The sequence below is a fragment of the Cryptomeria japonica genome, chromosome 2 (genome assembly GCF_030272615.1).
Source record: "Cryptomeria japonica chromosome 2, Sugi_1.0, whole genome shotgun sequence".
Taxonomy (NCBI): Eukaryota; Viridiplantae; Streptophyta; class Pinopsida; order Cupressales; family Cupressaceae; genus Cryptomeria; species Cryptomeria japonica.
In genome coordinates, this window is record NC_081406.1 from 67,534,349 (window position 1) to 67,606,437 (window position 72,089).

The 72,089-nt window shown below is 34.7% G+C and overlaps 1 protein-coding gene across 1 annotated transcript; it reads left to right on the forward strand.

The window, feature by feature from the left end:
* The first annotated feature begins 24,218 nt into the window (after positions 1-24,218).
* LOC131060534 (small ribosomal subunit protein RACK1) lies at positions 24,219-33,849 on the forward strand. The gene is made up of 2 exons (XM_057993784.2): positions 24,219-25,175; positions 33,369-33,849. The coding sequence occupies exons 1-2, from the start codon at positions 24,330-24,332 to the stop codon at positions 33,468-33,470; spliced, it is 948 nt and encodes a 315-aa protein (XP_057849767.1). The 5' UTR covers positions 24,219-24,329; the 3' UTR covers positions 33,471-33,849.
* The last annotated feature ends 38,240 nt before the right edge of the window (positions 33,850-72,089 follow it).

Genomic DNA, 72,089 nt, shown 5'->3' on the forward strand with positions numbered 1-72,089 from the left:
TTTTTATGAAGGAATGAATGAGTTATGTTAGTTTTTGTAAAAACGGTTTGTAAACCCTCATTTACAGAGGTGTGTGCAAGGGTTTGATCATATTCCAAATTTAAACCATGGGAAAAATCTAAATCTTAGTTATTTTGAGAGTATATTCAAGGGGCCTTCAGATGGATTTGATTTCATATCAAATGGGCTTGTATTTTGGGAGATATTTGATGCCCTGGGCAGACTGTACATGCACAATTCTTGTTTTTCTGTAACAGTCAAAGCGGTCTCGGTGCAGAGAAAATAACTCTTAACTCCACCGTTGGATTGTTCTAAATTTTGGATATGTTTTAGTAATCCAGGTTATCTACATCTCAACCGGAGCGATTTTTAAAATGTTGTCTTTTTTGAAATATGTGAATAACAGAATGCAGGGTATTAAAACTGTCATAACTGGGACAAATTTGGAAGGTGATTGGAAGCATGAATTGGATGGACTCATGATTGATTTGTATGAGACTGTAAGGATATGGTGAAAGTTTTGTGATTAATTGAAGGTTATTGATTGAATGTTTAATTTTATAGAATGTAAAGGTTGTAAGTATCTTTGATAAGATTGAGGAACCTATCATATTTGTTATTGATTCAATGATAAGGTGTGTTGTTACACGAGAAATGCCTCTAAAATGTTGTTTAGATGATTGGATCAGCATGATCCTTGATGGTTGGTTGGTTTTCCATGATGCTTTGCATCAAATTGGTGTCAGAGCTAGAAGAGCCTAAGTGTGTGGGTAGAGCGCCGAAGGAGGCAATCCACACCAAGACCTAGCCCAAGAAGATTTGAAATTTTGTGTTGCTAGTGTATTTGGTTGCATGTGTTAATCCATCTAAATGTAGAGAAGGTGTTGGAATAGGTTAGGGAAGAACCTGGTTTTTTGTTGCTAAGAGACTAGGGAGAGAGGAGAAAGAGACTCCTAGGTGAGGCAAAGGAAGTATGAGTTTGTGTGTGTGTGCAGTAGGAGAGGTGGATGCCTGAGGAACGCCTTGAGTTGCAGCCATTGGATACTCCATGAATGGGAGTAGTTTAGAGTTTGGACAATTTGTGTCCTTTTGGAGATGTTGATTGTAGAGGCATGAGAATGGTGATAAGATTAAGAGGCAAATACAAAGACGAAGGTGATGATTTTAATCCAAGACACTATTTTTTTCTTGTAGGTTGATGGTCCCTATGTTTCCAAGGGCCTTGGAAAGCTTTCAAGGTCGGCAGTATGGTGCAAGAGCACCTAGTTTCAGGAGGTTCCATGAGGTGAAGAGTGATGTCATGAGTAATTCCAATAATGTTTGAGTTTATAAGGTCTACTTGAGTCATTTTAAATCATAATGTAAGGCTATGTAAGCCATTTTTCATAAATTGTCCAAAAGGTCCTCATGAGGTTGAAGTGTTCCAAAGTGTGTTAAAAGACCCAAATAAGGGTAATAAGGATGTAAAATGCATAAATGAGGAGGTCCAAATTGGTTAAAGGGTAGTTATGAGAGTTCCCAAGGATGGAAATAACTATTTAAATGATGTAATGTTGATCCAAACCAAAGAGAAAGAAGGAGTACATTTTGATAGAAATTGGGAATTCAAAAACCTTTGTTTTGCAGTCCTAAAACAATTTTTTTCTCTATTTTCATGCCTTGTACGGCCATGTAAGGCCTAGAAATGGTGTATAATTATTATGAAAAGTTGGGGTAGCGAGTCAATTTTCTTTTGGCTTTGGTTTGGTGTTTTTTTATGAAGGAATGAATGAGTTATGCTAGTTTCTATAAAACAATTTGTAAACCCTCATTTGCAGAGGTGTGTGCAAGGGTTTGATCATATTCCAAATTTTAACCATGGGAAAAAACTAAATTTTAGTTATTATGAGAGTATATTCAAGGGGCCTTCAGATGGATTTGATTTCATATCAAATGGGCTTGTATTTTGGGATATATTTGATGCCCTAGGCGGACTGTACATGCACAATTCTTGTTTTTCTATAACAGTCAAAATAGTCTCGGTGCAAAGAGAATAACTCTTAACACCATTGTTGGATTATTCTAAAATTTGGATATGTTTTATTAGTCCTAGTTATCTACATCTCCACAAGAGAGATTTCAAAAATGTTGTCTGGTTTGAAAGATGTGAATAATAGAATGAAAGGTATCAAAACTGTCATAACTGGGACAGATTTGGAAGGTGATTGGAAGCATGAATTGGATGGACTCATGATTGAGTTGTATAAGTTTTTAATGATATGGTGAATTTTTTGTGATTAATTTAAGGTTATTGATTGAATGTTTAATTTTATGGAATGTAAAGGTTGTAAGTATCTTTGATAAGATTGAGGAACCTATCATATTTGTTATTGATTTTGTTGGTGTAAATAATTATTCATCATGGATATTATTACACCTTGCTTAAGTTTACTTAGGAAATGCATTTCATAGTAGTTTGGGTATGAGACACTTGGGTGTTTGTGCCACATTGGGATAGTGTGTGTAGGAGAATTTCCACCTTTTATGGCGTTGATCTTGTTGTTACACTCCATATTTAGTAGGTGATCCACCTCATGTGGAATATTATATTGTTTCTCCTACCTACCCACACCTATTTCCTACCTACCCTTGTTTCTTATTGAGCCACATGTCATGTTTGTGTGCTCACATATCCATATATAAGCAGGCTCATATTCATTGTATGTAACTAATGCTTAATGATCCAGTTGATCATATTTTTCATCTTGATAGAATACAGTTTATTTCTATCATCTATTTTGTTCTCTCTCATTTGTGCTTTCCATTGCCTCTAGATCTTGGAAAAATCTCACATGGTATCAGAGCTGGTCCATGTCTTGTATGGTCGAGTTGATGAGATTAGGGGATATCAAATTGATAGTGATCTCACCATGTTAGATCCCAAGAACTTTGATACTATACAAGATTATGCCACCAAGGCAAATGAGTTGAGGGCACAACTCAAAGATTGTGGCATTGATAAGAAGGATACTCAATTGATCTTAAACTTGATAGGCAAGCTTCCACAAGAATATGCAGCATTTGTTTCTAGTTTCCAAACCCATAGGATGACAATGGGTTCAAACTACACAATGCCTATATTTGATGCTTTTAATAAAATGTTGATGATGGAACAAACTAAGTTGATAAGCATGGGCATTATCAAGGCTTCTAAGTCTCAAGCATTAGTGGCAAATCAAGGGAACAAAGGAAATCAAGGAAAGGACAACTCAAACAAGAAGAAATGGCAATCAAAGCCTAAGGACAAAGAATCATCCTCTCCACAACAAGGAGATACATCCTCTTCCAAGAGGGATAATTCACCAAAGAAGGAGAGACCTACTTGTGCCTATTGTAAAAAGGTTGGTCATGAGGAGCATTGTTGCCATTCTAAGAAGATTGATGAGCTCACACATATCCTCAAAAAGCATAACATTGATTTGCCTAATGTCTACAAGAAGGATGATTCATCAACTTCCACTTCCTCACATTCAAAAGGAAAAGGGCAAGCATTCATGGCTTCTACAAGTGGGAAGACTCACTCTTTTGGGACAAGAAAAGGAAAAGATCTATGTGCTACTATCAGTCATGATTCAGAGAGATGGCTTCTAGATTCAGGGGCTTCTCATCATATGGCATCTTCACAGTCTATGTTCTCTACATTTGAGTCTTGCACCATGCCACAGATTTTGATGGGCAATCATACATACATGGATGTGTTTGGGAAAGGATCTATTGCCATTGGGGATAACTCCTTCAATGATGTGTTGTGTGTACCCCACTTGACAAACAATCTCCTTTCTATCTATCAAATCACACATGGCGCAACTGAGAGAGTTGTGGAGTTCACACCTGAGTCAGTTTTCATTAGAGACTTGGAGACTAGAGCTATCATTGTGACTGGGGTGGTTGATCATTCATCTCGGTTATACTCTTTTTCAGATTTTGTTGACGATGATGATTTCACATTTGATGATTCTACACATGTTGATCACACTTCTTGTGATGATTCAGATTTTGAGGAGAACATTGGGCATTTGAAATTGGGGATTCTCACATGTGACCCCATTCTTGAGCCTTGTATTTCATCTCCTCATATTGATATCACATCACCTATTGCACTTGATGATGTAGATAGTGTGACAGTTTTGCCTTCATGTGATTCAGTGCAACAGGATATTCATTGTCTTCCAGCTTCATTCATGGGATGATTACTTGACAGACATTGCAGGTTTGTTTGTGGAATCCTACATTGCAAATTTGGGAGACATCATTGATGACATTCATCTTCTCTTTGATGAAGGTGATCCTTCTTTGATTGTTGCAAGGGATCACTCTGACCCTCTTGTGCATTCTCTACGTGATCAATCTTTAGAGGTTGACATGATTGCGGATACTTTTGTACAACACTTGGAGGAGGTCTCTTTATCTTTTGAGGAGACATATGAGTCTTTGGGACATGTTCTACATCCATCTCCACTAGATCTTGGAGTGCCTTTTTCAGCAGTGTGGCACAGTTTACCACCTTTGGAGGGGGTATCTTTCAGCATCGACATCGGGACACTTGAGCAGTTTTCAGAGATTTCATTCATCATTAGTTTTCTTCATACATCTTCCATTCGTGGTTGGGGAGACTTCAAGGATACACCTTTGGTTTTGTTTCTTCCTAAGGGGAGGAATGTTGTTCGACGTTCATGGAGCAGTTTCTTCATTCATCTTCGAGCTTCTATCATTGGTGCAGATTCCACATTGAGGGGGGGCTTCCTAGTCTCTCTTCTTCTTCTGTCATATGGGGGGGACTTTTTCCTCACACGGGGTTTTGTCCTTCACATACTTCTATGAGAGTTCTTTGTATCTAGTTTTCATCTCTCTTTTGGGGGAGGGTTTTTTCCCATTGGGTTTTTCTCTCTTTCCCCACTTTGTGAGAGATTTCATTGCATTGGTTTTCATGCATTTGCATTTGTACATGGGTACCTAACATGGCCTAGTAGCCGGGACCTATCTTGCATTGCTTAGTTGCATTTTAGACTTAAGTGCATTCCCCTAAATTGCACTTAAGGGGGGGTGTTGGTGTAAATAATTATTCATCATGGATATTATTACACCTTACTTAAGTTTACTTAGGAAATGCATTTCATAGTAGTTTGGGTATGAGACACTTGGGTGTTTGTGCCACATTGGGATAGTGTGTGTAGGAGACTTTCCACCTTTTATGGTGTTGATCTTGTTGTTACACTCCATATTTAGTGGGTGATCCACCTCATGTGGAATATTATATTGTTTCTCCTACCTACCCACACCTATTTCCTACCTACCCTTGTTTCTTATTGAGCCACATGTCATGTTTGTGTGCTCACATATCCATATAGCCTTGCCTATATAAGCAGGCTCATATTCATTGTATGTAACGAATGCTTAATGATCTAGTTGATCATATTTTTCATCTTGATAGAATACAGTTTATTTCTATCATCTATTTTGTTCTCTCTCATTTGTGCTTTCCATTGTCTCTAGATCTTGGCAAAATCTCACATGGTATCAGAGTTGGTCCATGTCTCACTGATTCAATGATAAGGTGTGTTGTTACATGAGAAATGCCTTTAAAATGTTGTTCAGATGATTGGATCAACATGATCCTTGATGATTGGTTGGTTTCCCATGATGCTTTGCATCATATAGGCTTCAATCATGGACTGGTTGTAAGATCTCATTTCCTCGCTCTCTTTCATTCATCTTCTTTGATATAGTTGTTTTCTACTTTTATCTATACATTCATCTAGTTTTACTTTATTTGGAACACATATCTGTCACTCCAAGCTCTTTGTACAAAAATGTGTGCTCTATGCCTATGGGATGTCAATGCATCACACTTTCATCTACAACTCATGTGTGTGTCCTCAAATTGAGTTGGCAAAGGGTGTTAGGAAGCCTTGGTGACCTATCTTGTGTTATCTACAAGTTACTTGACAACCTTTGTATTTGTACTTATTCCGAGCGAAGAGGTCGATTAGTGAGTCCCCAAGAGGTTGATATCCGCTTGTCGAAGTGATTCACGTTCCCCCTATACAATTCTTTTATGGGTTTCCTTTCCCTTTTGTTTATATGCTCCCTAAGTGGTAGGTTTGATGTAATTTGTATTCATTTATGTTTTATAAGAGGGCGTGGTCCCTCACCCCATGGATTACCCAAAAAAAAATGTATAACTGCTACATAAAATAATAGATAGTTGCTAAAAAAGATGACACACAATTATTGATGAAGATAATGTAATAATTCCTACTAAAGGCATTTTTATGCATTGTATAGTTCACTAAAATTTTGAGTATAGCTAATCTAAATAGATTGTACTTTAACCATTATTTTCTAACCACCCGAATCCATTTTTAAGAAACTAAAATCAGACTTTTCATCTATTAATGTGTTCTAAAAGAAATTTATCCATTATTTATGACAAAGTTTTTGTTTTTAATGAGTTATTTTTATTGAGTTAGTTTGCTATTTAATTTGCCCAAATTTTAGTTTTATTTTTCAGTTTAATTGTCTGGCTTAAAAACTACATGCAAGACTATTTATTTTAGGATTATTTCTATCTTCCATTATCAATTATTTTTAGGAGATCAAATTCTATAGTAGGCACATTGTTCAATCTATTTGTAAAAAAATGGAAGGAAAAATAAATTATAAATCAAAGATTGAAGTAAATTGATCTCAAAATAGATAAGTGTCTCATGTTGGTGTGTTAATATCTAATCCACCCTTGACCCATTGAAAACTTACTAGCACTCTCAATTAAAGACAGGGACGCGTAATTGGCCCATAAAAAACTTACTAACACTCTTAATTAAGGATAGGGACACAATCTATCCAAGATCTTACAACATGTGGATAGGGGCATATGCATTATCCTACTCCATAATTGTGAATGGTGGCACACAACTATCCACCACACCTCATAACTAAGGAGATAACTAATCATGTTGATTAGTGGGACTAAAGCTTCATTTTTCTATATTGCAAATTGTGAATATGAACAAATTCAAATATTCATGAACGTAGCATGGAGCTTCATTTGATACATAAAAAGAAAAAAATAATGGGAATCATGTCCACACTAAATAACTTCTTGTTAATAGACATATATATATTCACAAAGTCAAAACCTGAAAACAAGTTAGCACACATATTTCCTTGTCTTTGTGGGGAGGGTCTTTGTCATGTGCTACAAAAACAATCTTGGTCTCCTTAGTAACCAATGCCTTATATGCATTCAACTTGTTGTCTAACCAGTCTTATTTTCATTGAACATAATTCACTAAAACACAAATCCTTTATTTGTAATAAAAGTACATAATTAATCCTTTGATGTCTAAAACTAGTTTATTTGGGTGTCCCTGGATTTTTATCAATCTAGCAAAACATTTAGTATTGTTATTTATAGATAATATTAATTGCTCCTTAATTGAGTAATCAACTCAACTTTTTTCACCAATTAAAGAAGAAATTACATTTTCCAAGTTGGGGTTAAGTTTGTTTAGTGTGGCACGCTATTTAACATAGCTTTAGCATCATCATGATCTACTTTGGCGTGTATCCCAACAAGTATACTCATAAAGGAACAAAAATTATGTGTGGATAGTATTGTTGTCTTCATTTTTAGTCCAGATAGAATTTACTTTAGAGCCATCTTGACACTCGATGTTTGCAATCCAAACAATGTGCTAAGATCATTTCAAACTAGCTTTGAATTTTTGGAGAGATCTATGTGATGCATATTCATCCAAAAATTAAAGAGCAATTAACACTACTATTTTTTAGTCTTTAATAATTTCCACCTTGCTACTTCATAAAAGACCATTAGATTTGGCATGCTCACAACTTCTTATAGATCCTATTCAATCAACATCGATTGTAGCTTGACTTGTCACATATGAAAGTCTCTCTTTTCAAACTTCTCAATGAAAATTGTCTTCTCCGTGGAAGTGGGCTTTCCCACCTCAATAAAAAAGAGTGTTAGGTACAATTGAAAGTGCATATTTTTTATAAGATTTTTTAAAAATATCATACAATGTCAGAGTTATAGCAAAAAGCTTTTGGAATATGTTTGAGAATGGTGTTTTATACCGATAAACAAAAAATAAATTGAAAACTCTTCCAAAAAATGAAGATATTTAATTAATTTAGTCTCAACTAGCTTTACAAAAATATCGTTTTAAAAAACATATACATAATTACTTCCCTTGGAGACACCTACATATTGATTAGAACACCTTCTTGTAATTCATGCACGTTTTGTTGCCTTTCACATGAACACATGAATTGGTATGATATGAAGCACTTTTTAGTTGTTGTTTTCCTACTCACACCCTTTTATTTATTTGGAGAATGTCTTATGCTTCTTTTGAATGCAACATGTGAAGCTCCTTTAAAGAAATACCAATAAAACAAAACAAAATATAAATTTGTTTTAATACTAAGTGGTTTACTTTTACTTGAAAGATGTAATTTCACCATTGTTTCACATCTTTTATGTTTTTAATCTAAGCGTAGATCTTATATATAATTATCTTTTTTCTTTGTTGTTTGTTGTCACACTTTTATTAGAACATGGCCCTCCTCCACTATGCTCACACATATTGCTCATAAATAGTATAAAAATGCAAACAAATGATTCTTCACTTTTTTCAATGCCCAATGACTTGACTTAAATTCTATATTCAACTATTGAAAAAAATTAGGTTACCAAAATTCAATCTCACCACTCCCATAGGCTTTCAACTCTTCTACTAATTTGTTATATTTCAACTCTAATCTTTTAGAAACTATGAAACAACATACCCCTAATTTATAAAGAGGATAAGACTCATCAATACAACCTATGTAGAGAGATTAGTCTCCCTTTTCCCTTGATGATATTGAGTTAGTTGTGTGTCTAGAAAGCTTTTGTTATTTATTTATGATAAATTTTTTATTTATGAAAGAAATTGTGAGTTGGGGAAATGTATATGTATTGTTTTGAGAGATGTGCAAGTATAGTTTTAGGTTTCTTTGAAAAGACTTGATGGTGGTTTCTTTGTGCTTGGAGGAATGGCTAGAGTCTTAAGAGGCTTGATGATGTCACTTATTGTAAGGTGGAGAAAAAATTCTTTCCATTGGCATACTCTCACTTGAGTTCTTGATGGTGGTATAGACATACTTCTCCTTGCAATGCTCTCTTTCTTGTCTAACAAAAGCTTTAAAAGAAATATTTGTAGTTCCTTGTTATTAAGAAACAAAGAGATATGATAGGATTCTTTCAATAAGAAAAAAAGTTAGAAACCTTTGTCTTAAAATGATTATGTCACAAGGGAAATGACTTCTATTGCTATCAATGTAGAAAGGGATTAAAGGTGATATTGTAAACTAAACTTGGTAAGTATTTTGATATTATAACAAGCAAACATATCTCTTATTAAGAATCCCATATCCATGCTAAAATAAATAAATAAAAATATGCCACTTAAAATGGTATTAGATAATGGATAAAGAGTTTTCCATATATACATATTCTTTTCATCCTATGTATTCAAAAAAATATGCGCATGGTCATAAATAAACTTATACTCCTGAATGCACTACATGATTTAAATATTGCCTAAGTCTAAGACATATATGTAGATGTACAAACTAAAATATTGATGTTTAAATCCCATGTTTATATATGGGTTGTTTCTATATATATGACCCAATAAAGAAAACTTTATATTATTATATCAACATGAATTTACACATATAGATTTAACAAAAAAGTAAATGCATAATTTAGTGTAAAAAAAGAGAGAAATATATTTATATTTAATCATGTACAATATATTATGAACAAAAAAGAATGCATAACGACTCATTAATGGGTGTGGTTGGGTTCAATCCAGTTCTTCTTCTCAACCTAAGGTGATGTGGGAAAAGCCTTCGAAGGGGTGGGTGAAGGTTAATTTTGACAGCGCCTCAAAAGGCAATCCAGGACCGTCAGAAGTGAGCTTTATTGTAAGAGATTGGAAAGGGGAGGTGTTGTTTGTGGGGGCGAAAAAACTTGACCCAGGGACTAACAATGTTGCAGAAGCATCTACGGATTTGATGGCAGTGTGTTTTTGTAAGAAGATTGGGGTGGAAAAATTACATCTTGAAGGGGATTCATTGGTGATTATTCAAGCAATTATGAAGGGGTCAATAGATGAGTGACATTTACAAAATTCAATTTTCAATATCGTAGAGGAATTAAATAAATTTGAAGATTTCAAGGTCAGTCATGTTAACCAGATGGGAAATATGGAAGCGGGTATTTTATAAAGTGAGCTTTAAGATTTAGTGATATTAGTGAACTTAAAGTAGAAGACATGCGGCATTTAAACCTGGAGGAATAAAGTGTGGATAATTTGATGTTGTCGGAGATGTAAGTTGCGATGATATTCTCAAGTACTCGATGAGTACGAGTGAGGCATGTGGGAGGTTTTGGATGGCGACAAACATTAATGGCAAGTAGGGCATTAAAGGAGTAGTGAATGTCGAGGTGAAGGTGTTTTATTGCCATCTACCTCATTCTGTTGGGAGTGAAAACTGAGCAAGAAACAGAAGAGTGGGGTTGCAGAGGTGGTGTCCGAGTGTCGTGGCAGTGAAGCGAAGAGGTGAAAAAGGAAGTTTAAGTGTAGTGGAGAATCATGGAAACAAATTTTATGCTTAGAACACAAAAGCAATTGTGCCCCTTTCATGGGGAGTTGAATGCAAGGCGGGTGCAAAGTTTCTTTAAATTTTGGGATGAACACTTAGTACCCTGTATCTACCTAATTGTGGGTGGAGCATTTGAAGAGATCAAGCATCATTATAAAACAAGAATGGATGTGTACTCCCTGGTAATGGCATGGGGATTGGAGAGTGGAGATGACATGAGGACGGTGAGAAGAACAATGGAGGCGCTGGTCCCGTCAGAGTATCTGGGAGAATTGGATTCACTGTTAGAATGGGCAGTCCCAAGAGTGGGATTTGATATTGGGGAAGGAGTACAAAATTAAGGCAAAGGATTAAAAGAGGTCATAATTCCTTTTCTGAGATGGGCGCCCAGACAATGCAAATATCACCGCAGTTTGGAGGCTCGACGGGACTGGGAAGCATTGAAGTTGTTGGTCCAAATTAAAGAATTTGATGAGATAATTGAAAGAGAGAAGGCAGAGGTGGAGGAAGTTGAAAGGCGAGTCCTATGTCCATGGAAGGTGAAGTGATGCAGACAAGGTAGGGAGGTCCAATGAAGGACAACCCCGCCTTGCAGCCTATAACATAAAAACTATGAAAGATATCGATAACAAAGCAAAACAAGATCAATCGACACAAGATTTACCTTGGGAAAACCCTCAAAGGGAAAAAAACAAAAAACAAAAAAAAACCCAGTCTCAAAGCTAAATCCTTATATTATTTGATGAATTACATATGCCCGCAGCCTTTACACATGCTGGACCGTAGCCCAAGATTACAAAACAATTCTTATGACTCAAATCTATGATCCACAAATCATCTACTCAACAATTAGGCCTCCGGTAACAATTTGCACTGATCTGGACCTCAGTCCCTTCAGACTTCAATCCCCCCAAACCAAAATCCCTCCAGAAACTACATCTGTTTTGAATCTTTTCTTCGTCAGACCTCCATCATCTCAAATCAATCTCCTATATTCCTCTTTATACCATCCACACGCACCAATAACTCGATCAAGTCGGCCAAAGATCCACCGGCTCATAATAAAACGTGCAAACAATAATATGATGACCCAAATCACCAAGAACATCTCCAGTAATGCATAGAACTTTGCACGGACCTCCAAGAATATTGGTCAAGTCCAAAACAACATCTCCCAATGATCCACAAGTTACAGAAACCATCCACAACCCACTACTTTGCTCCACTCACTGCAAGACCAATCGATAAGAACACACCAACACTAGACCAATACCGAAATTGATATCTCACCGGAATCAAATCCAAATTCTATGAATCTTGAATATGTTTAAGACAATGATCTCCAAATGCTAAATCCAAATCCACAACTCTAAATTCACAAACATGAAGAAACACAACAATCTCCAAGCAACTCCACTACTAACTGCTCCAACTAGATGAACTACTCAGATGCTCCTGCATCAGACTCTCGGGGTTTATTGAAAAGTGAGTCCCAACACTTGATAACCAATGCTACATCAAATCTATTTCGGTGATCTGTTCACAGATACTTGCAACTGCCTCAAGTTTGACAATCTGACTACAAGTTCTAGTTGTCTCTCCTCAACGATCTACCAGACAACCTTGCAGCCTGCCTCAACTCAATGATCTGTTCAAGTCCACCTATCAACTGCCTCAAGTTCATGCTCCTAGGTTTGACGGTCTGCTTGCGAGCCTTACACTGCCTCGATGCTTGGCGATCCGAACAACTCTTCAAGTTGCCTCAAGTTCTTTTCATCCAACCGATTCACAACCAACTCTTCCTCCATCAACATGTTCATAACCAACTCTGATATCACTTGATGCATACAAAGTAGGGAGGTCCAATGAAGGACAACCCTGCCTTGCAGCCTATAACATAAACACTATGAAATATACCGATAACAAAGCAAAACAAGATCAATCGACACAAGATTTACCCTGGGAAAACCCTCAAAGGGAAAAAAAATCCAGCCTCAAAGCTCAATCCTTATATTATTTGATGAATTACATATGCTCACAAGCTTTACACATGTTGGACTGCAACCCAGGATTACAAAACAGTTCTTACAACTCAAATCTACGATCCACAAATCATCTACTCAATAATTCGACCTTCGGTAACAGTCTACATTGTCTGTATTGATCCAGACCTCAGTCCCTCTGGATTTCAATCCCCCTGGACCAGAATCCCTTTGGAAACTACGTTTGTTCTAAATTTTTTCTTCGTCGGACCTTCATCATCTCAAATCAATCTCCTATCTTCCTCTTTATACCATCCAGAAGCAACAATAGCTTGATCAAGTCGGCCAAAGATCCACCAGTTCATAATGAAACGTGCAAACAATAATATGATGGCCCAAATCACGAAGAATATTTCCAACAATGCATAGAACTTCACGCGGACCTCCAAGAATATCAGTCAAGTCCAAAACAACATCTCCCAATGATCCGCAAGTTACGAAAACCATCCACAACCCAATTATGCTTCACTCCACTCACTGCAAGACCAACCAGTAAGAACACACCAACACCAAACCAATATTAGAATCGATATCTCACTGAAATCAAATCCAAATGCCATGAATCTCGAATATGTTTAAGACAATGATCTCCAGATGATAAATCCAAATCCACAACTCTAAATTCACAAACATGAAGAAACACAACAATCTCCAAGCAACTCCACTGCTAACTGCTCCAACCGGATGAACTACTCAGATGCCCCTGCATCACGAAGATAGGCCTTGGGTCGGGTGGTGAGGCAAGAACTCCTCAGAGGCGATGAAACTATAGGAAATGTTGTCCTTTTTTATTTTCAGTTGTTCTCGATCGTTGCGGTGTTAAATCCGCTTTTTCATTTTTTAGCTGTTTATGGACTTTGCGGTGTTTTATCCGCTTTTATTGTATTTTGATAAAGTTAGCAACTTTTTGATAGGCTGGATGGGTCTAAGAATGGAAAGTCTGTAGTTGTTATTTCTATTTTTCGTATAAGGGGGTAGCTGGGTGAATGCCATGAAGAATTTTTTTGGGGGCGGTTAAGGTTTTTTGATTGGATGATACATGTACATCTTTTCTACCAAGCAAAAATAAAAAGAATGCATACCCTAACATAAAACAATGAGTGATGAGGACTCATTTTTTATGGAGAAAGGCAAGTGTATATTTTAAAATATAATAATTACGCCAAAGGCATTCCTTGTGACAAAAAAGACCCTAACTTGAAGATCTAACACTCTCAAATTTGATATAGGCGTGCAAGATGATGAAACTAATCCTGTTCGTTCGTCGCTTTCATCGTTTTTCGTTGTTGTCTATTATTTGTTCACCAAACTTTTACCCTTTTTCACTCTACATCGCCGATAGTACGTTTATGTTTAAATCTTGTTCATTCATTGCTTTTGCTATTTCCCATCGCTGTCTATTATTTATTCACCAAACTTTGACCATGTTTTCACTCTGCATTGCCGATAAGTATGTTTCCCATTTTTCTTCGTTACACATATGTCAAAATTGTTAACCAAAGCGACACAAATTTGTAAAAGTGTAAGCACGCAGGTATTCATTTGTAAGGTTGGACAACATGCGAAATTCACAGGTTTGCTAGCTAGCCAACTTGTTCCATCTGTTATCCTCAAGAAACTAGGCTTTCTATGGTTCAACATAATCAAAAAGCTATTACATCAAGCACTTTGGTGTTGAAAGAGCTTATAAATATTATAAATATTCATATCATTACAAATTTCCACAGAGAGTTATTTTAGGAACACACTACTTATTTGAAAGTAAATTTGTAAATATATACATTTTTTTAACCTACAGTAATGATTATTTTAATACATTTACATTTAAGCTTTCTTTGTGATTTTTGATAAGAAAATTTTTTATGGTAAAAAAGGTCTAAATAAAAATGTTTGAGAGTAGATTTGTAAAAATATATGATTGAGATTTAAGTAAAGTAATGTTTTATAGATGATTTTTTTAATATAATTTTAGATAAAGTTTTATGGATGTAAAAAATTATATATATATAATAAAATATGTAAAATCTATTTGACAAATATTATTGACTATAAAATTAAAAATTTTATAGTAACATTTACATCTTTACTATTATTCATTTATTTTTTATATATTTTTAAAATTGTCTTATTATTTAAATAAAAAATAAATGATTTGATTTTGTATAAAGAACTTTGTATTGATTTAATTAATTTATTTAATTTTATATACAGACGATCTCCTAATAGTCTTTAGACTGTCCTCCCTTTTTACTCATCCCTTTGTATTCAATTTTTTCCACATTTTTCACTTAAAAAATATAAGTTCTTTATATTTTGTATTTAATTTTTAGTTATATGATGTAAATTTTTTTTTTTAAATAATATTATATATATATATATATATATATATATATATATATATATTTATGTATTCTAGTCTATAACGATGAGTGGGTGCCATAATTATTTATCATCTCTATAATTCTAATATTATGTACTTATATATTTATTTTAAAATTATATTTATTATTTTATATTATATAATATGTATTCCTTAATTTAATCTACTATATATTAAATAATGATATTATTTTAATCGATCTATGCAAAATTTAAAGAATTTTGAAAGATGAGTTTAGTCATATAACATTTTATATAATTATAATATGGATTTAATGTATAAAATAGATACATAAAAATATAATTAATATACATAGATATTAGATATAATATAATATAATAAAGGAAAAATTGAGAGAAATAAAAATATATAGAGGGGGAGAGAGCATAGCCTAATCAATAACTTAGTGTTCCCTCTCTAGCACACATGTGTACTCTCTCTCTCTCTCTCTCTCTCTCTCTCTATATATATATATATATATATATATATATATTGGGCTCTCTTTACCTCTCTTTATATATCACTTCCTATATCTTTATAATTTTCTCTTTATCTCCCCCACTCATTTTCTCCCTCTTACTATCTATGTTACTCTCTCTCCCTCTTCTTCTCTCATTCCATTTCTCCCTCTATATATTTACATCTTTCTCAGCTCCTCTAACTTTCCCAAGCTATATATCTCTCTATCTCTCCTTTCTATTCCTATCTCTCCCTCTTTCTATTCCTATCTACCCTATCACTCCCTCTTTCTATATCTCTTTCCATCTCTCTCTCTCTCTCTCTCTCTCTCTCTCTCTCTCTCTCTCTCTCTCTCTCTCTCTCTCTCTCTCTCTCTCTCTCTCTCTCTCTACACCTCTCTTTATTACTTGTCTCTATCATTTTCTTCTTTCTCACTCTTGCCCACTCTATCTCTGTCTCCCTATTATTGGCATATGTGCAGAGTATGATGACATGATGATATTGTATGTTGTCATTGATGTCAATATGCTAAAGAGTGAATCCGTATATTGAAGTAAGAAACTTGCAAGAGAACCGATATGATGTTGTGAACCGGTATATGTGAAAAAGTGAAGCGGTATGTCTATCCAAGTGAACCGGTATGTTGGAATGTGAACCGGTATATGGAATGTTTTGTATCAAGATTTCATATGGTATGACTACCAGCTGGTAGTCTTAGCTTCAGGGTTTCCGGTTGAAGTGTTCCAAGCCTGTGTGATTTAACTGATGACATCGTGTGATGAGTTAGCATTATAATGAAGAACAGATTGTGTTGCCACGTCAGCTTTGTGCGCGTGAAGGATCTTGCATGAAGGAGATTGATCCTATCTACCTCGAGAATGTGTGAAGTCTCTGTAAATGATGGAGAACGTGTGATGGGTTATCAGCCTCCAAGAAGCGGTGAAGAACGAACATTGGAGAACGTCTTAAGATCTGTTCAAGACTGTTGTAATCAATGCAATATGTTCAACGGTTAGGATTGAACCGACTGAATTGCTTAACCTAAATGTTTAGGGTTTATGCTACTGACCTATCTGTTTCCTATAAGGTCGATGTTGTTTTTCATGTTGAGGTTGTTGGAAAATGTTGTGTGTGTATCTAAGTGCAGAGATACGTGATTTTTGCCAGATCAGATAAGAGAATAGATACCTGCAGAGTGTGATTGTAGAAGGAAGGAACTAAAGCGGATATGCATTGGCATTGAAGTGTTGTTACGAAATCACTGTAATACATGCTGACCTCTAACCACTTCAACAGTTGGAAAATCCCTTAACAAGGTAGCTTTAACCGGCTTGTTGTAAATCCTTTAACAAGGTGACTCAAAATCTTTGAGTTCTTAAAATCCTCTAACAAGGTAACCTTTAACAGGGTTTAACCCTTAACCGGGTATTTTAGCCATCCCTTAACCGGGTGATCCCTAGCAGGATCGGTTCCTAACAAAACCTATTGTAAAGTCTTTAACCAGACTAGGCTCCCAACAAAGCGGACTTCAAAAGGGTTCAAAGAACAGCTTGTGGGTATTCATCCCCACCGTGGTTTTTCCCAGTTGGGTTTCCACGTGAAAAAATATATGTGTTATGTGTGATGCTTTGTTATTTTTTGTCAAGCAGTAAAGCATGTTGAGCCAGTAAGTCTTTACATTTTTGTTGATGTATTACTTGTGTATGCATATGGGTGAAGTGGAAATAAGATGTTAGATTGTGTGGAAAGCTAAGAGTTACTGGTTTATGTCTTTCACATTCTTACTGTGTTTAACCGATAGTAATATGGTTTAGACCAGTGTTATTGCTTGCCAGTCAAGTACAGTGTTTTCAGTCAAACTGGTTCAAGGAAAAGTGTTTTTGTCAGTACTGATTCACCCCCCCCTCTCAATACCGGTTTGGTACTAACTGTTCATCATTGATTCATCAATTGGTATCAGAGCATCTTCCAGGTCCTCTGTGTTGTAAGCTTAACCGTTTGAGGTAAATATCCTACTCTAATGATGAAGAGGGAAGGTCCAAAGTTCAACAGAGACAACTTTAAAATATGGAAGGATAGAATGAAGATATACATCAGAAGCATGGGTGCTCAAAACTGGAGCTATGTTGAGAATGCTTATGTTATCCCTATTGGTACTCTCACCGATGATCAAAAGAGAGAGATTCAAGAGAATGGGCAAGTCATGGAAGCCCTAATCAACAGTTTATCTGACATTGAGTTTATTGATGTTCAGGATAAAGAGAATCCCAAAGAAGTATGGGATGCTCTTGAGAATATCTATGGCGGTGATGAGCATGTGAAACAAGCTAAGGAAGAAAGCCTTAGGGGAAAGTTTGAAGACATGTAGATGGTTGAAGGAGAGACCATTCAACAATATGGAATAAGAATCAAAACTATTGTTGGAGATATCAAGAGTGCAGGTGGTAAAATGGAAGATTCCATTGTTGTTAGCAAAGTTTTGAGATCCTTGTTACCAGTCTATGCAATAAGGGTTGTTGCTATTCAGGAGTTGAGGTCTGTAGACAAGACAAAGGTATCCCTAGATTCCATCATTGCAAAGTTAACAACTTATGAGCTAAATAATTATGATGGTAGTATTCAAAAGACCGAATCAGCCTTCAGAGCATCTGTTGCACCATCGAAAAAAGGCAAAGAAGCTAGTACCAGTGGTGAACCAAGACAAAGTAGAGAAATGGATGATGAGGAGATCCTGGTGGAATTTAAAGCTCTTCTTGCCAAGATACTTCCCAAGGGAACCGGTAAATACTGAGGTAAGATTCCTTTGAAATGCTTTTCTTGTAATAGGATAGGACACATTGCTATAAACTGTCCTAATGGTGATAACAAGGACAAACCAGAGAGGTTCAAGAAGTTCAAAGGAGGAAACCAGAGAAACTATTTTGTAGCAGTTGATGAAGGTGTCACTGATGAGGAATCAAAATATGAAGAAAATGAAGATATTGTGTTTGTAGCAGTCAAGGACGATGTGTCAGACAAGAAGGCTCTTGTCTCCCGCTTTGATAATTCCAATGAGTGGATTATTGACAGTGGTTGTTCTCACCATATGACTGGTGACCGGAGTAAGTTTCTATCTCTGGAAGAGTATGATGGTGGTGTGGTTCATTTTGGTAATGATGCATCATGTATGGTAAAAGGCAGAGGGTCCATCTCTCTGAATGGAAGAAGCAGTGCTGACAATGTGTATTGGGTAAAAGGTCTCAGACACAACCTTTCGAGTGTTGCTCGACTGAATGATAATGGACTCACTCTGGAATTCAAAAATGGAGTGTGCAAAATCAAAGGAAAGAATGGTGAACTGATGGCTACTGGTATGTAGACCAAAGGTAACCTATTTAAGCTAAATGCTAATGTCAGTACATGTCTAATGGCTAAGTTTGAGGATAGCTGGATATGGCATAGGAGACTCTGCCATGCAAACTTTGATAATATTGTGAAGGCCAGTAAGATCAAGGCAGTTAGAGGATTGCCTATGCTGAGAAAACTGGAGAATCCTTTGTGCAGAGAGTGCCAATTGGGGAAAATGTCTTCCTCAACCTTCAAAGGTAAACCTTTCACTGCAGACAATTTACTTGATCTTGTGCATACTGATTTGTGTGGTCCTATGAAAACTAGGAGTGTGCAGGGAGATAGGTATTTTATGATTCTTACTAATGATTGCTCAATAATGATGTGGGTCACATTCTTGAAGGACAAGTCTGAAGCCTTTGGAAAGTTCAAAGCCTTCAGAGCACTGGTTGAAAAAGAAAGTGGTAAGTGCCTGAGAACTGATCAAGGAGGAGAATTCACTTCCGGTGAATTCAACAAGTACTTGGAAGAGAACGACATCAAGAGGCAACTATCTGGCCCCCGGACTCCACAACAAAATGGCCTAGCAAAGAGAAACAACTAGACTGTAGTTGAAGCAACCAGAACAATGTTGATCCAAGGACAAGTTGCTCACACTTTTTGGAGAGAAGTGGTGAGCACTGCAGTCTACACAATGAACCGGGTACTCATAAAAAAGGGTAAGGATAAAACACCTTGTGAGTATTGGACATGTAAGACACCAGTGGTAAGCTACTTTAGAGTGTTTGTTAGCAAATGTTATATCAAGAGGAGTGAAGATCAAAGCAAATTTGTTGCTAAATGTGATGAGGGAATATTCCTAGGGTATCCCACAAAGAGAAAAGCTCTCAAATGTTTCAACGATAGGATTCAGAGAATTGTTGAAAGCATCAACATTAGAGTTAATGAAACCTCTGAGAAATCTAAGGAAACCGATAGTAAGCAAGTAGGAGATGAACCGGTAGTAACCTTTTGGGAACCGGTTGCAAAACAGCCTAGCACTAGTAACAGTGCTCCTACACTGATAGATGTTGATGCTGATGAAGATGAGGATGAAGAAGAAAAGAAAGAGGAAACCACTAAGATCATTCCTAGGTATGTAAAGCTGAATCATGATCCAAAGCAGATCATAGGAGACAAGGATGCAAGAATTCTTACAAGAAGAAAGGTCAGAGAAAACTCTTGCATGATCTCTGAATTTGAGCCTAAAACATTCAAAGAGGCACATAAAGATGAAGACTGGATCAAGGCAATGGAAGAAGAACTTGACCAGATAGAAAAGAATGGTACATGGTCTTTGGTACCCAGACCGGAGCATAAAAATGTCATTGGCACCAAATGGGTTTTTCAGAAATAAGCTGAATGAAGATGTCTCAGTGGTTAGAAACAAAGCTAAACTGGTGTGTAAAGGATATGCCCAAGAAGAAGGAGAAGACTATGGAGAAACATTTTCTCCTGTAGCCAAATTGGAAGGAGTTTGTATGCTTCTTGCGTATGCAGCTTTTAAGGGATTCAAAGTATATCAAATGGATGTAAAATCTGCATTCCTGAATGGAATACTAGAAGAGGAGGTGTATATAGAGCAACCATATGGGTTTGCCCTATTTGAAGATAGTGACATGGTGTGTAGGCTACATAAAGCCTTGTATGGACTAAAGCAGACACCTAGAGCATGGTATGAACGCTTGCACTCCCATCTTGTGAAGATTGGATTTGAGAGAACAAGTGAGGATAGTAATATCTACCTGAAGTCAAAATGAGATTAGATTCTAATATGTGAGGTATTTGTTGATGACATAATTTTTGGAGGAGATGACAAGATGAGTCATGATTTTGCAGATGAGATGAAAAAGGAATTTGAGATGTCACTTATAGGGGAGATTAAGTTCTTCATTGGACTACAGGTTCAACAAATGAAAGATGGAATCTTCATCACTCAGTCCAAGTATGTCAAAGAGGTGTTGAAGACTTTTGGCATGGAAGACAACAAACTGGTTGGTACACCGATGGTGACCGGTTGTAAATTATCAAAAGAGGATGACTCAGGGTTGGTAAATGAGAAGGAATACCGATCAATGATTGGTAAATTGCACTATGTAGTACATAGCAGACCGGACATTGCACATGCAGTGGGCATTACTGCATGGTTCCAGAAAAGCCCAAGAGAATCCCACTTGGTAGCAGTCAAGCGGATTCTGAGATATCTGAAGGGAACTATTGACTATGGATTATGGTATCCATACAGTAATGATTTCAACCTGAAAGTGTTTACAGATGCTGATTGGGCTGGTAATGTGGACGACCGAAAGAGCACAACCAGTGGTGCATTCTTTCTTGGTGGTAGACTAGTCTCATGGATGAGTAAGAAGCAGAGCTGTATCTCTCAGTCTACAACAAAAGCGAAGTATGTTGTAGCATTTGTGAATTGCACCCAGACAATTTGGATGAAGCATGTATTAAATGGCTTCAAAGTTCATGTATCTGAACCGGTAAGTATATTTTGTGATAACACAAGTGTGATTAAAATCTCCAAGAATCCGGTTTTACATGCTAGAACCAAGCACTTTGAGCTCAAGTATCATTTCTTGAGGGAGAAGGTTAAGAACAAAGAAGTTGTATTGGAACATGTTTCTGGTAAGGAGCAGTTAGCAGACATATTCACCAAGCCTCTAGCGAAGGCTACCTTTACCTATTTGAGAGGTGAATTAGGGGTGCTGCCCCTTCAAGAGGTGAACTAAAGGTGTGTGCTCCACATCAGTCAGGACTTAAATTGATATATCTTTTTTCAGGATTGGTTTGTTGAAGGATGCTACTCCTTAGGGGGAGCAGCATAGTAGGACATAGATGTATATGCCTCCACTTTGGCATTGTTGTCAAAGGGGGAGAAGATGTGAAGCGGAAAAGATATCTGCAGTATTGGGGGAGAAGATGTGAAGCAGAGAGATATCTTTGTATATTGCCATCAATGCCAAAGGGGGAGATTGTTGGCATATGTGCAGACTATGATGGCATGATGATATTGTATGTTGTCATTGATGTCAATATGCTGAAGAGTGAACCAGTATATTGAAGTAAGCAACTTGCATGAGAACCGATATGATGTTGTGAACCGGTATATGTGAAAAAGTGAAGCGGTATGTCTGTCCAAGTGAACCGGTATGTTAGAATGTGAACCGATATATGGAATGTTTTGTATCAAGGTTTCATATGGTATGACCACCAGTTGGTAGTCTTAGCTTCAGGGTTTCCGGTTGAAGTGTTCCAAGCCTGTGTGATTCAACCGATGACATCGTGTGATGAGTTAGCGTTATAATGAAGAATAGATTGTGTTGCCACGTCAACCTTGTGCGCGTGAAGGATCTTGCATGATGGAGATTGATTCTATCTACCTCAGGAATGTGTGAAGTCTCTGTAAACAGTGGAGAACACGTGATGGGTTATCAGCCTCCAAGAAGTGGTGAAGAACGAACGTTGGAGAACGTCTTGAGATCTATTTAAGACTGTTGTAATCAATTCAATATGTTCAACGGTTAGGATTGAACCGACTGAATTGCTTAACCTAAATGTTTAGGGTTTATGCTACCGACCTATCTATTTCCTATAAGGTCGATGTTGTTTTTCATGTTGAGGTTGTTGGAAAATGTTGTGTGTGTATCTAAGTGCAGAGATACATGATTCTTGCCAGATCAGATAAGAGAATAGATACCTGCAGAGTGTGATTGCAGAAGGAAGGAACTAAAGCAGATCTGCATTGGCATTGAAGTGCTGTTACCATATCATTGTAATACCTATTGACCTCTAACCACTTCAACAGTTGGAAAATCCCTTAGCATGATAGCTTTAACCGGCTTGCTGTAAATCATTTAACAGAGTGACTCAAAATCTTTGAGTTCTTAAAATCCTCTAACAAGGTAACCTTTAACAGGGTTTAACCCTTAACCGGGTATTTTAGCCATCCCTTAATCGGGTGATCCCTAGCAGGATTGGTTCCTAACAAAACCTATTGTAAAGTCTTTAACTGGACTAGGCTCCTAACAGAGTGGACTTCAAAAGGGTTCAAAGAACAGCTTGTGGGTATTCATCCCCACCTTGGTTTTTCCCAGTTGGGTTTCCACATGAAAAAATATGTGTGTTATGTGTGATGCTTTGTTATTTTCTGTCAAGCGGTAAAGCATGTTGAACTAGTAAGTCTTTACATTTCTGTTGATGTATTACTTGTGTATGCATATGGGCGAAGTGGAAATAAGATGTTAGATTGTGTGGAAAGCTCAGAGTTACTGGTTTATGTCTTTCACATTTTTACTGTGTTTAACCGGTAGTAATCTGGTTTAGACCGGTGTTATTGCTTGCCAGTCAAGTACAATGTTTTCAGTCAAACTGGTTCAAGGAAAAGTGTTTTTGTCTGTACTGATTCACCCCCCCCCTCTTAGTACCGGTTTGGTACTAACTATTCATCATTGATTCATCACCTATCGCTCCCCTCCCTCTCAATCTATATCTCATTATCTCTACCTCTCTCTTATTCACTCCACCTCTCATACTTTCTCTCTCCATATCTCTCATACTCGACATTTGTCTTTGTCTCTTTTCTATCCATACCTTTCTCTACCTCTATCTCCCTATCTTTATATCTCTCTCCATTTATCTCTTTCTCTATAGCCATCTATCTCTTTATATCACCCTCTATCTATATTTCTCCCTCTCTCGCTCTATATATTGAGTTATCTCCCCCTACTCTCTATCTTCACATCATCTCTATATCTCTCTTTTTCTTCCCATGTATCTATATATTTCCCTCCTTCTCTGTCTACCTCTATCTATATCCCCATGTTTCTCTTTCTCTTAGTTTCTATTTATTTATCTCTACTTCTCTTTGTTTGTTTGTCTCTTAATCAATCTCTTTATCTCCCTCCCCCCTCTCTATATATATTTATACACATCTTCCTCTATATCTTTATCTTGTATCTTTATCTCCCCTTTTACCTCTATCTATTTATTTCTCTCACTCTATCTTTCTGTTTCCCCTTCTACCTGTAGACATGTCTCCCTCTATCCATCTATATCTCTACCTATCTCTTGCGCTCTCTTCCCCCTATTCTTAGACCTTTATATCTATATCTATGTATTTTTTATAAACATTCATGAACCTGTTGCGGTTAGGGAAAGTCATTAAATTGTTTTTATAAAAAAAAGAAAAGAGAAAACATGGGAAATACAGAGGTCGCGGTTAGGGTTTTATCCCTACAAAACCCTAATTCTCCAACAGAGCGTTCTTTCGTGAGTTCAATACACCACACAGAGGAGAGGCAAGGGGAAAACCAAAACTAGAGTAGAAAGAAGAATTTTTGGTCAAGCGAGGAAACATGGCGGAAGCACTGGTACTGCGCGGCACAATGGAGGGGCACTCAGACCAGGTGACGGCCATTGCTACGCCCATAGACAATTCGGACATGATTGTGTCCGCCTCGCGCGACAAATCCATCCTTCTGTGGCAGCTGACCAAAGACACTAACTATGGCGTGCCGAGGCGTCGCCTCACGGGCCACTCTCACTTCGTGCAAGACGTGGTGATTTCATCAGATGGGCAGTTCGCTCTGTCGGGGTCGTGGGACGGTGAGTTGAGGCTCTGGGATCTCAACACTGGCCTCACCACCCGGCGCTTCGTGGGGCACTCCAAGGATGTCCTCAGTGTGGCCTTCTCCATTGACAATCGTCAGATTGTGTCCGCCTCGCGTGACCGCACAATCAAGCTGTGGAACACTCTGGGCGAGTGCAAGTACACCATCCAGGCCGATGCTGATGGACACTCAAACTGGATCAGCTGCGTCCGCTTCAGCCCCTCTGCCACCAACCCCACCATCGTATCGGGATCCTGGGACCGTACCGTCAAGGTCTGGAACCTCACCAACTGCAAGCTCAAGAACACACTTGTAGGCCACGGCGGCTATGTGAACACTGTTGCCGTCTCACCCGACGGTTCACTCTGTGCCAGCGGTGGGAAGGATGGAGTTACTATGCTCTGGGACCTTGCTGAGGGCAAGAGGCTTTATTCGCTCGATGCAGGGGACATCATCTATGCCCTCTGCTTCAGCCCCAACAGGTATTGGCTTTGCGCCGCCACGCAGCAGTACGTTAAGATTTGGGATCTGGAGAGTAAGAGCGTTGTTGCTGATCTTCGTCCCGATTTCATGCCCACCAAGAAATCCCAGGTTGGTAGTCGAAGATAATTGATTTATTTATCCATTATTATTGCTTGTCCCTTTGTGAAATTCATGTTTCTTCATTATCAATTTGATAAAACTGTGTGCTTTGAGAGCTTGTAACTATCTCTCTCGTAAAAAGTCTTCCTGGACTTGCACCTTGCTTTGAGTTGATTGCGTTGTAGGTGAATCGTTTGGCACGTTTTTCCCTTTATTAATTTGGTAAATTCAAATTTTGAGGTAACCTTTGACTTGTATGGCAAGATCTGGTTATAGCACCCTTCCTTTCCTTGGCATACAATGCAACCAACTACACCTTGAAATGACAATGTTCTCTCCTTTCCCAAATTTAGCTGTAGAAATTCACATTATGGGACCTGCTTCTAGTTAGATTTCGTGATATTTTTCGTTTTCTTTCCTTTCAATGCCGTGGTAGTCTTCTTTTCCTTTCCTTTCATTTAGTTTGACATATATCATATTATGGGGGTGGGCATGCACTCTGCTTCTTCCGTAATGTAATTTGTTTTACCTTGTGTTTTCTTGGCCACAATTTATCGCGGATTTTACTTTCTTCACCTTTTAGTTCACAGTGAATTGTAGACCTTATATTAAACCTTACGTTTTCCTTACTTCTAGATTACTTCCATTGTCTTTAGACATACAATCATCATTCCCTTTACTGTCAATGCTTTACAGACCTTACAATGGTCAATTGCTTTTCCTTTTGAGTTTAAGAGCAATGTATTGCGGACCTTAGAATGAAACTTTCCTTTCCTTTCCTTCTAGCTTATGTTCGATGCACTGTACAGCTTAGAATGAAACTTTCCTTTCATTAATATTTCAGGTTTTCAGTTTCAGTTATTTATTTATTTTTTATCTTTTCTGGAATCAAGTCCTTTTGTTTGTTTTTCTATTTTATCTCCCTGGACTTCACCACGTTTCATCATGGATGCAATGCATTGAGGCCATGCATTGAACTTTTTATTTCCTATCGGTTTAAAGGCCAACACTTTATGGGTAGTATCATTATCATTTCTTTCCTTGTATTCAGTGACTCATTTTTCAGAGTATATCAGGGCTCAAACTCTCATCTGTTTCTATTTTTCCCTTAAAAATCAGGGTTTTTGTTCTTTCTGGTTTGTAAATCCACCTTATTTGAAAAGGCCAGAAGGATATATATTGTGTCAAATCAGTGAGGTACTTGCACCTGGCATGCTATAGTATTTACTCCTAGGCTTCAAGAATTGATGTTGAAGTGATTGGAAATGAAGCTCAGTAATGGCTGGGAAAAATGCATCATGAACCTTAAACTTTTCTTTCCTTTTAGTTTGCATTGCACATTATAGCTGTTAATTTAATTGCCATGGTTAGTAGTTTCATGGCAAAAATCCTTGTTTGTGCAATTTTTTAATTTTATTTTGTTATTTTTAACAGAGTTCTGGTATTCGCTAGAACTTGCCAGGTTTCGGCGAGTCACAAGCCAGGTGTCCCTGGGCAAGTCCTATGGGCTCGGGCTCAGGCTTGTCTGAGTTCTGGGTGAGTTCTGGCCGAGTTCTGGCGGACATCTAACACCTTGTGCAGCTAATCATTGCTACCCCTCAAACCCATTAGTGCCTCTAATCATTGCTACCCCTCAAACCCATTGGTGCCTCTACTCCAAAACTCCCACTAGATAGTGAGACTTACCTTAGATGCCTTCGTAGGAGGGATGCAGACTCGTTTGAGCTAATAGACTTCTAGTTATTGTTTAATATTTGTTTGGAACATTTGATGTCAGGGATTTCATATTCCATGAGTATTGTATACATTTGACAATATTTATATAACTAAGTGTGCATAACAGTAGCTTCATTCTTTATACCTATATATGCAATATTCCATGAGTATTGTATTTGACAATAGTTATATATTTATATAGATCTATTTGGAACAATGTTAGTAGCTTCATTGACAAGAAGCAATTATAATTTGTGTTTATAATTATGTGATTGATATATACTTTTTGACGTGATCAAATTAGCTTCTACTTGATGATGTTGTTGTGTCTTTAAGGTTTATTTAATAAAGGGTGTATGAAGCAAGTTTTAAATCCTTAAAGATCTCTAAATTTCTTGGGTTTTTCACTTGCTGAGTTTTGCTGAATCTGTGTTGAATTTTTTTGCTTAGTCCCAAGTTCTGAGTAGAGTCACCCTTGCTGAGTCCACATGGAGTCTGAGTCTCGTTTTTATGGTTTTTAATTGAAAAGCAACATTTTTGATAAATACATCTTATAGGTAACATTTTTGTAAAAGTTGCGTGGATTTGCACCCTGAACTGTCTTAATCTCAACATGCATTTTGCAGAAAGGGTTTACATTCTAGTATGTATTAGTTCTTTGATTGTATCTTCTAGTTTGAGGAATAATATTTTCAACAGTTTATTTAACTTTCTCCATTTTTTTGTTATAGCTGTGTGTTTAGGTTTTCTCTGCTGATGTGTTTTGTTTTAGAATCTGTATTAGTGGGTATTTTCTCTACACCAAAATAGAGAATATCCAGGTCTTGTGAATCAAATGGGAAAGGTCAGTGCATATAGTGTCAGTAAATACTAACATGTAATGGCTGGTTATGATGCAGTGTTGATCTTAAAATTAAACGTTCCTTTCTTTGCCTCATGTCCTGCAAGATCTTATGAGTTAGTAATTGTTTGTGTTTTATCCAATTGTTTTTTAAGTACCTCGTCATTTTTTAAACAGGGGTTCTTAATCTGGTAAATAAACCAATTAATTCCATTATTGAGATGAAATTACCTGACATTTACCCTTCATTATTGTCCCATGGACTGTAAGAAACAAGAAAATAAATCAAAGTGTCTTATATTTAGCTGTCAGGGACCAGCCTTTCAACACATTGTTTTGTTTTCTTTTGTAAGAAACAATAGCCCAAATGGCTTGTTTTTCCTTGTTTCTAAGACATCGTTGATTTTCCGTTTGAACTGTTAGATGTGTGGTTGAGTGAGATTTTTTGCTTGTTTGAGTGAAAGGTATTGTTCTTGACTGTCTGATGCACAATGTTCAATTCTGAGGGGGAGGGTTCCTGGATATGTGTAGTCTGTTGTGGGTGGTCTAATGTGTATAAAGGTTACCTGCTAATGGTTGTTCATGGTACAATGCATTCTGGATTTAAACATTTCATGCTTTTATGATATTGTAACACAAGCCAACTTTTTTGTAGTTTTGGTTGCAGTTTTTTGTTTGTAATTTTTGTTTTACTTGGTTTATAAAGACATTTTCAATTATTCTTGTTTTGTTTTCTTATGTTCGTTCTGTATGAATTTTATGTATATTCTGTACTTATGAAGATTATTATGAATTATCAAGTTTCTAATTCAATTTTCAGTGTTTCACCACATTTAGAGGGAATTTTTTTATTTTAATCATGTCTATATTTAGTTTCTGGCTCTGATTTGCCCCTGCATTTTTTGGTTTCACTTAAAAGCTTTGTACTAGCTTAATTTTTCATGGTTTTCATGAAGTGGGACCCCAAATTGAGATATGTTTGGCAAAGATGCAATCACTAATGGGTCTTTGTTGTAATTTATTTCCAGTTCATTTAGATGCATCATTTGATCTTCAGAAGGAGCATTGTCCATTTTTTAATGGTTTTCACCTAAGTTACTGATTGTTTGCAAAAAACCCTGGGTCTGGGTTCTGATTCTGCCCCGGTCCTGGTCCGAGCTTGATTCCAGGTGGATTCTTCCCGGGTCCTTCTCAGGTGGCTGGGTCGTTTGTGGGTTGGCAAAGATGCAATCACTAATGGGTCTTTGTTGTAATTTATTTCCAGTTCATTTAGATGCATCATTTGATCTTCAGAAGGAGCATTGTCCATTTTTTAATGGTTTTCACCTAAGTTACTGATTGTTTGCAAAAAACCCTGGGTCTGGGTTCTGATTCTGCCCCGGTCCTGGTTCAAGCTTGATTCCAGGTGGATTCTTCCCGGGTCCTTCTCAGGTGGCTGGGTCCTCTGTGGGTCCTGCCACAAACGACCCAGCCACCCGGGAAGGACCCGGGAGGAATCCACAGGGAACCCAGGCAGACCCGGGAGAACTAAGGCCCGTGGGTTCCCAAAAATGGGGCCCACAGGTAATAAAGCTGCAAAAATCAATAAAAAACACTTTTTATATGTATATTTTTAATCTCTAAACCCTAATTTCGCCCCTTATTATGCATGAAATGGATCAAAACATTCATAATATAATATAATGGTAGTGATAGTTTGTAAATTATATAATTATATTTTATAATTTTGATATTTGAACATATATATATGTACGGACGTACCCGTACCCATAACCAAGGAATTTTTTTTGTTGCCGAATCTGTGAATCAGTACCAGATTCCATATCCGTATCTGTACCTGAATTGGTAACTTAGGTTTTCACAAAGCAGGATCTCAGATTTGGATGCATTTTGGTAAGATACAATGACAAAGGTCTTTTTTGTAACTTATTTGCAATTCATCTAGATGTATCATTTGCTCTCCAAAAGCAGAAATGCGTACTTGTGCTTTATTTCCCTTTTTTTGGGCCTCCTTGGTGCATGATAAAAAATACACCCTTGTTGAGTGTCTTTTGATTGGTTCCTGGGCATGAAAGGTATCTATTCAGTTGAAGTTATCTTGAGCACGTGCTGTTCTTTATACCTTTATTAAAGTGGAAGAGCTTCTTTGGGAATGCATTGCTCAAATTTACTTGCATTTGGCTAAGATGCAATGACAGGTCTTTGCTGTAGCATTTTTGCAATTCATCTAGATGCATTATTTGCTCTTCAAAAGCAGCAGTGCGGCCTTGTGCTTTTTTTTATTGGGCCTCTTTTTTGGTGCATGCAAAAATACATCCTTGTAGAGTGGGCTTTTAGATTTTCCTGGGCATGGAAGTTATCTATTCAGCTGAAGTTGCCTTGAGCTTGTACTGTTCTTTATCCTTTATTAAAGTGGGACAAGCTTCTTTGGGACTGAAACTGCTTTTAATAGTTTGAAAATATGTGGAACTGACTGGTGAAATCTGCATTACTTTGGGAGCATTTAATTTGCAGTGCAGCTGTGCTTGATAATTTACTTTCCTCCTTTTTATTCTCTCTTACAACCTTAACTCTTTCTAGCTTACTTTTTTTGTTATAACATTTTTTCTGGAACTTGTTTGGTAGCCTGTGCCTGTTGGTGTAACTGCACATATTATTTGTTCATTTTCCCAACAGAAAATAAATTCATGAGAAATGGTTCTTATCTATCTGAAAGCTTTTTCTCATGAATTTTATTGCCATGGTCTTATGATTCTTTTCTACTATATATGTGATAAAACATTGAAGTTTTACTAATTGCAATGATTGCTGATGTTAACAAGAAACTTCACAGTAGATTTATTTAGTCTATTGCGTTTAGTTTTTTATTGTAACATCTTTGTCTGGATGAGTGGAGTCTGATTTCTAAATGGAGAATTTAATTATGATGCTTGTGTGGGGAACATTCTTTTATATTGGCTTCCAGAGCACAAGAGGTATCTTCTTGTTCAAAGTTTCCTCGGAACATTTACAGTGGATTCACCTCTTTCATTTGAGTTGCACAAGTCTCTTTTCGAGTGAAACTCTTGTTAGTGCTTCGAAAATCTGCCAAATTCATAAGTGGAGTATTATTAATGTGTTTGGGAGCATCTAATTTGCGGTGCAGCTATGTCTACTATCTTATTTGTTCTTTCTGTTTCATCCCCTATTGCAACCTTGGCTCTATTTTCCCTCCTTTTCTAATGATTTGCTCATTTTTAACAACAGACTGACATATGAGGTTTTGTTTGCATGTGATGTGATTTTTTTTTCCTGCATGCACTTGCCTATCTGAGAGCCATTTCTTATGAATTTTATTGCTAAGGTCTTATAATATTTTCCAGTACATCTGTGATAAGTGAAGTTATAATATTAAAACTGATTTTCTGTTTACACTGTTCATGAGAATCCTTGTTTGATTTATTTTAGTATTACTGTAATTGTAATTAATATCTTTGATTGGAGGAGATGAGCCTTGATTTATATGATGGATAATTTAATTGTGACGCCAGCTTGTCTGGAGATAAGCATGAGATTATCTATTCAAGTTAAATTTGGCCCGTATAACTTATATTTAAGAGGGGCAAGTCTCTTTTGGAATAAAACTCTAGTTAGCGAAATGGGAGTCTCCTGAGTTCACCAGTTAAGCATGTGCTTAATTTTTTGGGAGAATTTCACTTACGGTGCAGCTGTGCTGAATACTGCACTTTCCTCCTGTTTTATTCTCTGGTGCAACCTCCTTTACCCTTTTGCCCCTTTTGACTGTTACTATGATTGTAGTGGAATAAGTTTGGTAGTCTGGGTCTCATTGTCCCTATTTTTGATTTGTTCATTCTTTCAACATAAATAAATCATTATGTTTTTGTTTGCATGATGTCAATGGATTATTTTATTTCTTCATGCTCTTCCCAATAAATGAACCATTTCTTATGAATTTTATTGCTTTGGTCTCATGGTGATTACTAACATTTCTATAATACTACTAGTTTTAGTTAGAATAATTAAAATGATTTTCTGATGCCACAGTGAAAGAGAAATTTCAAATAGTTTATTTAGTTTTGGCCTTTAGTATTATAATAGCTTTGACTGGAGGAGATGAAATGTCCTTGGTTAGAGGAGGAATTGAACCAATGAATAATATCATGGCTAATCATATTGTAATGCCCATGATGTGTGCCAAACTCTGGATCTTTTGTTGAGTATTTAAAGACAATGCCAATGAGTGTAATAGTCAAGGTGGTGGTTTATTTGAAGTTCAAATCATCAATGTATAAAGGAAAATATCTATTCAAGTTCTGGTACGAAAAACGTTTCATGAGTTTGTAATAAATAACTATTGTGGGTTCCTTACTTTATAGTTCAATTTATATCAATTACAGAAATCAAAGTAGTTGGGCATTTTTTTATAGCATGGCTTTACCTAACTAAATATGGCATGGCTTTACCTAACTAAATATGGCATGGCTTTACCTAACTAAATATGCCAGTCTTTCTTTGAAATATGTTAGGGAAATTTAAACCAAATTTGATAGAGAAGCTTTTAAAAAAAATTGTTTCGTTAGTGAAATTGAGATTGCTAGGAGAATTTTCGTTCTGATAAAGCACATTGCTAAACAATATGCAATTATAATTTTCCCATTTGTATGTATTATCTAGAATAAATTGTAAATTTATGATGAACATATCATAAATAAAATAATATGGAGAAGGTTCAGTAGATCTGGTTAATGTTGCTATAGATGATTTCAAGATATATTTTCCATTATATGTAATTTAACTGTTATCTGTAGGTTTGATTACATCTGTACCTTATTTGATTGAGTGCCAAGCCTTAAAATGTTTACTGTTAAGCTGCTGAAGCCAAGGTTAATATGATTTTAACAAAAGGTGGGATTGCTTTTAAAAATATTAATGTTAAGAGATTGTCTTTGAGTAATCCACAGACGAATAACCCCTAACGCCAGACATGTTATTACATCCTATTTAGCAGAGTTGTGGATTCCCTTATTTCCATGTGGGGATTTGAACCAATAAGTCACTCTTTATAGATGCAACATTTAACATCACACCAAAAATCCCTTGGATGACAAAAAGCACGATGGATATCAACTATTTTGAGAAGAAAAATGTATCAAGTTGTAACTCTGCAATTCCTTGGATGTCACAAAATATGATCATTTTTGAGATGAAAAATGCTCAAGATGTTTATGGGCAACATTGCCTAAAACTATTTTATTTCTCACCCAGGTATTTATTGGAATGATACTGCAAGACTTCTCAAGAAGTTTATCTTTCATAGCTGGTTTTGAAGTTTGGACCTAGGAGTAGTTTTGCTACCATCAAATTGTTTGGATTTGTTTTAATCTTTTAATTTACATGGTCCTGTGATGCTTTAAACTAATATCTTGGAATCGATGTCTTGTTCAATTTAAAATTGCATCAGTTGATTTTCTATTTTTGCTTGATGTGTCAAATATTTTCTTGTGAGTTAGTAGGATCTCTGGACAAGGTGTAGGCTTCCTAATAGTCATTTTATTTTATTAAATGTGTACTTTATTATTGTGGATTTGTTTTGGAGAATGCTGTTCTGTAATAATTCTTAACTGATTTTTGTTGTTATATTACAGATTCCTTACTGCACAAGTTTGAGCTGGAGTGCAGATGGAAGTACATTGTTCACTGGTTACACAGATGGAAAAATCAGGGTCTGGGGAATTGGACATATTTGAATTCAAAGTAGTACTTGATTTGTATGTGAGCTTGAACTTCTGTGACAAACGTATTTTTTTAAAAAGCTTAAATTGTTTCGGCTGAAGTAGGATAAATTGTTTTTGCATTTGAATTTTGATAGCTGTATCAGAGTTTTCTCTGATGTGCAATGAGGGATGTAAAATTAAGGCATTCTGAACTTCAGATAAGTAATCTACAGCTCAGAGTGGGCATATTAACTTATGTAAGAAAAATCATATGTATTTAGAGTAAGTTAAAAATGTTCTGAGGTCCTTTAATATAACATGGTTATCCAAGGATTTAATAATGATTGAATCTGCGGATTTATGTTTCCAACAAAATGCAAAATAATGATTGAAGTGGATCTATGTTTGAACAGTTTCCTTGCTAACCTGCCATTAGGCTTTGTTAATGGTTCCAGTGCTACCTTTCTTGGTTTTCTTGGTTTTATACAGAGGACTTTGTTTTAGTTTTATTGGGTTTTTAGATTTAACTTTTTTAACACGGGTCAACGAGTATGACTCAAAAACTACACAGTTGAACCCTGATAGCAATATCGCAATCAGGAAAATATTTATAATAACTTTTAAATTAACATTTGATTAGTAAATGTACCTCTAGTATTTAAAGGGTTGAAGGGTTGTTAATAGGAGAAGAAAGCACTGCATTAGATAGCTGAATTATGTTGCCATTAGGTCTTTTTGGATCAATAACCAGTCGATTTATATTGTTTATAGGTAGAGTGACCATTGCAGAGGCATTTATCAAGGTTTTTGATAAGAACCAAAGAGTCATCAAATTGAAGGCTTTGTGAAACAATGGTTAGACGGAGAATAATCTTAAAAGGCAAATGCATTAAAAAAACTAGTTATCATGGGAATTTTAATTACAAGGCTCGGGGCACAAGTTAAGTAATTGGGGTTGGATTACTATAAACATATACAAGCTGCATGCAATGTCCGGAGTGATTGCGAAATAGAAAATATGAAAAAGTAGGTAGAAGCTATGGAAAAACATTTTTGTGAATTGTTCAATAAAATTAAATTAGGCCAAAATGTTAATGCTTTGACAGGGAATGGAATCTAGAAATTATTCTACTTGGTGTGTTTGGTGTCCTAATACATATCAACTACTAGCACTAAATGTAGATATTGTTTTAGCAATCTTATTTTTATAGACATGATTAGTATATCCTAATCTTATATCATGTTATAAATTAGGATTTATGGATGTTAATGATTATAAATAAAATGAAAATAAATAAAAGAAGAATTATACAAGTATAGATTTAACATGTTACATGCCAAGATCTGCGGTTCAATCTTCCAGCGGTTCGTCCTCTCCCTTGAGCCAAATCATCCCTTGTGGTTGTTTGTGGGTAGGATGTTGTGAACAACATTGGTTTCTACAAATGCTGTATCCTGGTGTGCAGATTCGACTCTTGGAAGCCTTTGGTTGTTTACAATATTGAGTTATTTCTTTGTGCTAAAGGCTTTTTTATTGCATCCTTTACCTCCTCGATTGATCGAGACTTGAATTTGGGTAAGTTTTGGGCTTGGGGTCCACTTTGTCTCTATCAAGGTTTGGATTACTGCCTTCAACCCTTTTATTGAACCACTTAATGTGTGACTAGTGTGGATTCGTCTCTTGAATCTTCCCCTTCCCTTTCATTTTTGTGAACAATCTTGCTATGAGGCCATTGACAACTCTATTAGTCACTTCTTGATGGTCGATGAAGATACTTCCTCAATGGGCCACTCCACCTTCACCTCTCTTGGGAGATGTGGCTTTTAATGGTTGGCGATAAGCCCAGGATGCAGTTGCTTGATCAAGGTCTCCCTTTTTCGTTGCCATAAGTGCTTCTCTATAGGACATTTGACTATCTATGCTTCTTAGGACAATTCAGATGGCTTGGGTGAGGAGTCTTGGGATGCTGTGCCTCTTATTGCTGATCTTATTGACTATGTTGTTGCTGTTGCTCTTGCTTGTGAGACTTTGCAACCTTGTTCTGTGGCTTCTCTACATCCTACTGAGGTTTCACAACAACCTTTGGAAGCTACCAGAGATGCCCCCGATGCGGTACTTGTCCAACCCTTTGCAACTCCTCAACAACCTATTGTTGTTTCTACTGGTTATATTCTTGCGGACCCCCTTCCAAATGATCTCTCGCTCAATGATCCTAATGATTGTATTGCTTGGATGGTGGTTCGTCGTAGGCGGAAGGGGACGTCCTCCCCCCTTTCCCAAACCTCTCCCAATCAAGGCTCGGGTGTCTCTACTCCTTGATTCAGGTTTGTTGTCTTTGGTCTTGCATGCTCCTTTGTTTGCTCGACCTTGTTGTTTAGGACTTGTTCCCTTAGTTTTTCTTACCGCTTGCGGGCTGTTGTTAAGGGCCAGCACCCTAGTTTTGCTGCTTTAATTATCAAAACATATTACATTCATATACATGAGAAAAATCCTTCTAAATAAAAATATCCAATAAAACATTTCATTATAAAATATTAAAAACTAGACTAAGCCTAGGGAACACATCTCCTTGCTTCCACATGGTAAGTAATACCTCATGTACATATAGATTGAGTTTGGTATAAATAATCAAATTCAAACACCCTCAATGTGAGGAACCTTTTTATGCATTGGAGGGGTGGAAAAATGCTTGAAAAGGTATTATTCATGCTTATTTTCAAAATAATTATTTGTAATAATCAATAAATTATTAGTTATTAGATTATTGGTTATTAATTTTTTTCTCTATGGTATTGAAGAAATTGAATGTTATAGACACATAGATGTTGTAAAGGTTCATCTTATATTATAACAATATGTAAATTTTTTAATGGTATGAACCTTAGAATATTGTGTTTTAACATTTTTAAGTTATTTAAGAGGAAAAAATAGATCAAATTTGATATTTTTTTGTGACATCTCATAAGCCTCATTTAAAAAAAATTTAATAATTAAAATTATTCTCTTCAATTTATTAAAAACTTAAAAATTAATTAGAAAAATAAAAAGTTATAAACATGCACTAAGAGTTCTAGATTTCATTAATTCATATTATTTTAAAATGCACAAACATTAATGTCATTTTAGGTGGTTTAAGTTAAAACACTTGTATTTTTGTTGACAATTTTTCTATAAGTTAGATAGCCTTTAATTTGAACCCATAATGTTCATATTTGTTGTTGTGATGAGAAATCTAACATCGATGCTATTGAAATTCTCTCTTGTCAAGGATGAAGATTGTAAGAAATGCAAATATGGCCAGTGCATGTATGTAGGGGTGCTTATGTAAATCTCTCTTTTCCCTTGGTTACAAACTTAATTAGTTTGCTAGTATAGAATGCTGAAGGGAAGGCCATGGTAAACTACACTCCTCCATACAACAATGGTTGGTATTTAGTGGTTTTGTACTTTTTTATGGGCTATATGAAGATGGTGAATACTAGTATTAAAAGCAATGTAGAAGAGTATAGCTCTAAATTTATCACCAATTTGCTAAAAAATGTATATTGTAATATTTTGATTTGTATGATAGTATATAGAAAATTGGTAGGAGATGAATTTACTTTCAAGCCCTTGAGTAAATCCATAACTACCCAATGAAGTTTGCAAATATCCTTGTTCAAATAATGAAAGTGTCTTAGATGGTAATTAAAGAAAACTTCTTATTCTCAACACCTTCAATACCACCATGGAGTATTTATGTTCTATAACCATTGAAATAATAGAAACACAACTAAGTACCCGTGCAACATGAAAAAGTTCTACCAACCTACTAAATGGTAGGGATCCATAATCCACTTGAACATGGCTATCATGATACTCATGCTTGACATTTTACAAATTTCTAGATTCATAAAACCATATTATAATATCTAGATTTGATATTTCCTTCTCTAGGTAGGCCATATTGAAATCCTCAATCATATCCTCTCCTCCAATCCTTTCCTTCCTCTTACTTCTCATCATTGACTCTGACTCTTCCTCTAAACTCCATCTCTTGTGTTTTCAAGAGCTAGAAGTTGATGGTATGGTAGTAGCTACACTATACATCCAAGAATTCTCTTGAATGTGCACACTTCATATTATTTTAAGTTCTTATCATTTCATTGACCTTAAATTCATCATTTATGTCCATGGTGATTATTTTCACAACCTCTAGCTCGAAGGTTTAACTTTCTCAATAAAAAAGACAATCGATTCTAAAGTCCTTTAATCATCATAATTGTTGAAGAATCATATGCATTGCCACTCTACATATTATGTCAATAAATAGGCTTAAACATAATATCAATATTAATAAATATTATAGATATCCAGAACATCAATGTACACAAAAACTATGAATTTTGGCATCTCATACTTGTTGCTTATATTATGTTTTAATAGAATTTGAAATTTATTTTTCTCCTTTCAACTAGTTAGTATTTCAACTTAAATCCACTTTTGTTTAATTGAATATCATATATTCGGAAAAATCATAGTGTGTTTGATACTGCATTCATTTTCAAGTATCAAACAACAATTCTTAGTCACCATATATCTGTACCTATCAGAATTATCCAAATTTCCTGTCAGATCTTTTTCTTCTGACACGATCACCATGGATACCATCACCTTAACGTTTCCATTTGCGCCCAATAAGAAATCCTTGAGCTGCAATGAGAGACAAAATACGCAGCTGGGCTTCTGTAACTTAGCCTGGTCCATTTAAGTGTTCATCTTGTCTCTATATGATGCCTGCACATCTTTCTATATAATGCCTGCAGACTGTCCGATTCAAGGAATTTATGATTTCAAGACAAGAATTTTTTCTATGGTTTGCCTGCCTATAACGCCATTTCGCTCTCACAAAGATTAAAAAGATGCTTACATAAGAATGCAAAAGAAAAATATTCTGGCTTTTAGATTTATCCCCTAAGAGGTCACATCAAGATCCATATGGTTAGACCTGTGCTGCCTTTCTGGGTTTAATGGTGATAAAGTGCATATTGTTAACTTCTTTCCAACTGTGTTTGATGGTAAGAGCTTAAATGTTTTATGATTAGTTTAGAGATTTTAAATACATTTAGTTGAAAAGATATTGAAAGGTATAGTTTGGGGCGTTTATATGGAATTTGTCATTTTAAGTAAGAGTGAAATCTACATATTCATGTTTTTTATTAAATGGGTAAATGCTTTTGATTTGGAGTTATGAACTGGTGAGGCACAAATGGAGGACCTCATCCCCTTTTAAACATTCAATAATAGTATCCCAGTGAGGTTTGAACCTTGATGGCAACAACAACACCACAACTTAACTATCAAATCAAACCATGCTAGTACTGACAAATTTACATACTAATGTTAGGTTATGTAGTTTTCAGTTTATTTTGAGAGAAGGTTTGATTTAAGCAAGCCCCTATACAACACAACCCTTTTCCCTCTTTTCATGATTGTGATCGAGACAATGATATAGTCAAATAGAGTAGATAATGATGACCAGTTTTAGATTTCAAATGAATGAAAACCCTATGACTAGGGCATCCAATGCCTTTGTCCTACTATTTTGACCCAAATTTATAGGAGACATGTGTGAAGAGTTTCTTAATCCCATTTTCGACATTGGGTCTTGAAGAAACCACTTTCAAGACACGGGCGCCAAACACCTTTATTTGGCACAATCAATAGTAGATTTCAACACCAGGTTCCTCTCGATATCTCATTTCTAGATTTGTAACTCTCTTGTGCATTTATGTTCTATATTTTTTGTATTCTATAAATCTTTTTCAATCTAACCTTTTTTAACCTAGTTTGTTGCACACACACAATCAATCCCAACCACACATGTAATGGGCAAAAGTGAGAGAGTCTAGGACAATGTGGCTTTTCATCGTGCACAAGCCAAGATGAATCACATATCTAATGTTGTATGGTAGAATAAATGACCTAGGTTAATGTACACGCTAGCTTAGGATCACTTTTCCCACACTATAATACATAAGCAACATCATCTACTAAGTCAAGTAAGAATACTTCCACAATAAAGAAGAAAATTAAAGGATTGTGCATTTTTTTTAGATTCCAATATCATGACACCAATTTTTATTATAAAAGGATTGTAGCATTAGAAAATGCCATGAAGAAGCACAACATCAATATTTCCAAACCTAGCAAGAGTTAAGTACTTATAGATAGAAATTTGGACTCATCCATACATAATTATATATTAGAATCAGGAGCCTCACATCACATGACTCATCCAAATGATCTTCTTGAGTGTCTTTCTACAACATTACTCCTTATATTGCAATGGGTAACTCTAGATTTTTTTTTGGTTTTGGAGTTAAAGGTACCATGTAATTCATAAATACTTGCATTGAAGATGTTCTTTTTGATGTAGTTATTCAAGAACGACCACATCCAAAGAAGATTGTAATTTTAGGACGAGTTAATTATGGGTCTAGATTGTGTAGGTTTGATGATTTTGACTTATCTTATCATTCAACACATATTTTCCATGTATATTCTTTTAGTAGACTTTAGTACAAGAGTTTTGAACATCTTAATTATAGGTATTTTAAACAATTTAGTACATAAGATATGGTACTTCACCTTTCTAAGGTTTTATGCATAAATGATATTTGTTGAGGTTGTGTCCTTGAAAAAAATCATAAGAAATTCTTTCCTAAGTGTAAGGTCCATCATCCTACTACCTGCTTGAGTTGGTTCATAGGGACATCATGTCATTTCCAACTCCTTTATTTTTAGAAGCCAAGCATGTGCTCACCTTCATTAATGGTTACCTGTGTTACATATGGGTGTACTTTCTTAAGTACAAGAATGATGTCTTCACCACTTTTAGGATATTTTAAGATGCTTGTTGAGAAGCAATCAAGTTCTTCTATTCAATGGATACACATAGATAATAGGGGTAATATGTGAGCTTAGACCTTTCAAGGTTATTGTGATGTGTGTGATATTCACCATAAATATTCAATTTCCTACACTCCTTAGTAGAATGGTTTTGCAAAAATATGAAATAGGTCACTGAGGGAGATAGAAACTTATTTGCTTTAATATTGACTTATGACCCCATCCTTTTAAATTGAAGCAATCAATTATGCCAATTATATTAACATTGCAATACCATCAAGGCAATTCAAAAATCACTCCAAATAAGGCTTGATTCAATATCAATTAGACCGATTTTCCTTCTTCAATGGATTTAGTAGCGAGGCTTGGGAATTCATTCCAGATGCTCAATCTAAGCCAACAGAGAAGAAGATTTAACCATCATATTTGTTGGATATTGTGAGGATGTTATGACATATCAATTGTTTGATCCAATTGCTAGAGATGTCTACTTTCATAGAGATATTCAATTTGATGATTCTTTCACATAGATGGATCGTCCATTCCACATCTCCTTCCTTACTATCTTCTTCACCTTATTCATCTCATGATGATACCTTTACACTTGAATATACTTCAAATGGTGGTTTTGTTCAACCACCTCTACCTCCTACTACTCGTGTTTTACTTAGAGGGGTCTTCAATAATTCAAAAGGTTGGGTATTTGTTGGTGATCTTATGAGTTCTTTCCTCAGTCACTCATAGAATTTTGAAACTAGTCTTTTGATTCATGATATATCTTTTGATCCATAGAGTTTTTCAAAGGCTTATAGTATTTGAATTCTTCTTTAATGAAGAATAATACATGGGATTTTTTTCTCTTCATAAGGGAAGAAAGATGGTTCACTGAAAGTGGGTGTATCACACCAAGTATGAAACTGATTTTTCTATTGAAAGGTATAAGGCATGTTGTATAGCTAAGGGGTTTTTGTAGGTTGAGGTTAGGGACTACTCTTAGAAATTTACCAGGTAGCTAAGATGGATTATGTTCACCTTGTACTTTCTATTACTGCATCTCAAAGATGGTCAATTTTCTATTTGGATGCATATAGTATTTTCTTGCATGGTGATCTTTATCAAGAGATCTATATCGAGTAGCCCTTGGGTTTTGTGCACAAATCTTCTTCTTTTTTATCAATCTTTGATGTTCATTGTATGGTTTCAAACAATCCCTTGAAGATTTGTATGAGAAGATTGATGGTTTCTTGATTGTTTATGGTTTCACTCACTACCATTTAGATCACACAATATACATTCAAAGACACAGAGATAAGATTTTAATACTATCCTTGTATGTAGATGTAGCATCCTAAATTGTACTCCCTTGTAGTTTTGAACACATTTGGGTCCTCACATTAGCATTTGCACCCCTAGGCCTAATGAGGACCTGACTCGACTCATTCCATGCAATTTTGACTTCATTTTGACTTGGCCCCTAAAATTGGGTAGGACCAAGGCGTGGCACCTTGGTCCTCCCAAAAAGGGCCTTGCTTTGGCCCCCCTAGCTCGTTTAAAAAAATGAGCGAGAAATCTAGCCCTGTGTCAGCCCATGTCGAAAAATTATTGTTTTTCGATTGGCAAATATAAAAGGAGGCATTCTCCTCTCATTTGGAGATCCATCACACACATAGTTTCGACAATCATATTGGTTATTTAATTCAAGCAATCAAGCATTCGAGTCAAGTGAGCAAACAATCAATCTTCCTTCAAGCATTTGAGCAACAATAAGGTCAAGATTCAAGCATTGGAGTTGAAATTCATTTTCCATGTTGTTGAAGACTTCATAAAACCTTAATTCCATGTGGAGACAAAAAAAACTTCACAAGGAGGTATATCATTTGCATTTTCAATCATCATTCAACATCTCCTTCAAAAGGAGAACATTTCCATTACTGCAACTCAATTATCTTTCATTTCTATTTCATGTTTAATTCCAAAACTGGGGTTTGACTTAGGCAAGCCCCTATTCCCAACCTATTTCTCCTTTCTTCTATGTGGAGGAAACAAGTACGAAGCTGTGATCTTCAGAATAAGCATCATTTACAGTGACAAATCGATCCCCCTTTGGAGTGCAAAACGTTTAGAGGACCAAGGTGTGGGCAAAATGCTCCCTTATTTTTAGGATCTTTTTTCTGGGAACAGGTCCAAATCAACTTATACTTCTTAGATCTAGGTTCGTGGCTCAATCCGACACCTGTAGTTTACTATTTCTACATGTTTACCTTCATTTTCAACACTTTTACCCTAATTTTAACAATTTAACTTACACAAGAGGGTTATCCATAATAATCCCAATCTAATCAGAATTCTCAGTCCTAATCGTTGTTGGTTTGTGACTAGATCTATTGGATTGGAAGCCCCCCTCTTTTGAATGTAATGGTCACTAAGTAACAACTAGTGGTTTTCATCTTTCTTATGGTGGAAACCCTAAATTGTTCACCATATAGTAGATAATCCAAAAAATTTAGGATACCCTAATTAAAATAATATATTTTAATTTTATAACCAAATTTATCTTCATCCTAGTGTAATGACCTTTCAGTTCTAGCTGCCCATTTTTATTTCTAATGTATAAATGGGCTCAAATCAAAGCTAATAAATAAAGTTGGAGGCTTACATCTCTTTTGAAAATTTTGTCAAATTATGGCATACATCTTGTTTCCTAGGTTTTTCAAATTATATTGGCTCTTTCAAATGGAGTAGGAGGCTTACATGTCTCATAAAAAGATTTTCAAGCATAAGCATACATCTCATATGATGAGTTTTACAAATTAAATGAGCTCTTCCAAATAGAGTTCTAGAGGCATACATCTCTCCCACGAGTTTCGCCAAATTGTATGGACTTTTCATATTCCAAATAAAATGATACTTCACATACTATTTGTTATGTGTTTTACAATACTACCATCTTCTCACTAGATATCATCTTTGCAATTCATAAAACAATTTATATCAATGGTATTAGAGCTGAGTTGGATTTCTAATGGAGATGACACAATTGATTTCTATGGAAAGGGGTCTATCTATAGAAGATACTAATATTTCAACAACTACATCTATCTTCATGCATGATATTCTTTAGCATTTTTGCCTACTAACTATTTTTGGCTCCACCAACTACATCATCATCTATCTTCTTTGATGCATTAGTAGTAGCATCCTCCTTTTTTGCACTATTTTCTATCTTTGGTGCTCCAACAACATTACCTATTTTTGGTGCCCCAACAACAACCTCTTTTTCTACTACATCATCATTCCTCTTTGGTGTCATGAGCACATCTTCACCAAGGTATTATTTCTTTGAGGCATCTAAAAGGAAAAAAATCTTGTTATGAAGGATACAACAAGTTCTAAATTATTTGACACCACTTTACTAAATTCTTTTACAAACCCAATATCTTCTTAACTTTATTTTACTCTTAACTTTTTCTACTCTAGCCACTTCACTTTATTTTGGAACCTCACAACTCAAACTTCATCCACATATCAACCATCATTTGGGTTTGGTAGTGTTGCTTTGTCTTCTCAGCCATTGTTGCAACTATAACTACAATTCCTTTATTTGGTGAAGTGAGTGCACTAGCACAAGCCATTACTTCTACTAATATAGTTGTACCATAATTTGGTAAGTCATCTTCATCAGGGTCAATTTCCACTAGTAATTCTACTACATTTCTTGGTTTTTCTTTATTGTCTTCTAAGGCATCTATAACAATAGTTGCACCTTTGATATTTGATGCTATATCTTCTTCAAACATCACATCATCCAATTTAGTATTAACATCAAGTGTAGCACCATTAAATTTTATCATATTACTTCATTGAGCTTAGCTCAAGAATCATATGCTAATGTGGCCATGGTGAGAGGTAAGACCAAATACGTGACTGTAATGGTGGGAAAAATGGTGAATGATAAATCAAGAAGGAAAACTACCTTTTCCCTAAAAGAGAGATGAGAGTTTCGCTATCGATTACTGTAACGCCATAAAACGGTTAGTCTGGGGGTTAGTCAAATCAACATAGAACTAAACCATTAAAAAACATTATCAAGAAAGATTAAGCATAGAAGCATATGAGAGATAAAAACCAATAAACATTAAGACTTCACTCATGATGCTCCCTTACGCCATTAGCTCTCCCTTGTTCCTCTCCTCTCCAAGTTCCCAAATGAGTGTAGCTCTCAGTAGCTTTTTGCACTATTTTTGGATGTCTTATGAAGATTCAAGATGGTTGGATGTGATAAACAAATGCTATGCAAGTGTAGATAGTGATGCTATGAAAAAGCTCTATGCTAATACTAGTATAGCAACAATACTCTAATGATTCCTTCTTTGCTTGAGGATAAAGGTTCTATTTATAGAAGAAATGGGGAAATGAAAGGTTAAGATTGAGCAATCTTAAAAAGGGTTAGGATTGAAAGACATTCAATCCATGTGAGACTTTCAACCCAATCCCATGTTGACAAGAGTCACCATGAGGAGGCTTGAGAGGGGACATAAGGAACATTAAATGCTCAAGGGGACATGATGGTTACCCTAGGGGGTTGGGTTAGGGTTAGGTTAATGGATATTCCTTTTATCCAAGGGATAAATGAATGTGCAAGGGTTAAATGGTTACCTTAGTCAAAGAAATAAATGCTTTGAAGATACCCATGAGTCAAAAGGATGGTTAAGTTAGAGGAAAGTCTCTAACCAAAGGTAAAAGGTGAGTTAACCATAAATGGTTATGTAAGAGCCTTTAATGGTTTGGAAGACTTTAGAGGTTAACCATTTGAAGACATAAAGCCTTTAATGGTTATTGAAGACTATGGAGGTTTTTGAGAAGTGACTTCCTTTTATTTAGAAATGTGACAATGATTAGGATAGGATTAGGCTAATTAGGAGGAGTTAGAAGAATCTAGAAGGGATTTAGACATGCAAGTGGATTTTGTAGGAGAATGCAAGTGGGAGGAATTTTGAGATTTGCAATTAAAATAAAATCATTTATTTCAATTAAATGGTGTAATTTGCATTTGAATAGATATTTATATAAATATTAATTTATTTAAATGTGAATGTGAATTTTGGATTTTATTTAAATTAATCTTAATTTATTTACACGAGAAAAAGAAAGATAAAGCATTAAATGCTTGAAGACTTTGAGGGAAACCATTAAAGGCTTAAGAAGACTCTAGAAAGAAGCCATTAAATTTGAAGACTCAAAGGGAAACCATTAAAGGCTTAAGAAGACTCTTGAAGGAAGCCATTGAGTTTGAAGACTTTAAGGGAAACCATTAAAGGCTTGAGAAGACTCTAGAAGGAAGCCATTAAGTTGAAGACTTTAAGGGAAACCATTAAAGGTTTCAAGTGGGTGAGGAAAACTGGAAATAAATAAATTTAAAATAGTTGTGCAACTTGCATTTGTAGGAAAATGCAAGTGGGTGGAGGATAAAGGTGATTTAAATAAATGTTAATTTATTTAAATGTGAGAGATGGGATTTTGGGGGATTTAAATAAATATTAATTTATTTAAATGTGAGAGAAGATTTAATTAAACAAATATGATTTATTTATTTATTTAATGGTCGGAATTTGGTTAAGTGAATTAAATCAAATAAATTGAATAATTTATTTAATTAATAAGAGAAGAGGGTTAAGATGAATTAATTAAATATTAATTTAATTAATTATTGATTAATGGTTAAATAATCAAATAAATACTAAATATTCATTTAATTAAGTGGACAGATTTATGTGTCTACAATTACCATTCAAGCACTTTTCACCATTACATTAGGAAGGGGGAGAAGATAATTCACTAGATTCAATCTCTCCACACAAAGATGGTAGATTGAATTCTGAATGAATCGGGAATGCTAAATTGATCCCCTCTTCCCCGTTTGATTTGGAAAGGAAATTGATTGAATTATGTAGTGCAAAAGTGACAAAGAATTGATTATAATTTGAGATCAGAATATGGGATGAAGTTGTGCACCTGGATCTGGCAGAAAAATGTCGAGACGAAGTTGCCCTGTGAATCTGAGGAAAATTTGCCCGGACTGGGGCGGGAATGTACATGGTCTTCCGAAAAATCCGCGAAATGAAAAGGGTTTTTCCGCCTCTGCAAATGAAGCCCGAATCTAAAAGTACAACTGCACACCTACAACCTACACACATAAAAGAGAGGAAAATGGGTTGGGATTAGGGGTTTGCCTTTAGGTCAAACCCCAATTTTGGAATTAACCAAGTAATGAAAGAAAGTACTTGCAAGTAGATGTAAATGAAAGACTGAATTGTAAATCACCTCAAGGGAGGTTGTAGTAGCAATGTTGATAGAAGTGCTTGTGTGGAATTGAATGTTGAAATCAATCCCCTCTTCAATGGTTGAATCCTTGACTTGAATGTAACACCTAGCCTTGAAGGGAGACTTGAGAATGCTCAATGCTAGAAAAGAATGCTTGAATGCTTGTGCACACTTGAATCTGCACACTTGAATCTCTCCAACTTCGACCTATCCAACTTATGTAAATGAGAGAGAAAATGCCCCCTTAAATACATGTTTGGTGTATTTGAATTTCGTCACGGGTTGAGGCACAACCCACAATGCATGCTCTAGGAAGGGTCCTGCCCCAAAATAGGCAAGGACAGGGGCACCATGCCCTTGTCCAAGGGGGAACAGTGGCACCACGTCCTTGTCCAAGGGGGCACAGTGGTGCCACACCCCTGTCCTATCCCTTTCTCTAGGGTAGAATGCGGTCAGGGTGATGCAGAGGCAAAGGAAGAAGCTGTTTCTGCAAGCCGAGCAATCTCCGGTCTCCAATCAAGCTAGAGGATTCAAGTTCACATGCGTGAGAACCCTAATGCAGTTGAAAATTGCTAGGGTCACAATTTTATGACACTACAGTGACACGCAATCTCTTTGCCACTAACTATTAAGGTGTCTAATTGAGTTCACCCAACAACAAAATTAACAATAATGATTTCTCCATCCTTGAATTAAACCATGTAGGGAGATCTAGTGGCCACAACATGGTTTTTAAAATATATTTGTGATGATAAAGATCATTTGGTTTATACAAAATAGAGCACAAAATATGAAATTAATGAGCATAATTTCAATTAGGTTCAGTGGGGCCCATTTCCTTTTAAGGGAGAAGGAATGATCTAAAAAAGTTTGGGTACCCTGATTAAATAATATATTTTATCTAATAACCAATGTTATCATCATCCAAGTGTAATGACCTTTGAATTTTAGGTTTTCCACTTCAACTTCTAATAAGGACACATAGATGTGGCGATCTTTCAGGTTATTTAAAAATGTATAATTGGGATCAATTCATAGCCAATAAACAGAGTTGGAGGCATACATCTCTTTTGACACATTTATAAAACTATGTTATACATCTCATTTGATGAGTTTTCCAATTTGTATTAGCTCTTTCGAATAGAATTGGACCTGCCTACATCTCTTTTCATGAGTTTGTCAAACCATGGCATACATCTTGTTTGATGAGTTTGCTAAACTATATTAGCTCTTCCAAATATATTTGGAGGCATACATATCTTCTAACATGTTTCTAAAACTATGGCATACATCTCATCTAATGATTTCACTAAATTGTGCGAGCTCTTCTAAATAGAGTTCCAAGTGCATACATCTATCCCATGAGTTTTCCTAGATTATACGAGCTTTTTTAATTCCAAATAAAATGATACTTCCCATATTATTTTTGCATTTTATAATACCACTATCTGGTCACTAGATATTGTCATCCAAATTCACAAAATAATTTGAATTGCTAGATGGTTTGATTCTCAATGTAGCTCCTCATGAATGCTTCAAGATATTCAACACACTTTGATGTAGCACTTTGACATGACCAATGTGGGGCTTCAACATTATTTTTTTGGTCTTTAAGTTCTATAGCCTATTGAGGGGATCTCCATATAGAAACAAAATTATGCCATCGACTAGCTTCACTTGTTTAGCATGGTTGATTTTAATCCTACTCCTACACCGTTTCAATCTAGTGTCAATATGACTGCCACTTGCACAACACCTATTGTTGATGAAATTTTGTATAGATAGTTAGCTGGTAGTCTTTTGTATTTGACACACACTCATCCAAAGATCACCTTCGTTGTGGGTCTTGATTCTTGCTTTTTAGATAATTTCCATGAGAGTTATTTGAAGCCAACCAAGTATATTACGAGATATATTTGAGATACTATACATTTTAGCATTTAGTATACACCAAGAGTTTCACAGATAGTAGGATTTGTTAGTTGAATTGGGTAGGTGATGTTGACTCATGAAAGTCCACTTTTGGGTTTTTTTTTTTTACCTTGGTTCTAGTCTAGTCACATGGTATTGTAAGAAGCAAATTACCATTGCATTATCATCCACTAAGGCTAAGTATAAAGTGTTCTTCTTTCTAGAGCAAGGAGATTTTATGACTGAGATAATTTATGATGGAGTTTGGTCTACCACCTAATCATCCTATTATTATTTGGTGTGATAATCAAAGTGTCATTCACATTTCACACAACCCAGCAGAGCATCAAGGAATGACACACATCAAGATACATGTTCATTTCATTTGCCAACTTATCCATGATTTTATTCTCTCCTCAAAGTATTTGTCTACTCAAGAATAAGTTATTGACATCTTCACTAAACCTTTAGTATGACCACACTATCTTGAGTTATGTCTTATTCTTGGGGTGAAAGAAGTTGTTCTAGGGGGGTGCTGGTTCCTACTTCCTTTGTGTTTAGTTCTCTTTTTTGAAGAGGAGTTTTTTCCACAAATTTTTCTTGTACACTTTATTTATGAGACTTGTTTTGTACATGAGTACATTAGTAGATGTTGTTTGCCAACACTCATTTTTTAGTGATTTTATCCAAGTTTCATTTTAGGGGGACGTTAGTGTGAAAATAGATATTAGCTAACTAGTTTCCATTTATCTAGTTCCTAGTAGACTTATTCATAATAGCTTTAGATTGCTTAGTGTTTTTTATCCTACCTCATTGGCATTTGACACATGCTCTCACACTTGTCCCAAGTGTTCTACATGTGCCACACTTCTTAGAGGGTTTGTTATTGTTTCATTCTCACCTTCCTACTTAATGTAGTGGACCCCCCTAACACACTCAAAACACATGCTCTTTTACACTATATGACAGTTACTCCACTCAAGATTCATGTACAACATATCAAATAAAATTGCATAGAAATTGAAAGAATATAAATAATTGATTTTCTATTACTTTAATATAAAAAAACACAAATATTTAAAAATTACAATGCTTAGCCTCATGGGCTTTACCAATCCTGCCGGAAAAAATGCAACTCAACTCTCAAATGAAGGAGAATTCTTCTCAACTTCAAATTATCACTCCACTTTAAATGATCCACATCACTCTAGATGATCCACTCAACTTTGGATCAACTCTCAATGTTCCACTCAACTCTGGATGATTAAACAACTAGCCCAAGCCTCTCTTTTATAACATTCTTGTGCCTACTGGAAATTCCACTCCCCCCCTTGCTGAACAATACATGGCTATCAAGAAAAGCAACATGTAGCCAAAAGATGACCTTTCAAATTCCCCAGGAGGGCTCCTAAAATTTGTATGTTTAATTTTCTGAAGTGGGTGCCTAAAAATGTGTCTTTTCCAATTTTTATGTAACCATTCATTATATATGAGTGCATGACTCTTCCCCTTGCTTGTTCCCACATCAAGAAGAGTATTTTTATGATTTTAGCATTAAAAATGATAGAAAAAGGTGTCCCTTCTTGAAAATTACAATTACCATTGAACATAGGCCACAAATATTAAATGATGTCAACCTCTTATGTCCTTTTGGACACTTTCCTAGGTACATGGAGACCTATACATGCTTGCATTTATTTTTATTCACCTAACCTTATCACAAAATTAAAATGATAATATTTTTGGGTGATATAGGATCGCCCTGTGCCTATGGATGCTCCCGCATCACTACTCCATCCTTGTCCTACATATATAAATATTTTCTTTGTACATTTTACACATTTTCATGATAGTTTTTGGTATTTTGTGTGCACATTTATTTTGTGGAAGTTGTTCGATATTACATTAATTTTATTGTTTCTCCAACATCAACAACTAGTAGAAACATAAATAAAGACTTAGAACATAGAAGGGGCAAAAAATTAAATAAAGACATCACTTAGGGCATAAGAAGGGATACAAATTTAAATAAAAAGAATAGTTGGGAAGGATAAACAAGGCTCAATGAAAACGCGATGCAAAACGTACACAAGGCAAAAGAGTTAAAATAGACACAAAAGCGCAATAAAGAAATGCAAATTCTATTATCAAAAGAAAGGTCGGAAGATGTAGAAGAACCATGAGAATATGAACCACATTTAAGCACATTAGAGGTTAACTACTTCAATCTAACAATTCTCACATGAGCACATAAATCCATAAAAGAACCAAAAGTAGTAGAAAATTAATGATAATTATACATGCGCTCTAACTTCTTGTGCTCATGTTTGAAATGGGTTGGTGTTGAGAGACTATGTTTGAGAACTTGATAGGCAAGGATTTGATCTTCTGTGATCAAGCCCCTAGACAAAACAATTTAAGGATGATAGACGAATATCATGGACAATTATGAAGCATGCAATATACCTTGTATGGTGTAAAAAATTTAAATAATGATAATGCTCTCTATGAATGCATCATAAATGCTCTTGGATCTAGGTCTACTTGCATCATTTAAAATGAATAAGAAACGACCTTGAATTCAACAACATAACACATAAATACAAGTTCTAGGTGTTTGCTAGTTTGATAGGTTTTTCTGTTGGTCAGTTCGACTGTGTTTTTTCAGGGATTGTTCCCTTGTTTTGTTGTCTCTCTTACTGCCTTCTGATTGTTGTATTAAGAGTCAACACCCTTGTTATTGCTACTTTCTTAGTAAAAAAACACACAAATATAAATTAAATTAACTCACACCAATTACTACAAAAAAATTTGACAAATTCAATTTGAAATTTGAATTTCAAACTTAATCTCCAAAATAACTTAAATGAATTTTACACCCACAATTTCAAACCTAAATAACAAAGAAAATTCTAAGAATCAAACCCAGTTCATATAAGTAATGATGTAAACATGGTGAAATAAAATCATGGACCAAGTTCACTCGAAGAAAAATAGCACCCTTAGACATGTCATACCAAAAAAGACAATCTAGTGGAAGTGGGTCCAATACATGGGTATCCAATTTTCTGATAAGCTTATCCGCCCCCTTTTGTGCAACTCCATTAAAAACCTTAAAAAGCCTTTAAAACATGACCAAATGTACCCGTCAAATTTATCACGGCGGTCAAATAGTCACACCGCCAATCAAGTAAACAGAAGATTTTCCGGCAGTAAATAAAGCGCCAAATATGCCACGTGGCACCGCAGGCTAAGTTGTACGCACCAACTCAAATGACAGCTGGACTCCACCTCAACATTTGGCGGGAAGGAAGATGAGTGGGACCCATTTTTTTTTTTTTCCCTCTCACCCACTTGTCTATAATTTGGCGGGAGTTAACGTGATTGGCTCCGTTATGCTTGCCGCACACGCCACCGAATTGCGTGCGGAGGGCCATCCCCATGATCATATATGTATGTATGTATGGCATCTTATGGATAAGATGAGATGAGATGAGAGATCGTGCAGTTATTTTGCATGAAAGTTGCATGACACGTGTACGACTTTTTGCATGGGTGGCGGCAGACCACACTGGTCGGCGTGTCATGCAACTCGTAAACAGTGCCTACGTTAAATATTTTTTATTTTTATTTTTAAGTTTTGGGTTGTGTAAAAGGGCATTTAATTGCTCTTTTATTTGTATGGAATTTTCCTCCCATCCACCTTGTTGCTTTGATTTTCTCACCGTGTAAGACACTCAAGGGACTTTTGGTCAGTCTATTCCTTGTGGACTTCAAATTTTCTTTGACAAAAGAGAGAGAGTGTGATCTTCTAGGCAAGTTCTAGGATTTGGAGCAGGAGTTGGATTAGGGGGAAGTTTTTGGTTTTCAATATTTCAAGGACCATGACTAGTTGGTTTGAGAGGAGTCATTGCCTTGGTCAATACGATGAGAGAAAAGAGTAACCCCATTATGATATGTTTGCTCCTTTTGAGAGTTTTGCAGAAACCCAATTTAGTGGGTGAAAAATCTTGTAGAAGGACAAGTAGTTTTATAGTGACAAGGAAGAAAGTCTTTACTTAATCTTGGGAGGAGGAAGACACTTTAGAGTTGATGATATAGGAAATTGAATGATGGATGTCTTGGGGTTATTTGGATAAAAAATTGGTAAATCAAATAAGAAGAGAAGATGTTGATGAGTTGAATTAGAGAAGTTGAAAGATATAATATTGGAAGTGATTGGTGTTGGAGATTAAGCAATCATCGATGTTTTTGTAATCAATTTTTTGAGGATATCAAAGGATTGAGTTAGAAAAGTTGAAAGATGTGATATTAGAAGAGATTGATTTTGGAGCTCAAGCAACCATAAAATGCTAATAGAGGAGGCCAAAGGGTCCTCCACTAGAGAGATAACTTGAGTTCTATTTTTAGAATTTGGTAGGAGCTTGCATGTTCTTACTAAAATGTGGTTGATCAAAAAGTTACTTCTCAATTGATTTTAGACATAACTTCGATTCATAAGACTAAACATTTGGAGCTCCTCTTAGAGCTGTCTATTAAAAAATTAAAAAAATGAAAATATTTAGCAATTTTGGTGTGTTAGGTAGTTCAAAATCTTGGTTTAGTGATGGTCAATCTTGTTGCCAAAGGATCTTGCTAGACGATTTGTTCTTTTCACTCTTTCCATAAAAAATATTGCAAGATATGTTTTTAATGTCTATGGTTCAAAACCCATATTTATTAAAGGGTGGTCTAAACAAAGGTGAAGGGTCAACTTCTTTTGGTTTAGGATCAACAAATCTTCTTAGGTGGCAATTTTAATGCCGTTCATTTTAGTGAATATAAAATGGCGGCTCATCTAGACCCTTGTTTGAAATAATATTTAAAAGAACTTTTCCAAAATTCCAATATTTTTTTGGTTATCTCTAAAAGGGCTAGTTTGTGTGGAGTAATAAGGGGAAGTGACTCTACTATATAGCATAAAAGTTGGGCCACTTCTTGGTCTCCTCAAGTTGGTTACAACAACCTTATATTTCAAAATCTTCTATCCTGCTAATGACAATTGTACAAAGTAAATTTTATACTTTTTGAAAAAAATTTAAAAATTATTGATTGACATCTCAAGTAAACAATATATCTAAGGCATTGAATTCTTCAAATAAACCTCATAGATTTTTTATGTTTTAATTTTTAATATGTCCTTAACATTCTGTCACATAATACTTGCTATTCTAAGGAAGAGGTGTCATAACTTGAATTATCTTCTTTGAGAGGATCCATCATCTCCATCATATGCATCTTTTATGGGTCAACATGATAAGAGAAAAAATTATCAACAATATGGAGTGTTAGTTCCCTTGGAGGGTTTGGAAGAACCCCAACTTACACAATGGGTGAAAAAAATTGTTAAAAATTGGAGTTTGTTGAAGGGTTGAGTTAGAGAAGTTGAAAGATGTGAGATTGGAAGAGATTGGTGTTAGAGCTCAGGCAACCATAGATACTTGTATTACCAACTCCCAAATGAGGCTTAAGGATTGAGTTAGAAAAGTTGAAAGATGTGACATTGAAAGAGATTAGTGTTGGAGCTCAAACAATCACATATGTTTTTATTACTAATTCTCAAAGGAGGCCAAAGGATTCTCCTCTAGAGAAATGACTAGGTTATTTCCTAGAATAGTAGAAGCTTGAATGCTCCTAATAAAATGTGGTTGATCAAAAAGTTACTTTTTTGTCAGTTGTAGGCATAACTTCAATTCATGAGACTAAACATGTGGAGATTCTCTTAGAGTTGTCTATTAAAAAAATGAAAAATTTGGATATTTCTAACAATGTATTATGTTGGTGTGGTAAGCAATTCTATGTTTTCTCAAATATTGATTTGTGATGGTCAATATTGTTGCCAAAGGCTCTTGCTAGACGGTTTATTCTTTTCAGTCTTTCCATAAAAATATTACAAGATATGTTTTTAATGTCTATGGCTTAAATCACCCTATTTGTTAAAGAATGATCTAAACAAAGGTGAAGGGTCAACTTGTTTTGATTTGGGATCAACATATCCTCTTAGGTGTAATTTTAGTGTTGTTCATTCTAGTGAATATAAAAATGGAGGCTTGTCCAAACCCTTATTTGGAAGAGGGTTTTATAAAGTTTTTTTTTCTTAAATTGCAATCTTTTTTACTATCCTTGAAAAGGGCTAGTTCATGTGGAATAATAGGAGAAAGGGATTGTACTATATAGAAAATAGGTTGAACCACTTCTTCATCCCCTCAAATTGATTACATCAACCTTGTATTTCATAATCTATTATCCACATAGTGGCTTATTTAGATAATTATTCTATCTAGCAAGGAACACTCCTTGATAAATTCCCTCCCTTTTGCCCCTTTAAATTTAAACTTATTTGGTTAAAACAACCCAACCTTTTTAATAAAATCTCTTGTTGGTGGCAATCATACAATCACTATATTATTGACTCAAAAATGTTTTGTGTAGTCCAAATATAATATTTTAAAATATAATCTACGTCTTTAGAACAACAAAGCCATTGACATTATCCTCTAGGAAAAGAATATGTTTTTCTTGTCTTGGGAGCCTATAATCTTAAAGATGCATGTGGAGGTCCTTTTTATTGATGTGTTGATGGGCATATTCTTATTCATTGTGACAAGGACATCCTTATAATTAGGAAATATATTGGGAACAAAAAGTACAAGATCATTGAGTTAAGGAAGGAAAGAGAAATATAAAGTACTTATATGTGATAACAATATCTTGGGGACTAGTAGACAATATTTCTACTACTATTATTATTATTGCATTAAACAATATTCAGTTTGGTGTCTTCTATCTTATGAGGGAAGAACTTTAAGGAGTGCAATGAATCATTTTCTAGATTATATATTTTGAATTTGGTTAGTGAAGAGGATAATACAACCCTTCTTGCCTATTTTCTTTGTCAAAGATTCAAGGAGTAAGGTCTACTATGAAATTTGACATTACCCTAGGTTTAGATGGGTGTTTGGAAATATCGTTCAAATTTTATGGGAGATTGTAGGATAATATCTTACATGTGTAGCTAATTAATCCCTCAAATATTTCAAATGTACATTTTCTCCTCATTCCAAAGTATTTGTGCAAGATGCTTCTTTTTGATATTATTGGTCAATAACTCTATGTAACACCATGAACACAAAATATATAAAGATATGGTAAATTGATTCATAATGTTGCTTCATACTGTAATCTCATTGAAACAAGGTAACTTCATAAAAGGGCATCATTTGATAATGGATAATATTATCACAACTCATGAAATGCTTCAATCAATGCAAAAGTTTTAAAATCTATTTATTTTTATGAGTTAAGAAATCTTTGGAAAGCATATGATTAGGTTGGTCTTTTCTTAAAGTGATATTAAATGCTTTTGGATTTGCAAACAAATGGATCTCATGGATGATCATTTATGTCACTAAATTTTGGTCCTTAGTGATTATAAATGTTGTCCCAATTGGTTTCTTTCAGTCCTCAATGAGAATAAGACAAGGTTATCCCTTTTCTTCATATATAATTATTCTCATTTTAGCTAAATCCTTCGAGAGAAAAATTAAAGCTTCTTATGTCTAACATTGTCACTTCTTGATAACTATACTATGATGTTCCCAAAAATAATAATATGTAGACCAAGGTAAAATGGATTCAAACTGATGTCACTAGTCAAGATCAACTAGATTTTAAAAATGATTTTTCTCCAATACAACAATACATATAGAGGGCGCCTTCTTTATCTTATATAAATTCAACTATATTGAAATTTTAAAGAATAAATTGCTTACTTTATGTCATTTTATAGTAATACTCCTGCAAATTTTGTTCGTTAAACATACTTAGAGGAATAAATGTTGATGCCTACAGAAAACCCTAAAAATATAAATTACTTGGACAACAAGTTGTAAATGAAGGATTGCCATTGCTTAAGTTTTTGAAGGTACACGTCCTTGCTTTATGAAATGTTCCACCTCTTAAATGTAAATGAAGGATTGTCATTGTGTTGTATCTGATACTACTAATCTATATAAAGAATTGAGAAAAGTGAGATTGTTAGTGGGAAGCTAGATTGAACACAATACACTATTTAATAAATAACCTAACAATTGATTTTCAACACTTCTACTTATAAAATCAAATTAAAAAAATAAAATCTTAACTTAGTTAATTTTCTTTTGTTCCTACTATCAATTGTATAGACTAATATACTCATTATATACAATTTTCAATCTACCCAAAATTTAATTGCCTAGGGCATTAAAATAAATGCAAATATATCATATAAGTTACATTAAAACTAAAAATGTCATTACTATTCTCACCTACAAACCTAGCCAAACTCTTGAGGGTTAGTATCTTGATTGTAGGAAAAAGGAGGCATGTGGTGAGCATTGTATTTAATGGGATAATGAGAAATATGTGAGTGGTGAACAATACAATCCTCCTCACCTTATCTTTAATATGTTCAACAAACACCTTTGTGTACGAAAAATATTTTCTTCCATTTTAAGTTTGCCAAAAATGAGACAAAATATTTACATTGAATGGCTTATATTTTATTGCATCTAGGAGTGAGAGAAACGATAGAGCATCCCCATGTTTGATTTTCCAAATAAACACCTTGTAAATATAATGTGGATTTTTTAATGTTTTTAATAATGATTTGTTTTATGGCATGCTTTTGTAGTAATGTATTTTTACTTTAGCTAAATATCATAAAACAAAAAATAGAGAAAGTGTGATGTGGTTGGCCATGCCATTATAGGCATCAATGCAGTGTAGTTATCTGAAAATTAGGAGGACCTAATTTGTTCAGCTTTTTAATGTTTAGCTTTTATTACAAACACATTTCATTGGTGGCTTATGTGGTGGATTGTTCTCTATTTTGAGCTATCGTCACATCCATATATATATATACACACACACACACACACACATGTAGGTGCTTATTTAATTTGAAGTATATGTGAGATTGTGGAAAGGCTTTGCTTTATAATTGGAATTCTTTTGACTTAGAGGGCCTTTCCTACCATACAATGGATAAACATTACTTTAAAATTTTGTGTATGTTAATTAATTTGATAAAGAGTAGTAGGTGTATGCGGGAAAAGTGGGCTGATAGAATTCAATATGTGAAAATATTGCAAAATGACTTGTCCACACACACACACAGGACTTCTTGGTGCAAGCTATGGAGTAACGTAGTATTACTCAACTTCCCAAGGTGGGTCCCATGGTTCTCTATCGTCTACAATAGGTTTTAAAATAATATTGAAATATGTAATGAATTTGATAGAAATAGTTAGGAGTATTTATTTTTACATGTGATAGATGGATGATATAGAAATAGTTAGGAGTATTTATTTTTACATGTGATAGATGGATGATTTGTTGTAATATATATTGATTTAATTGTAATTTCTTTATTATCAAATAAGTTTGAAATTATGAAGTTTTAATGAATTGGAAAATAATCTTCATTCTATCTTGATCGAGCGTTATACTTGCAATTTTGATATTCATATTAGAATAAGTTTTGGATTTAGATTGGGAGGATCGATACCCTAATTAAGGTTGGGATGATTGATACCTTAATTTAGGTTTGGAGGATTGACAACCTAATTAAGTTTTAGATGAGTGATACCTTGATTTAGGTTGAGGTGATCAATAATTTGATTTAGGATGGGATTATTGAAGTTTTGGAGTGTTCCATTTTGCTAGTCCCCTCTTTGGCCCCTATGGTCAATACCATTTCTTTTTCTAGTACTCTTTGTATGATCCCCTCCAACCAACCCTAACCTTTAATTGAGTTTAGATTGTACTAGACGACCCCACCCCAACATTGATCTTTGCCCTTTGGGTGATCAAAATCGTATTTATGTTTGATATTTGCAAGGGGTGGTGCTTAGAAGGACCATCAAAACTTATTGTGCTTGGGAATGGAAGTCAACTAGCTTCATGCCTTATACCTTGGTCAAGCCCCTTAATCAATTTAACTATTTGGAACAAGTTGGAAGGCATTTCAAATATAAATTTAGATCCTTGTTTATGTCTTTATGATTTTAGATGTTAATCTAAATTCTCTTTAATGCATTAATTTGGTGATTGGATAAGAGATAACATATATTTAAAATGAACCAGGCCTTTGTCCTTTTATAGAACACATTAACAAACAAATTTGAGTATGGTCATGGTGGGTTAATCCCACAATAGTGGGTTATACTTTTTGACCAAACTTGACATTAAAATCATCATTTTGAACTAAATCTCCATGTCTTTCTAACACCTATAACTACTAAATTGTTACGAATTTTAATATGATGTGAACTATTGATTTGTGAGATTTTGTCTATAGATTCTAAATATATATAATTAAAAAAAATCAGAATTAGATTGTAACTTTTTTGTCTCCTTTGATTACTAGTTTTTAATAGAGAACAACATTTTTAAAAGGTGACATGTATAATGTCATGCATAATTTCACTTAGAGAGATAAAAGGACTCAAGATGGGTTCTAACAACTAATCCTATTGAGGTACCCATGTACAATACATTTCTCTCACAAATGAAGAAAGGGAGAAAACCCTACGGGAAAAATATTCCCCAAAAGAGATAAGGATAAATAAAATCTTGAATTTTTTTCCTTGAAATATTATGAACATGGAGAACTCTATAAAGTATAAGATGCTACAAACACTACCAAAGAATAAATAGTATATTGCTAGAAATGGGATCAAGGAGGAAATTTGGAAAATGAAAGAATATGTGCCAATAATCTCAAGAAAACTAAAACCAATCAATAAATATTCCATTACCCCACTAAAACCAAGGAATCATTAGCATAACCATATGACTCTCCCCCTAATGCGAACAAGGGAGAGGTATGTAAGACTTGACTAAAATTTTGTGTCATTAATATAGTGCATGCCAAGTCTACTGCGATGTTGTTTCAAGTCGCCCCATGGGCTAGGGTTTCTTCGCAAGGGCATTTTCATGCCGGTTTTTTCCTTGTTCAAGAGGCCCGAAGTTGGGTGTCTATGGCGAAGGGTGGTAGTTTTAGATCTCGACTAGGTGTGGAGTCAACAAGAGGATCTGCAATAGCTCGAAACCGAGATTTTGAAGCTCAGGATGATGGGGTTCGCCAAGGTCTGGGTTTTCACTCCCACTCTCGGCCCATTTTAGAGAATGCTAGGTGGGTGGGGGGAAGCGATAGGAGTGCGTTGGTTCAGAGAGATTACCGTTTACCGCCGGGAGGTGTGTCTCATGGCACTGGTAACCCGACCCTTGTTGCTACGACTTTGGTTCCCACGACCACGTCCATTTCTATATTTTTGTCGGAGGAGGTTGAGAAGGAAGTCAAGCAAAATGAAGTGGTTTTTTCAGAGTTAGGGCTTATTGGGCGCTTTAGAGGCAAATGGACGAGTCTTGGTGATTTGCACAAATGGATTTCAGTTAATTGGGAACCCTTGGTGGAGGAATATGTGCAGATTTACCCACATGCTCATGGCTTTTTCGTTGTGGTTTTCCAAAGTGTAGCAGACAGAAACAAAATTCTTGGCGGTGGTATTGGAGTTGGGAGGACAATCACATGTTGATGCTAAAACCGTGGTATCCGAATTTCAACCCTGAGTCAGAGTCCTTCGATCAGACTCCTCTTTGGGTCAGACTTCCAAACCTTCCAATGCAGTATTGCTTTAACTTCTGTTTTTGAAGTTGTCGGGAACTCCTTAGGTACGTTTTTAATGGCCGATGATGACTCTTTAAATCTGCTACATAAACTTTCGCTCGTTTGTTGGTTGTGGTGGATGTTTCCATGGGCCTCCCTTATAAAATTTCTCTTACATCCTCCAAAGGGAGTTGGCTTCAGTCTGTGGATGATGAAGGGATTCCTTTCAGATGTAGGAGATGTTTTAAGACTGCACATAATGTTGATTCTTGCACTAGGCTTAGAGTGAAGCATACAACGTCTTGGTGGAAAGAGGTTTCTCCATAATTTTATACGGTGGATAAGGAGGCAGGAGATCCATGCCCCCCCCCCCAAGTAGTGGGGGATATTACCAGTGAAAAGGGCTTGGTAACAACTAATAATATGCAAAGGGCAGTTAGAGGATTGGGTTGTGCAAAAAATGGAGGTTCTCATTTGGGTGACAACTCTACATAGGCTGGTTGTGAGTCTGAACAAAAGATGGAGGATGAAGCAGTGTCTGAACAGAGGATGGAGGGTGGGTCTGGTTCTCAAGGAGATCATGTTGTAGGTCTTAGGGATGGGCACCAATCTGTTCAGAAATTGGATTATGTTGGGGTCCAAAATCTGAAGTTACTGGAGAATGCTCAAGCAGATGGATGGATTGAGGTGAAACGGAAGAAAGGTAAGAAGGGTTTGGTTGGGAGTATCTGTATTGCTCCTTCGCTGGAGGGTGGAGGTGTTCCTGGGGAGGTGGCTCCCTAATTGTAGCCACCAATGGTTCGGGCTAGTTTCAATCCCAGATCTATTAATTAAATAATCTTATTACCGACCAAAAAAAAAATATAGCGCATGCAAAAAAATTAGTTGCACAAAAAATAGCATCAAAGTGGAAAAGGTTGTACTTGTAAATAATAAGGCACACACAAAAACCTCATAGAAATTTATAATTAGAGTGAGTACACATGATGGCACAATATGACATGTGCAAGATCTTTCAAAAATAGAAAATACAATGGTGACACTTTATTTCAATACGTTTATAAAAGTCTATATATATGAACTTATAAAATATTAAAAAATGACTATGACATAAAATAATGGGACTCATTATGTCTCATTTGCTAGAACAATTATAAGTATCCTTTTAAATTTTTTATTATCATGGAGGGAGACTTAAATAATTTGGGAGAGTGAGTGAATTGATTTTTTATTTTCCTTCAATTAGGAGGAATTCTCATGACTTGAAGTTGATTATGCTTTAGATTATTGTGAATCATGTGGAATTAAAGTTTTAGTTGTACTTATTTATTGGCCATTATAACTTCACAAAAGGGTAAAAGGGTACTTTAAATCATGCCTTACAACCCCCATAAAAGAATAACACTAATAGTAAATCGCCATCGGAAAGTTATAAAGTTTACTCTACACAAATTTTACAAGGATAAAACCCGAACCAACTATTTATCACAAATAGTGAATTTATGAATTTTTATAAAAAGGATTTCCATATTACTTTCCTAATATAAAAAATAGAATCCTTGTGATTTTTTAATATTTTTTTTAAAATGCCTAATTTTGATGTCATAGGTAAAAGTTATGTCCTATTAAAAAGCAAGTAAATTGGGATTTCAAATAATAATTACAATAAAAAATAATAAAATTAGAAAAATACTTGATCATTATACAAAGCTTTATGATTCCTATAAGAAACAAAATTTTTGACATTTGGTGTAAAAGTTATGTTGTTGAAAAAAATCCCACTTTTAGACATTAAAAAAATACCCCAAAATTGTTGGGTGGTTCTTAGCCTATGCAACTTAGTTGTATAGAGCTATAGTGATGTGAGGGTCGACATCAACTAGGGTGGTGGAGGTGGTGTTGTTATGGTAATAGTGGAGAGTTGTGTGGTTCATGATAGTGGGTTGCAATAGTGGGAATGGTGACTAGTGCTAAGGTTAAGCCCCTTAAGGGTTGGGTATGATTGAGGCTGAGTCCTCCAAGGCCACCCAACTTTGCATGTAAACATTAGCAGGTCTATGTAGGTTAATGATTGACGTTAGTCTTATACAAGTTTTTACCTTGCCAAAAATTATATTTTGTCAAAGATTTAAAAAAGAAATATAAATGTGTACCATACCAAGGCCAACATAGGACTAGGTCAACACAAAAATTGAGACAACTCACACCATTGAGTGTTATGGCAGTCATATGACTATAGCTAGATTCGTATAAACAATATGAATTTTAAATGTCATCGAATGAGGAACCCTAAAATATCTTTGTACAACATTGTAAGAAAACCTTATTGAGGTGTTTGGTCCCTTTAATATCAATGATGAGTTCAATTTTTCTCTAGAATGTATTATATGAAAGCAGTTAAAAAACACCCTAAATAAGAGAAGGGGCTTGCCAATTTAAAGAACTAATACTAGAACATAATAACTAAGAGACTCACACACTCACAATATCCTTGTAAAGTCCAATAATCCTTCTACAAAGAGATTATGAAGAAAGAATCTACAATGCTAATACTCATACACATGTGAATGAAATATACATAGAAATTCCTTGTATATAAAGACAAGGAAAATGAAATAAAATAGTTCGAGGTAAGTGACTACTCCACATGTGTACAAAAGATAAGTGTGGAAACATGTGTCATGTACACATGACTTAACATAAAAAATAAAAAGTATGTAAGTAAGCTTAACCAATTAGGTGTGAGTAGGAGTCATAAAGTAGGTGGATGACTAAAGACACTTTTCTCATCAACTATGTCTAGAGTCTAAAGGTATTTGAAGACATGATCACATTAAGTTTTGATTAAATCAGGTTTTATGAATAGACATGCCACTTATAAACTAATCATTGTATTAGGAAAACCGAATCAAAGTGAAATGAATGGAAAACTGCAAGTTATGCACTTCTTGTCTTTATGACATTATTTTTTTCCTATGAAAAAACTTAAAATTCTTATTAATAGGTGTAGAGGAAAAATTACCTCGACATTAAATTATATATGCTAATTAAATAAGCACACTCAATTAGAAAATGATTAACTAGATAGAATTAGTTGAGATTGATAATTGAAATTACATAAATTATATGTGGAATTAAAATAAACTAAATGTGATACTTAGCTGAAAACTTGATGATACATGTGTGCTATAAAATGTTAGAAGTTGATTTATCAATTCTTTTTAAATTTAGTGGACTCAAAAAAAGATGTTAAATTTTACAAATTGACTATTTTTGAACTTGGATTGCCCACACAAGTGCAAAACCAATCTCCATAATATATGCAAACATGAAGTTGCACATGTTCCAAATTTGATCTAGAAAAGTGTAAGTTGTTTAGATTCTCTTGCCTTGAGTTATATTGTCTAAATATACACTTTGAAAGGCAATGCTAAATAACATCTAGAGCGATCTATCAAAGTGTATGGGTCAAGTTATCCTTAGATATTTTATGGATTGACTTTGCAATTCTAAGTGAAAGATTGAAAGCAAGAAACAAGATTGTAATGGGTTGGGAATGAAATATTGATGTTATTTTTTGATAATGCTCGAGATTCGTTTATAAGTTGTTTCAAACTAGATGAATGAATGTCATTGAATAGAAGAACCATGCTCACAAATCAACAAAAATATGCATTAGATTGGCTCACAATTAATTAATGAAGCGCTTAATTATAATTAAAAAAATAAAAAATAAAATCTTTGACTTTAGAAGTGGCTTTGATTAAACTAGTTAACAATTAATTAATGAAGTGGTTAATAATAATAATAGAAATTAAATTCAAAAAATAGAAATCAAATCTTTGACTTTAAAAGTGACTTGGGTCAAGCCTACCCCACACACAATCTGAAATGATGACTAATATATTTAAAAATCTAAGAACAAATATCTAAAAACCAAAGATAATAGAAATCAAAGTATATAAAATCATAAACAACAAGATAATTTGATTATTTAATCAATACTCTTAAAAGCTTGTCTTCCACAGCCATCCAAGGTGCAACTTTTGGTATCCAAGGGGAGAATCTTTTGCTTAGGCTTTACATTATCCCACATGCCAATAATCAATCCAATTGTCCCCAGTGCAAACAAATCATATAATGCTAGCAATGATAAGGATGGCTTATACACCCAAAATGAAATAAAAACTAATTTTTGCCTCCCACTAGCATAGCCCCAATCATGTTTTCCCCAACTTCACTCCAAACTAGTCAAAATATTTGCTAACATTCTCAATCTCCACTCATTTGCATGATTTCCCCACACCACCCTACATGAAAAAAAACCTAAGTATAATAAAACCCAAACATAATTAACTACTCCACCATTATCCCTTAATAGGTATATGAAGGGGTCAGCTGATGGGTGATCTCTTAACTACTAGACCCCCCAACAAAGGGTCCAGCGTGGACCCCCGGGGTGGCGTAATTTTGTAAATAAAATATTGTGGCTCAAATGGACGTAAGCTTGCATGGGGAAGTGACAATGTGACGTTGCGTGTGGATAAGACAAACATGCAAGAAGACGGCACAAGTGCTGTTGGATGAGCGCCGGCCGCAGCCGCCTTTCACGTCGAGCAGTTGGGCCATCCTCTAATTCGCCCTATTTGCTTAGAAGTTTTGCCTAAGCTACTTGAAGATATTTGTATTTATGTAATCATTTTCTTTGTTTAATTTATTTTGGATATTTGTATTTATGTAATCATTTTCTTTGTTTAATATATTTTGGATATTTGTATTTATTTAATCATTTCCTTTGCTTAATTTAATTTGGTCTAAGATTTTTGTTGGACGCCGCCCCACAAGAAAATTAAATAGGGATGAGTAAGTTTATTCAAATGCATGGGAAAGTCTTATATGTTGAGATTTGACATATAAATGTTGCATTGTTGAGAATTCAATGCAAGAGTGGATATTCCTGCTCTTCCTTGTTGTAAAGCATACCATATATATATATATATAGTATTAGTTATGTGTGTTTTTAAATGATAGTTGAGATGAAGAGAATATTTTTGAAATGAATCTAGTCATAAACATATATGAGTACGAGGAGAAAAAACAATATAAGAGCTAAACAATGAGTGGAATATAACATCTATGATGATCGATGTCATGGTTGTGATTACTTGACCACTCTATTTAAACATCATCTGATTCAATCGTCAAGCAACTAATAGTAATTTTACACCTTTTCTATACTAAAAAGTGAAATATGTGTCTACTACTCACTCATTTTACTCTTTGTTAGTACTCAATCATTCTGATAATGAATTACAGAGTGCGATCCAAAATGTTAATGGAAGAACTACTACACAATCTCATCCAGAAGTAGCTCCTCCAAATCTTATAGATTGTAAAAACTTGATGTCTTTAATATTTGTCTTATCAATATTGGCCAAACTAACATTTTATTATTGAATTGAATTATGTGTTAATAGTATTGGTATGTGTTTTTTGAGCATTTAAATGGTTAAATCGAGGAGAATATTTCGTAAATGAATAGTCGTATAAACATATATGAGTATGATGAGAAGAAAGAGAATAAGGCCTAAACAATAAGTGGAATATAACATATATGATTGTGATTGTCATGGTTGTGATCACTTGACTACTCTACTTAAACATAATTCAATTTAATGGTCAAACGGTCCATAGTCATCTTACACCTTTTCTATACCAAAAAGTGGTAAATATTCATTTTATTTTTATTAGCCAAAACTAATCTTTGACAATTGAATTGAATTATGTGGAACAATAATTTTACCAAACTATTTGAATTACCTTTTTATAATACTATGTACTCATTGAATATATGGTACAATATATAAAAAGTCTCAACTTCATGTGACAAATTATGTGAGCATAATAGTGACAAGCTTTTAAATAGATTACCCGCCTTGCCCAATTCAATAAAAGGTTTATATCATATAACCTAACTACCTAATTTTTTTATTGTGAAAATTCAAACTTGTTACCATTTAGATGACTAATACAAAACATTTGTATTATTTAATCCAACTACCTAATCCTTTTGATTTTTATTTTTATTTGCATATTTTCAATAAAAAAACCTAATACTTGAGAACTGAGACAAAGATTTCTAACTAAGGGGCATTTGATGCAAGTGAAAACACCTTATGATTATTTTTTGCAAGGTCTTAAGTGGATAGAAGGTTCATACAACCCAACTGCCTAATAGTTTTTTTATATTGTGAAAATTCAAACTTGTCACCATTTGGATGACTAATAGAAAAAAGTTGTATTTTATAATCCTACTACCTAATACTTTTGTGATTTGCTTAATTTCAATAAAAAAGAACCTAATAATACTTGGGAATTGAGGCAAAGATTGCTATCGAATGGACATTTTGCAAGTTCATAAGTGGAGAGAAAGTTTATATCATATAACCCAACTGCCTAATATATATATTTTTATATTGTGCAAATTCAAACTTGTCACCATTTAGATGACTAATACAAAAGATTTGTGCTATATAATCCAACTATCTAATAATTTTATAATTTTTTTATTTGCATATTTTCAATTGAAAAAACTATCTATCTAAAGGGCATTTAATGCTTGGGAAAACACCTTATGATTATATTTGCAAGTTCTTAAGTGGAGATTAATTGTAAAATTGAGTCAAAGATTTTGTTGTGAAATGAATGGTGGTGATCGAGGTGAATGCAAAGGACAACTCAAGGCATTGAAAGTAAATAGAAAAAGGAAGTAAGTGGACCCATTTTGTGATTGTTAAAAAATGTTATTGTTTAGGCTTCACAATTTGGAGGGAACAATCAATGGTTAATAATCCATACAAAATCTCCAATCTCTTGAACCCCAAGTAGTTTTCTATGAAGTAAAAATAACATGTGGTGATTTTCAAGGGACACTCCCAAAAGAGGCTTCTTTACTACATAATTAGGTAGTAGCTTTTTAATGTTTTTTTTAATCAAGGTACATTTAACATTTATCCTGTTGAGATATTGAAATAAATTTTAATATAAATTTAATTGTTGACATGGAAATTGAATTTTAAAGTGGTTAGATTAAAAAAACTAACATTTCCATTTAGATGAATCTTTTTGAAGATGTGAGGTGCTATATTGGAAAGAAATATGAGAAGCACTAAAGTTCCATATAAACATATATAGCTATTTTACATTGTGGTTGCCCTTCACTTCTTCTAGAGATCTTCTTGTGCCATGATGCCCTACTTCATTGCCAACAATAGAGTTGCATTTACCAATTATTGTTAGGATAATATAGCTGGAAACATTGTTGCCCAATAGAGTTGCATTTACCAATTATTGTTAGGATAATATAGGTGGAAACATTATTGGAGGCAACAGAGACATTAGTGCTTTCATTTAAAGTGGCAATGGTGTCCCTACAATCATAGATATTATTTTTTTTGGTGAATAATTTATATAAATTAAAGAAATTTAATGGGCACAAAATTGCTTAAAAGTGAATGGCGAGATTTAGGTTATTTTTTAAAGTGCTTTTATAATTTATTTTGATTGTATTGAATGAATGTGTTTAATTCATTGTTGCTTGGTTAGTTTTCATTGGCTTAATTAAACTTGGAAACACAAATAGACAAAACAACAAGAGTTTGTTAAATTTAGTTGGAAATGTCCAATGCATATGTTTGATAGAGTTTCATTAGCTTTTTTGGATTTGTCATGTTGGGACTTGTGTGTTAGGATGATTTTTTCTATAGAGTGCACTATGGTGAGTTGAATGAGATTTAGTTTTTTTTTTCAGTACAATGTGTATGCTAAATTACATGTGGTGGTGTTGTGATAACGACTACAAGTTATTTGAAATAACTAACAACTGCATATAGAAACACTGTTTATTGAAAGCATGAATAGTGATGCAGAGCAATTATGGCATATCTATAATTCATGTGGTATAATTTGAGAGGAGGATAATATTCTAGAATACATGTCAATAAATACTACAAATAGTCAAAATAAATTTTATATTTGTGTGAGCTAACCACAAACAAGTAGCTAGTAGTGTCGATCAAACTAGAAATATGTATGTATATCAACAATGTTAAGGATCATATAACTACTAGTTCATAATATGTTATAGCAACTACATATGTGAGGTGATTATTGTTAGGAAATGTGTCTCAAACTTGATTCTAATTTTAAGATTGCAAACAATGTGATTTTCAAGCTACACAATAGAAAAACTTAATTTACGAGCTATAAAGTTTGTTTTTAGTTGACATAAAAATTATGACAAATTTTCAACATCACTTCCAATGATCCCAACATGTAGATATCTTTGAGCTCTACAATTTCTTAAAAAAATGGGCATTAATGGCCTTCTAGGTTAAAAGTTAGGCCTCCTGCATTGAAGATAAAAAAAATGTAACTTGACACAAAAAATAGTTGTAAGAGAGAGTTGCATTTGTTGACTAACTCATCAAATGTATTAATAACATATCATAAGGGACCTTTAGATGGATACAATGGCTCTAAAATAAAATATTTAAATTGGTGAGTGGATTACGATGTGCTTATGGTAGGTGGAAGGAATATGCTATTTTTAGTCTGTAAATTCATATTGTGATGTGTGTGTTATTTTTGTAACTAGTAATTTGTTCACCAAATTATACGATGTTTTAGCTCATGATTTGTAATGACTATTTTTATGGGATCATGTATTACTTCTCCTATTTATTGGTTTTATAGATTTCCTTCATTTGATATGGTGATCCTATTGTGCCACAAGGTCATACTTTATTGACAATGATATCAATTCCCTCTACCAAACATTATTAGGGAAATATAGTACTGGAGGAAGTAAAAGAATTAGTGCTTTCATGTAAGGAATTTAGCTATATAAGTACAATGATAGTGGTGCCCATATAGTCATAGAGGTATTCCCTTGTTAGGTAAATAATTTAGATAAATTAGAAAAATAGAATATACATAAAATTATTTAAAGTAAATAGAAAGATTAATAAAAAACATTAAATGGGCTCATTAAATATATTTTGATTGTATTAAATGAATATGTTTAATACACTTTATAATTATTTCTGTCTTGGTTATTTTTTAGTGGTTTAATTAAATTTAGAAACACAATTAGAGAAAACAATAAGAGTTAAGTTACATTTAGTTGGACTTTATTCAATACCTATGTTTGATAAACCTAATTGGTTTTTTTTAGGTCGCTCATGTTGGGACTTGGGTGATATTCACTTGTAAAGAGCCCTTGTATGAATATATTTTTTGCATTGTACATTGCAATGAGTTTTTAAGTTTTGCAATACAACATATATGTTGACTTACATTTGATATGCTGTAGCAATAAGTTGTGGTGCAATATACATGGTTTGTTTACATTTGGTGGGGTTGTGAAAACATCTGCAACTCCTTTGAAAGAAGAACTCAACTAGATATAGAAATAGTATTCATTTGAAGCATGAACAATGATGTAGGAGGACTTATAGTAGAGCTAGAGTTTATGTGGCATAATTTAAGAGTGAGATGATGTTATAGAAGATGACAATAGATACTACAAGTATTCAAAATTAGTGTTATATTTTTTTGAGTTATCATAAGCAAGGAGCTCATAGTTATAGCTATATTGGCTGGAACACGTATGTATATCGACAATGTTAAATATATAATTATCGATTCATAGTGTGTGGTAGCAACTACATATATGAGGTAATTATTGTAAGAAAATGTGTCTCAAACTTGCTTCTAATTTTAAGATTACTGTAAATGGTGAAAAAATTAGGGTTTCACAAGTTAAGCCTTGTAAACTAGAAAAAAACCTAACTTTCCAACCAAAACATTGAAGAAAGGAAGAACTCAATTGATCAAATGAAAAAGGATTGAATGAAAATCAAGTTCTTTTTCCTTTTGTTTTTAGTTGAAATTGGTTTGATTGTATTTGAATGCTAGGTGATAGAAAATGAATATAAATAAACATAAATAACAAGCTACGTATGCGATACAAATATACAAAGCCATATCTAAGCAAAGTAAATCGAGAAGGATTTAAACCTAAAAAATTGGCTCAAAATGTGGGACTAATGCGATGGTCACCTTGGTCCCAAAGTGATTAGATATAGACCAAATCCAGGTTTCAAGATTAGAATGTCATTACAAATATTTTCCTAGAAGTTTGACATAAATTCTTGGGACCGATGCGATGGTGTCACCCCCCGTCCTTAAATTTTCGCTTCTACAAAAGTCAGATCTATTTGTCATTGTCTCCTCAGTCAAAATATCTGTCTACAACTTCTCAATCTGTCGCTTACACAAGAAAGAGGGAAATATGTTGTAGATAGGGGTTTGCCTAAGTCAAACCCTAGGTTTAGAATTAACTCTGAAATTGAAATGTAAATTGAACTTGAATTGAATTGGAAAAGCTTTCCTTTTGAGGGAAAGACTAGATCTGAATTGTAAATGCTTGAATTGGAACTTGATACCTCGACGAATCTTACCTCGAATCTTCATGCAAGTGTTGATAATGTTATGTTGAATGTCTTCATAGAATCATGATCATGGATGCCATCGTGAATGCTTGAAATTTGTACTTGACCTCTCCTTCAATGCCTTGATGCTTGATTGTTTGCTCACTTGAATTTTCTTGATCTTGAAAAATATGAATTGTGGATGTAATTGAGAGATATAATTATGAAGTAGAGATTTGCAAATGAGGGGGTTAATCTTGCTTTTATACGTAACTACACCAAAATTATTTAAATTTCTAAAGTTGGTTGATCTTAGGGAATGATTTCTCACCTTACAAACATTATCTTTTTGAAGACCAAATTTGGGTCCCAATTAAGGGGACCAAGGTGATTGGGTTGCCCTAATCCTATGACTAGGGTGATCAAACCACCTTGGTCCTCTTTATCAGGACCAAAATTGAGGTAGGACACTAAGGAAGTGTTTGAGATGTGGAATTTGGGGTTTGTGTGAGCATAATCAAAGCATATCAATGCATGAGAGACCAAGATGTTAAAATGAGGCCTAGATAAGGACAAAATTATATAAGGATATAATTTATGATGCTAAAATTACAAAAAAAATGATTTTCAAGTGATAGGATAAAAAAAGTTAATTTCTAGGCTTTAAAGTTTAACTTTGGCCAAAATAAAATTTTGGGTTGTTTGACATACTTTCTAAGGATTAGTAGTGTATAGATCTATTTGATTTGTACATTTAATTTCATAAATTATATCCCTATACAACTTCATACTCGTTTAGGCCTCACTTTAGCATTTCAACTTTTTGTGCTCCAATTGTACCTATTTCTGCCCACACAAACTTCAAACTTGCAATCCCCATTTTTTACCTTGCTTGTTGGTCCTTTGTTCAGCCCCGATGGTCTGGACAAGGGTGCCCAAGTTCCCTTGTCCTTTGGATAGGGATGCCCAAGTGCCCTTGTCCAAGCTAAAAGGGGCCAGTTTTGAACCCTTCAATGGTAAAAAAATGTGGGCAGGAATTCCTTTCCTATGCCATCCTTCTTCATAATTTCAAACACGTTTCATGAGGTGAGGTATAAAAGAAATCCTTACCCCTTCATTTGAGACATCCATCTTACATCTGTCCACTCAATTATTCAAATTCAAGTGAGAAAGCAATCAAGCATTATCATGACAGTGAAGGAGAGGTCAAGTATTGATATTTCAAGTATTCAAGACAACATCCATGATCAAGTTCGTATGAAGAAATCTTTATATTCCTACATGACAACATCAACCTTTTTAAGAAGATTAAAAGTATAATTCATAAAGATATAACATTCCAATTT

Coding starts and splice junctions, on each gene's coding strand:
- LOC131060534 (XM_057993784.2), top strand. CDS start 24,330: ATGGCGGAAGCACTGGTACTGCGCGGCACAATGGAGGGGCACTCAGAC. Junction 25,176..33,368: donor TGCCCACCAAGAAATCCCAG/GTTGGTAGTCGA, acceptor GTTATATTACAG/ATTCCTTACTGCACAAGTTT.